The following is a 72,089-nucleotide window of genomic DNA, read 5'->3' as shown; positions in this document are numbered from 1 at the left end:
AGAGGTGGTTTGCTCTGGTATATATTTGTCTTTGCTGGTTCCTCTCTCAAGATTAAGGTAGGACTAACCAGATATGCCAGTGATAAAATCTCTTCACTTTTAAATCAAACAAGATGTAAGCTACGTACTGTATGCTGTCCACAAATAGCTATATTAATAGGTCTTTTCTGTTACAGTATGGACAAGTCTAGAAAGACTACAAGATTCTTTGAAGTCTGAACAACAACCTTATGTAGCTTACTTTGTGTAGATGTATGGCATGCAAGTGTCCTGGTGACGTATGTGCTGTGGTCAGTGTTGGGAGTAACGCGTTACATAAGTAACGCGTTACGTAATATTATTACTTTTGTGGTAACAAAGTAATATAACGAAATACGCTATGAAAACAGGTAATATAACGCAAGATACTTTACTTACAAACGTAACGCGTTACCTAAGTAATATAATTACTGTAACGAGTCTAATATGACGTAATATTATTACTAAAAGTAACGAAGTTACTAATCTCGTTAGTAATCCTCTGAGTAACGCCTAACCACAATGGAGTAACGAGGCCTATTGAATGAAGCTTATTCACTAGCTTTTTACTTATAACCAAGATTTGTACATTGTCCAACAACGCAATCATGTCACGTGATAAGGTGGTAGTTTCACACGTGACAGCTTACGGCTGTGGACACAAAGTAATATAATATGTAATATTATTGCAGTTACTTTATTTTATGGGTAATATCTAACTGTAACTAAATAGTTCTGTTGCAAGTAATATGTAATATGTAACTAGCTACTTTTACAAAGTAACTTGCCCAACACTGGCTGTGGTACATACTCTCTGTATGTGTTCTCAAAAATGCATTTTAAAATGTCTGTTCAGCCACTTATTGATTGTAAAATATAAGTTTCAGGTCAGGATGGTTAGCTGCTCTTAGCTAGCTAACTGACTTTCATTATTTATTATTATTATTATTGTTAATTAGCAAAGCCCACTAGGGGCAACACGCTAATAAGCATTACAATCGCACATTATATTATATTACTTTCATAGGAAGGAGGTTTATATGGACTGAAATTCAGTTGTGGGTAGGGTTGGGCAATATACCGGTATAACGGTAACAAGGCGATATTACAGCTGGCAATAATCGATACCGCCTTGTTTCTGAAAAACCGCCATACCGGTATAAACAGTTATTGTGATATCATGGTGGGAATACAGCTGCAACTACACACTTACACGTGTTAACAACGCCATATTGTACTTGTCAATCAGTATTTATTATTATTATTATTATTATTATTGGTAATACTGTGCAGACCTCTATTAGAGTATAGTGCACAGGTCACAACATACATACAAGTATACAAATTAAATAATTGCTAGTTTTTGTTTGAACTGATCAATATCATTGGAGTCAATCACATTTTGGGGTAGATCATTCCAGATTTTGATTTCCGAAGGGAAAAAGGAGTACATATAAGAATCAATCCGTGTCATTGGTTGCATAAATCTCATATTATGACCTCTGGTACTATGTACAGTGGATATGGATGTCAGAAACGGATTTACTGGGGTGTCAACAAGGTGGTTAATTATTTTAAACATCATTATGGCTTTCAGTTCATCTCTGCATTGTGCAAGTGTAGGCCAATTAAGGTCTGTAAGCATTTGCGTGACACTAGCGTAACGGGAGTAGTTGCTGGTCACAAATCTAGCTGCTTGTCGTTGTGTTCTCTCAATCATATCAATATCCCTCTTAGTATGAGGTGCCCAGACAACAGCTGCATACTCTATAATTGGCTTAATCATTGCTTTGTACAACCTGCATGTCCTTAATTGTTGGTGTACAGTTGTGGAGGTTACGCTGAAGAAAACCTTTAGTTCTGTTAGCCTTGGAAGTTATTTGTTTTATGTGTTCTGACCAGGATAGATTTTGGCTTATTGTTACACCCAAGTATTTGGCATGGTTGACTTCCTTGATTGGTTTATTTTGAACATTATACTGAGCTAGTATTGTGTGTTTCTTGTTAGCTATCCTAAGAAATTCGCATTTTTGTGGGTTAAACACCATTTTCCAATTGTCTACCCATTTTCCCAGTACATCTAAATCCTTCTGCAACTGATTGCAGTCCTGTTCTGTGCGAATGGTGGCATAAAGTAATACATCGTTAGCGTATAACTTGATTTTGGATGATATGTTATTTGGTAAATCATTTATGAAACAGAGAAACAAAAGTGGAGCAAGGACAGTACCTTGAGGAACACCAGAGGTAACTGCTGTTAAGTGGCTCTGTTGACCTTCAACCACCACACGCTGAGATCTCTGCAGTACAAAGTCTTTAATCCAGTCAAGTAAATTACCTCGGATACCGTAATGGTGGAGTTTATGGAACAGGTGTTGACGGGACACTTTGTCGAATGCCTTTGAAAAATCTAGTAGTACGACATCGGTTTGATCATTGTTATTTAAACTTTCGGCAAAGTCATTGATTGTCAATAGTAGCTGAGTTTCACATGAGCGACCTTGTCTAAACCCATGTTGTTGATCACACAGAAGATTATATTTAGCAAAATGGGAGTAAATATGTGAATAAACGATGTGCTCTAACAGTTTTGAACAGATACATGTTAATGAAACAGGCCTATATATAATTGCTAGGAAGAGAACGATCACCCTTTTTAAAGAGTGGTACAATATTTGCCCTTTTCCAATCTAAAGGTAGCGAACATTGTTGTAATGAGGCTTGAAAAATGAAGGCTAAGGAGGGAGAAATAATTTCTCTAGTTTCTTTCAGTAGATGGGCTGGTATTCCATCAGGTCCACAAGCTTTATGGATATCCAAAGATTGCAGCAGCTCATTAGTGTCAACTATGATAGGGTTTATGTCCGGTGCAGATTGGACATGTAACTCTGGAGGAGTCTCTGTTGTAATTGGAGTAAATACTGATGTAAAGTACTCATTGAGTGTTTGTGCTTTAACTAAGCTATCATTGATTACAACATCATTAACCTTTAATGGTGCCACACCACAGTGGTCTTTCTTTTGACTCTTGATGTAAGTCCAAAGCTTTTTTGACACAGAACCATTTGAATCAACTAGCCCTTCAATATAATCATTGTAAACTTTACGGCATTCCTGTTGAACTTTATAGCTAATTTCAGTCTCCTTGTACTAGCAAACAAGCCTAACCCATGTACTACTACACGAAGCGACGCACTAATTATTAGAATACACGCGAGCCAAGGCACGTGTACCGGATAGAGCACTACTGTGATTGCGGGATAAAAGTTCTGGCTTCACAATAGTAAGTCTTAGTAAATTATCTGCTAGCTATATACATAGAAACTAGCTATGTCTCCTTCAAAATTTATATGCACTCCATGCTCTATAAGTTAGGCTGGTTTTTCCAAACTCCTTGCAGTTGTGGTAGCTGGTAAACAAAGTTCACCCATACAAATATACTGTGTAAACAGTTTTCATTTCAATACCGTGATATTTGCAATAATCGTGATAACAGCGGCGGAGGAAGTAGTTGATATGAGGGGGGGCTCCGCTGAGCTGACCCAGACTTATTTCTATAGTTTGGTAAGGTGAGACCAAAAAAAAAAAGGTCACAACCAACTGACGAGAGCTTTCCACCTCACCAGCTACCATTTCTAGCTGATAAACTACATAAAAATCCTTACATAGCTCGCTACACACTGACTACTTTATTAGAGTGACTGCTCTATTAGAGTATCTCGATCTTTATCACGGTTTTCAGCCCCACTCCAAGAAAGATAATTTCGGCGTGATATCATTCTGAGGGGGGGCTTTAGCCCCCTAGCCCCCCCCCCCCCCCTTCCGCCGCCTATGATAATAAGCTCCACAATAACTGTGGGAGGAAATTTTCAATATCGCCCAACCCTAGACTTGTGGGGGAGGGAATTAGCTATCCTGGCAATCAGCTTCTTAGCTAGTTTGATACTTGATTCCTATACCATCTTTAAGCATGGAGATTTTGGAAGTAGATGACCACATTTAGGCAGTGATGTTGATCTGAAACATAATCAGTAATACCTGATCTTATCAGGAGAGATTAGTTAGAAGAGAAATTGATGTAGAGCAAGTAAATGTGTTTCATGTTTGACCATTAATGACCATGTGTGTAATTAGTACCTGGTTACACTATCATTCCTTACTGGAGGGCACGTGGTCATGGATTGCATTTTCTAGTTAGAACAGTTAGAGTGTGTGTAAGTGTCATGGGAACAAAGTCATAAACAACTACAGTTTTATAATATGCAGTGGTTAAAGTTCACATCACTCAAAACTATTATACCCATGATATAAACTTCAAGAGTTATGGTTTTGTGACAACTTGCTACTTATTCTATATATACAGCTAGATAATAAATCCAGCTAGATATTTAGATATTTGCTATTAATTTTATGTATGTAGATTTGTACCTTTGTTCCATCTGTTAGGACCCTTTCAGCAAGTTCATTTATGATGTCATCATCTTCTGAATAAAATGAAGGTGAGATATGAAATCCTTTCAAGCTAGTGATACTTTGGTGCCTTGCTGCATACTTTTCTGGCATCTGAGAAACTGAACCAGTCCTAAGCATCCTTAACTTCTCCATGGTTTAGCTGTGTAGTATCTAGTAATGTATTTCTAACAAACTTTTGTAAATTTTGTTTTGTATTCTCATTGTTAGCATTTATATCCACCATAAAGCCATATAAACTTGCATTGCTATGGCTTGAACACTTATATTGCATACTTAGCAGAATATAGGATAGTTGCTATGTGATTAACAAGACTCGTAGCTACTGTAAAATCTCAGGTAAAACCTTGAAGAAGAATACACTACTGTAATCCAGAGAGTATTGTAAAGAAAATAATGAATGGTTGCTGTTAATAGTGTGAAAATTAGATAAATTATGGTATCCAATAACTATCTGTACTAGATACACTACTGTACATGATTAGGATACTAGTATAAGTAAGTTGGATTGAAACATTTTGTTTTATTGCCTTGTTTCTGAGTACCATGCATGTATGCCAAACACAAGACACAATTTCACACAACAAAGTTCACTTAATTTGTGTGTGAAATGAAATGACATCATCCATCTTGTTTCCATGGGGATTTACATATGTACATAAGGTGAGGAAAGTGTTACAGTATGGCTTCTACACACTTTAATCCTGTAAAGTGAACATAACTTAAATTCATTGTGACAGACATGGAGGACTGATGTTTATCATGTATGTTGGCAATGCCAGGATTATGATAAAACAACCACTTGAACAGTTCATAATGCAGTAAAGCTCATTAATTAAATAACCGACTTATTTGCTGTTTATAATTATGATGAGAAAGAGCTATAGAGTATAGAAAAAGAAAAGTATTGAAGCAGAAAGCATTTGGGCTGATCGTGACTTAGCAAGTACGTAAGCTTTGTGCAATCATGCTTGTATAGATAACATATATAGTATAACTGAGACTTCATTCTGACTGGTATAATTGAGAAGGAAGTGCTAGTTAGAAGTCATGTAATATCAGCTTACAGCTTAGTAGCAAATAGAGTTTCCAATAGTATGAATTACACATATTATACACTGTACGTGTGTAGCAACTATGTGATCTTGTTCAGCATCTATACTAGAGTCTGTTATACATAGTCTCATGTTGCAGGAAAGGCTAACAAGAAATTTATTTTTACTTTATACTATACTTATCACAATTTTTATCTCTTTTAAGGTTAATGTAAGCATTTGCAGGCATGGTGGTATGCATTGTATTTGTGAGAGAATGGATAGTTGCAAAGTTTCCGATTATTCTAAGAGAGGAAAGAGAGTATAGATCCTCTATAGTATGTTCGAGTTGAGCTGAATCCTCAAAAACATTTAATAACTCATGGATGCAATTATACACAATCTTGAAATTTGGCTCATTTGCAGTACTGCTTGATCTGCTAAAAATATTTCAAAATTTTATTGTTCAAATGTTTGACATAATATTTAAGGCCAATCAAAATTTTCACAATACATTTCATATGGAGAAGCCATATAAGTACAATGTCCATTAGAGCCCTTTCCCGAACTTGTAATGGAGCCAAACCGTACTTGTCTGTTGTTGACACTTTTGCTGTTCCAATAATCATCTGGTTGGCAGAAATGTTAACTCTGTTGAGAAAAAATTCACTTTTAATTTTTAGCTGTTTTTCAGGATTGCTATAAACCTTAGGAAAATTTATTGACACATTTCACAGTCCCTTTTACGGGTGTATGGGTTGTATGATAGTTTTGAATTCAGAGTGTGGAAATAATTGTGCACACAATGAGATTCATTTTATAGCATCTCAGTTTAATGCATGCGTGGTTTCCTATTTAGCTATAATGAAATTAACCACTATGGTTGCTTCTCAAGCGTGAGTTTTACATGTGACTGAATTTTGGAAAATCAGTCATATGGGTGCATTGACACCTAATGATCAACTTTATAGTGCAAATCTACTTTTTGATGGTTTTAAGCCATTCGCAATACCTTAAATTATAAGAAAATTCTTAATATTTTTAAAACTGTGCCCTGCTCTTATTAGCAACCCGCTAAACTTGAAGATTCTAATTTTTTCACATGCAGCCATGTGGGTGATTTTCCATAATTCTGTCACATATATTGTTAATTTTGATGCTATGCCTATATGTAGTAAGAGTATATACTAGCTGTTATAAAACAAGGAGCACAGAAGACATTGTATGTATATAGTAACACAGTTAAGCATCTTTACTACTAGTAAGGACTTATTACACAAAATTAATATAAAATTTTTGTGTAGCTGAAGTCAGTCATTATAGAATCACTCGTGTGCCATGATTGACACATTTTCACTGTTTTATTGTGACACATCATGAAATGAATATTTCATACGTACTTTTAAATTTGTTTCCATCTTGAACCACATAATTCTGGCTATGATTGTCAGTTACACCCAATCTTAAAGCACAAGTATTTGGACTAACCTTAAAGCAAGTTGGATATATTAGGAAGTTTTATACATAAGTTGTTTTGATGAATGAGCAAACATAATTCCTATTACAGTTGAAGGTTTGGAACCACTAGCTATACCTTCAAGAAGGAGCCACAGTTGGCATGTATCGTCCATGTACACCTCAACCAGGAAACTAATATACTACAAATGTATAAAGCTGCATGAATCCTATATATTCATCATTTGTACAAAAGGAATGTTTTCTTGGATCACTTTACGGAAAAGCCAACGACATTCACTACAAAAATGGATCGGATTTACATATATTTCCTTGTTTCAGGAAAGTCATGGAAAGACGGTCTTTCAAAGCCCTCTAACTTTCCATATATTTACATTGCACAGTAAACATAATTAAAGCTGTTAAGTTTTTAAATGTATGCAAGGCCATACCTATTTGAAAAGTTGTTGCTCGGACCCGACCGACCCTCTTTTTATAAAAGACCCCCAAAAAAACTCACGTGATTACCAATCACGTGATGTTGGCGGACTTGTAGCCGAAATGGCGGCTAATGCGTGGTTATCTGTTATAGCGAAGAAAGGAGCTGTTGCTCGTACAATTCGTCATCAACAATGGAATGACACGTTTGGAATGGGTTTTTAAAAATATGACCGTTTTTTTCCCGACCTACCGACCCTAAATTTTCCTTAAAAAATCCGAGCAACAATTTTTCAAATAGGTATGGCCCAATGGAAGTTATTTAGCTAAGAATTTATTAATACTGGTGAATGTGTGCACCACTGAGTGAGGCTGACTATGGATACAACTCGCGAACTAGACTGCTAGACGTCAACTTGCTGCCATGCCAGCGATTACTAGAGCAGCCGAACAGGACGCTCTGCATGGCCACTGTGACTTAGATCTAGTCTACCTATTTGGCTGTTATCACCAGGTTGTCTAGTTGAAGTCGTTGTCGCTATCACAGAGTATGTGCAAGGGGGTGTCATGTCGGCTCACGCTGTAAGTAGATTGCGACCGCGGTCAAACTTTTGACCGGGGAAAATTTCACCTTGACCCTTGACATGCAGCGTTTATCGTCTTTGACCTGTGACTTGAGCGTTTCTTGTCGAACATTTGACCTACACTTATTTCTCTATTTTCCTATACCCACCTGCGCTTGTAACCTAGTATAATACTTTCTTAGTGCGTGCTACCAGCAGCTGGAAGAGAAAAGTCATTATAATTACGGCGAGATGCCTGTTGGAGCTTTAAAACATCTTAGAGATCCTTACTTCTTGTGAGTTACGTATAATCCCGTAAACTTGATAATAGCTACGTATAGTTTTCGATTGTGGGTTTCGAACCTTCCGCATCGTCTTGACCCTTGACCCACTGTAAGAGCTATTTAGTGGCCTTGACCGTTGACTTAGAGTTTGACTGCGGTCGCAGATCTACCTACAGCAAGAGCCTGAGTGACACCCCCTTGTATGTGGCAGAGTAACTTTATAATATCCGCATTCGCAATAGCGCATTATTGCGCTAATACATCTTGACAACTTTTTCGATCAGTTCTTGTTCTCTCGTTTAGCCAAGGTTACAGCTGCTCAAAACAGCATTGCAATTTTAGAAGACCCTCAAGTCGAGTTTCATTTACTACGCAGCTGCCTTGGAAGCTGCAAGATCATTCATCTTTTGCGCACAGTGCCATTCTGTATATTGCACTCCTTTTTAGAACAGTTTGATTCTAATCTTAAATCTTGCCTAAGTTGCATAATACAATGTAGTCTTCCTAATGATTCTTGGTGCCAAGCCACTTTACCATTTCGCTTGGGGGGTCTGGGCTTGCGCTCATCCTTTTCTTCCACTGCTGCGGCCTTTTTGGGTTCATGTAATATACACTGTTAAAAATAAAGAGTAACCACCACTCTGCAGCTGAGAGTTCCCAGTGTAGGGAGGATTTAACATCCCATGGAGAGTAGCCAACACTCTGAAGAGAATAACCATTACTCTGAAGAGTAAGGGACACCACCTTCAGAGCATGTGTTACTCCCTAGTTACTCCTTTAGAGTAATGGTTACTCTCCAGGGGTGCATGTTAAATCCTCCCTACACTGGGAACTCCTTGAGAGTTGTGGTTACTCTTCATTTTAACAGTGTAGTGTTCGTCTCCTGGCTTCTCATCTTCTATCCCAGGACTTTCATGATCTAGTGTTTCCAAATGAAGAACATGCTGTTGCTACCTTTGAAAGGTTTACATCTGATATCTTTATTCCCTCTGCTACCCAGCAGGACTTACAGGCTCTGTTAGATCAAAATCAGTATGACTAACTATTTGCTTCTTTCAACATCTGAAACCGTGCTCGACTTACTGCTCTCTCTCACTCATCTGGTACTAGCAGTGGATGGCTCAAAGCTATTCCTCAAGTCTCCCTTGCTCTGGCTATTCCTGGTCCTGAGTTTGTTGTTGACCTTTGTTTGTGGCTCGGAATCCCTCTATTTCCACTTTCCCCATTATGTGTGTGTCTTACTTCCATTGACCAATTTGGTGACCATCTTCTAGAATGTTCTCATGGTCCTATGAGAATTCGTCGCCACGATGCTCTAGTTGGCATTGTTTGTCATGCTTTGTCCCAGAGTCACTCAGGAGTTTTGAAGGAACAACATGTTTCTTATGAAGATAATTCTCGCCCAGGTGATGTGTACCACCCTGACTTTCAGCATGGTCGTCCAGCTTATTTTGATGTGTCTGTTCGTAGCACTACCCAGCCTTCTCACATTTCTTTTTCTTCTTCTTGTGCTGGGGTAGCTGCTGCAGCAGGTGAGTTAGCCAAGGACCAGAGACATCAAGATGCTGTAGAGGAGGCAGGGTGTGACTGTCCCACTTGTTGTAGAAACTTTTGGTTTTTGGTCACCATTTGCGCTTCAGACCCTTCATACCATCGCTGAACGCACCACAGCCAGAAGTGATGCATCAACCAAACAGGCTCGTAAACATTTGTTACAACAACTTTCAGTTTCTTTATGGACGAACAATGCCCGTATGATTTTACGGTACTGGGCTTTGCAGTGCGAGGATTCTGATTTTCCTTTCCCCAAACCCCTGTTGTAATTAATTGTGTTTGTAGTTTAGTTGTAGAGTAATTTGTATTGTAACTAAATAAAAAAATAATAATAATAATCTAGGAAATATTCGTTTATTATAGTTTACGGAAGTTGTAAAAATTGGCAAAGAAGAAGTGGATGACGGTGACTACTATTATTATGATTATTATTATTACTGAGCAGTCAGCCCTGCTGGTGTGCTCAGATTTGCCCGAATACATGTAACACAATTACAATAATGATTGTAGTCCAGTTCTAAAAATGTCAGCATCTGCAACTTCAACAAGATCTACTGGTAAGGAGTTCCAATCATTAATTGTTCTTGAAAAATAACTATTTTGGTGTGCTGTGGTAGATACATGTGGTAAGATGTAGTGCAGTGGATGGTACTGTCTCGTGGATCGTGATGTTGGTAGGTAGTATGGAGGAATTGTAAGTGACAGCGGTAGTCTATGTCTACAGCTAGAGCAGTAAACGCTCAGGTTTAATGCTGAAGTAGCGTGATGGCGGCGCGCACGAATGGAAGAGAAAGATTGCAGCTTGCCGACCCGAGCTCGGACCCGAAATCCTGCCGTGGCCTTCAGCCTGACTATTGTGGCGCCGCTGTCACCTCTGTTTCCTGAGCCGGTTTCAGTACCGCTGTGCCGCCTTTTGACACCCAAGTACAATAGAGGCAAGCAGTAATTTGCGTTTGTTTGTTGGTTGATTTTACTGTAGCAACACCTTGAGCAACACAGATCGCGAGACTTTTGAACTATAGTTAACTGCAGTTTTAGCGAATGAATGAGGGTTATGTTTGAGGTAAGTTGTGTGTATGAGATTGCACGTACTCCTTTGCATTTCTTTTAGGGACTGATGAGATAAAGAATGAGCTAACCACATGAGAACTTTTAAAGTTTCAGGTTAGTGGTTATGCGGATTAATGTGATTATTGGTTGTTAGCGTGGACTGTATGTAAAGAAGTGTGTCTCCTCTTAAGTGTAACTTTGTGTATCTGTATCCTCTAATCCAATTCTTGATCCAAAAACCTGTATTGGATGTTAGTGTGGAACAGTGTTGGGCAAGTTACTTTGTAAAAGTAACTAGTTACATATTACATATTACTTGCAACAAAACTATTTATAGTTACAGTTATATATTACCGATAAAATAAAGTAACTGTAATAATATTACATATTATATTACTTTGTGTCCACAGCCTTAAGCTGTCACGTGTGAAACTACCACCTTATCACGTGACATGATTGCGGTGTTGGACAATGTGCAAATCTTGGTTATAAGTAAGAAGCTAGTGAATAAGCTTCATTCAGTAGGCCTCGTTACTTCGTTGTGGTTAGGCGTTACTCAGAGGATTACTATAACGAGATTAGTAACTTCGTTACTTTTAGTAATAATATTACGTCATATTAGACTCGTTACAGTAATTATATTACTTAGATAACGCGTTACGTTTGTAAGTAAAGTATCTTGCGTTATATTACCTGCTTTCATAGCGTATTTCGTTATATTACTTTGTTACCACGAAAGTAATAATATTATGTAACGCGTTACATAAGTAACGCGTTACTCCCAACACTGGTGTGGAATGTGTGTCTCCTCTAAGTGTAAATGATATGGTACTTTGTGGATCTGTATCCTGTAATCCAATTCTTGATCAAAAATCTGTAATAACACATACCCATGTAATAATACATGTAATGACACATACCCATGGCTCAAGTGTATTATCAACTTTAATGGTTAGGAGGGTGATCACAGAAGGTAGAGCTTGTATGAGGTCCTTACGACCAACCAGAGTATTTTAAAAGATATATAGTGTATTTGTTCTGCTTGACCTTGGCATTATTAGAAGTTTAGGACAGCATAATTGTTTGACATTTCTGATGCTGATGTATAGTTTTGCATAGTATTCACCATGCTGTAACATGTGGCTTGATTGCTTGTGGGTACAATGATATGAAAATAGCAGCTATCTGTACTATAATTCAACAAAATATTCGCAAGGTGGCTTCAAAATCTGAGCCTTTGCATGCACATCATAGTTTACTAGTGCTGAGCGATAGTAAAAATTTTACTATCACAATAGTTACTCATTAAATATCACGATAGTGAATACTATCCCGATAGTTTATGAAACGTTTTGCTCTTAACAAAGTCTTAGTTGTATAGCTATGATTTGCAGTCATATAGAAAGTTATTTTGCATGCACAGGACATTTGTTAATTAACTGCGTGGGCGGCCTATGAATATGGACTTTTGGTATAGCTTTTACAGGCCACTCCTTTGTAAGAAAGCTGGTAATACCAACTGTAAACAGTATAGAAGGGTTGTTAATACCATTTTAATGCAGATCTGAGCTTATCACAACTATCACGATAGTGATATCCCTACTATCGCGATAACGATAGTGATTTACTATTGCGATATATCGCACTATCGATACTATTGCTCAGCCCTATTGTTTACTACACATCAGATAAGTGTATCCCTGTTGCCATTAGCCTACACAAAAACGTAGCGCTACTGTGGTCCAGTGTTAAAGAGGCAGATAATTTAGGCTGCCTTTGTATAGTACTACTGTATGCAGTTCTATGCTTATGTATTCATACTCAGTTTATGTTTTATTAAAATTTTCAATCCCAAGAAAACCACAAGAATTTTACGAAGTAGGTAGATTTTCATGAAGATGGTCGCATTTACTAGGTTGATTATGGCAGCGAGGTATTGCTATAACAACATGCTATCAAAATACAAAAGGACTCCTAATTCACCACTTCATACAACTGTAAAATATTTTGTACTGGTATTGTGATGTATTTTTCTATTACCAGCAGTAGTTCACATGCGTATCTTCTTTTCAATAGCATTCTCTGCATTGGATCATTCAGCATGATTGTTCAGGTATTGATCCCTGCCCAAGACAAGCTGTTTTGGCATCTAGATCGATTATTTCCTGGTGAGTTTCTTGAATGATAATTCTATAGTAGAGTAATATATTTTTGTTAGATATGACTAGTAAAAGGATGCAACTTTAAGAGGTGGAACATTGTTTGGAAAAAGATAAAATACTGACAGGTATTTAATCGTACTGTACATTTTTTTGGCATCACATCTATTATTTTCCATTTGGAGTATGCAGAAAACGTTTGAGCAAGGAGTCTACCATTGATGAACACCCAAGACAGAACATTTTTTGTGCTTTGACTATGTTGCATTTTTGTGTATGGATGGATGACCTTTTGTTGATTTAAAATTGGAAGTATTTAAACCAATTAATACAGAATATAGGGGTGGGACGAGGGTTAAAAAGTGTGACATTTCCTCACATTTACTGTTTGGAAAAACGACCTTTCCTAGCCTTTAAGTGGTAAGGAAAGATCAAAAAGACGGCTGAATCTTTTCAGAAAAGTTGTGGAAATGTGATCATTCCTGATGAAAGGAAAGGTAAGATAATATTGTGGAAATCTGACATTTCCATACTTTTCCACAGTCTCTTAAAGGTAAGGAAATCAATTCTTTTTTTGTAGTGATTGCTACACTACTCATGATCTGATACAGCTACTGATAGAAGGTATTACAGCAATCACATCGTATAATGACAAGTTAAACATGTCTTTACTTGTACAATCATGTAATAGCCATATTTCTTATCATTATGTACTTTGGCATGAGCATGCATGCAGCCCACCTTCTGTGCTTTATGTGTTGTTAAGAAAGTCAGTGAGATATATTCTGCATGATGAAGATATATTAGTCAGTCTGTATTGCCTTACTATTTTAGTGTCACTCATACTGGTTGTGTTTGTATGTTATGGAATGATGATACCACAAGACAGTAACTTCTACTGTCATTAATGTTGCTGTTGTGATTAATTGCTGTGAAGAAAACTTCTAACCCTTCATCTATTTCCCATACATCTAATTGAAATATTTTTTTGTAGCTGGATTTTGCCTAAACCTCCCATCAGTAATTTCTTACAAAAGCCAGAAATATACCTTTCTATATAAGGATCTTGTTGATACAAGACAACAATTCCATTTATATTCCTATTCTTTCATGCACCAATGAATAATCTTATTTCTGTCATAAGATTACACCAATGAATTACCTTTTCTGCTTCAAATTTTTTTTCCGCTTGGAGCTGAATGATGTGGCTATCCAATGAAACACCAAAAAATTCCAATACAGTTAGGGACCCGCCGATTATGCTAGCATAATTTTGAACATAATAGGTATCTAAAAGCATTGAGCATAATGCCAGCATAATAGGTTAAATATTTGTACGATAGTGTAAACTCTTGCTGGAAAAATGACAATTGCAAAATAAGATCGATATACTCTAATAGAGCAGTCAGTAACTCTAATAGAACACTCATCAAACTGACTGTTCTACTATTAGAGTATATCGATCTTGTCTCTTACATGCAGGCATGCAGCAAGAATTTATTTTGTGTTCCAGCCGCTCATTTTTTTCTTTCTATATAGTGTTAAACTAGTAGCAAAGCATATGAACTAAGGCATGAACATTGAACATAATAGAGCATAATAGGTAAATATTGAGCATTAATTTAAGCATAATAGGTGAATTTTTGAGCAGTGCAGCATAGCATAATAGGTAAAATTATGAGCATAATCGGCGGGTCCCTAAATACAGTGGAACCTGAACTCCTTGGGACCAGGGGTGGTCCATAAGTCTGAAAAATTGATATCTCTGAAACTTTGTATTAATAGCCTTAAAATAGCATAAAGAACATTTTAAAATTTCAGTACTTTCAACTATGCCAATAAATCAGTCACTACTCTAATAGAGCAGTTATATTTCTGTAGTTTGGTTAACCGAGAACCTGGATAAGTGGGGTCCAGATAACTGAGGTTCCACTGTTACTTTTTGTAAATTATTGAAAACATTTTTTACATTTAAATCTATCACAATCCTAAGTGGGTTGTTCTATGGTCACACCAATGTTCTCAATTGGTCACTGAACAGCAGAGAACTAGTCTTGAAAATTTCATCAAGAATGCATATAGGAGATATAAAGTAGAGTTGCACCGATATGCATTTTTTCACATTTGCCGATACCGATTATTTGCCTATTCCTGTAACCGATATGCCGATATTCTTCAATTCTTCAGAACAGAGGAGGAGGAGCAGAAAATCACCTAAAGTTTATGTGTATAAACTGCATTTGTAATGATAATGTAATCAATGTAATTAATTACGTGGGCGGCCGACTTTTACAATGTTTTACACAGTTTTGCTACTATCTCCTTTCATGGAAAAGGAAGCCAAGTAGTTATAAAACAGCTAATCAAACAGTGTTTTAGTGGGACTACAGACCCTTTGTGAAGTGATCAACTAATTGCGTGGGCGGTCGATAAATATACACAGCCTACTATAGCCTTGCAACCACACTTGTGCAAACAAACAAACTCAAATAGTTACAAAACAGTTACAACAAACCACTTACTACTACATTCACCACCTTTACTTTCACCTGTTCATTGTCGTCAACTTAACGATTGATTGTGGGTTTCGGTTAACCGGCAAGTTATTTCCGCTTCGTAGCCGATACCGATACTTGTAAAATTAGCTAATATCGGTTGTTACCGATAATTCAACCGATTATCGGTGCAACACTAATATAAAGCAATAATTATGTGGAGTAGTGCAAAATGATTGTGCAATACTTAAAACATTAAGGTTTAACTGTCACAAGAATCACAAGGACTTTTACTGATCCATGGTTTAATAGTGAAGGTAGACAGCTATGGAATAAGTTTGATTTACTCATCTCTTGCTTTATAAAAGGCATACAAGATTGTGAGTCATCTGAAGATGTGCCATTAATTTAGCTAGCCTTTCCAGCTCAACTTGTACATACCATAACAGGGGCGGATCCAGAGTTTCGAAAGAGGGGGGGCACCTTTCTGAAAAACAGTTGAAGACCAAAAAAACTTGCTGAAAACCAGTTGAAGACCAAAAAAAAAAAAAAAAAAAAAAAAGGTCACAACAATAATAGCTAGTTATCCTTACCTACTATATCACGTCTGTTATGTAAAATAAAATCCTATTTGTAGCTTCATAGGTAAGCTACACTGCCTCATGAACATTGTGACTGCTTTATTAGAGTAATTGACTGCTCTATTAGAGTATATCGATCTTGTATGCAATTTCTTGAAGGGGGGGGGGGGGCATTTGCCCCAAATGCCCCATCCTGGATCCGCCACTGCATAATTGGCTCCAAAGTAAAAATGTTAATTGCAAGAATATTTAACAGCTTGTACCACTCTGTGGATTACACACAAATTAATTCATTGGTGCTTATAATAAAGTACATGTAGGCTAAGGAACATAATTTTTAAGTATAGAAAGCCAGTGCATATTTATGGCTCCTGAAAAACAGCTAAAAATTAAAAGTGGATTTTTCTCAAAAGAGTTAACATTTCAGCCAACAAGATGATTAGTGGTATATAACAGCAAAGGTGTCAACAGCAGACATGTACGGTTTGGCTCCACTACAAGTTTGGGAAAGAATTGAAATTGACACTGTACTATTATGGCTTCCCCATAGAAAGTGTATGGTGAAAATTTTGATTGATTGTAAAACAAAAAGATTTTGAAATGGTCTTAGCGGGTCAAGCAGTACCACAAATGAGCCAAATTTCAAGATCATGTGTAATTGCATCCATGAGTTATTAATGCTTTTGAGGATCCAGCTCAACGTGTACATACTATAGTGATATGTGCATAGTGCAATGTCACAATGTGCATGCGTATGTGTGCGTTGTGTGTGTACTACATCTACTCTAATATGCTGATACAATGTACACAGGCTATTGTAAGTAGTTACATTTTTCTGATTCTTTGCATAAAGAATGTCTTCGCTCAAGAGTAGCAGAAGATAATGATGGACTTTTCTTGTTAATATCTTCCTTGAGTTCTGTAATGGCTTGCAATATGTTATCATCTTGAGTTGTAGCATGTGCAAGCTCCATCTTCAGTTGGTTAATAGTCACATTCATTTGGTCAATGGTGTTTTGTAGGATAGACATAGTATCTGTGTTCCTTTGGACTTGAACCTTAATCTCATCGACTGGTTCTAATACCGTGATGTAAATAACAAAAGCTTCATTTTACAATACAGCAGAGCAAAGTTCTGACTTTTATTTCAACAAACTTGTGTGCATATTTCAGCCTCAATACATTGTAAAGTGATTCAGTGGCCCTCACGTCTTAATATCTGCTGACCAGAGCCACAAAAAGTAGTGGCACTTGTTTTGTCATTCAGATTGTTCCAAACAGTTTGTTGCACACAATACAATACCATTAGTATAGCTACCATTGAGACAACCAAGGCAGTTGCCTTAGGAGGAAACTGAGTTAGAATGGAATACCACAAAAAGATTGAGATATTCTAATAGATCAGTCACCTTCCTTAACTCTAATAGAGCAGTCAGGCTTGCCTCATTTTTTAAAATTTTCTGGCCATTTCCTTAATACTTTAGCAGCCAAATGTCAGAGAGAATCTCTAAAGACTAAGGTAGAGAATCTCTAGCAGCAGGGCATGAACCTTCAGTAGCCGTATTATTGATATCTGAAAGTTCACCAGTGTTGTCAGTTCAATTAAAGCATTTCAGCCAAAATGGAGTTTGTTAGCTAGATGCCTAGTGGTAGTATACATAATAATGATGTGTGCATGTTTATTTTCTTCTTTAGATCTAGTAAAATATTTATTGCAGTATATTATTTTTATTGGTTTTTTAGTACCCCTCCCAGAAATTTAATTCCACTTTAATTCTGACAAACACACACTATCCTGCCTACATACACCTGATTGATTGATGTCAATTTATTGAATGATTGATTAATTGATCAGTTCTCTGGAAGCAATCAGCAAAGCTGTTCTTCCTTGTTGGAGTAACAAAAAGACATGTAAACACACATACAGTTACAAGGACAATTAAATAAGCAGGACAACACAAAATTCTGAAGAAACAAAACAAGAGCAAAAAAAACAGAAATTAAGTTTGTGGATTGGATAGCACAAACGTTCTAGCACCAATGTAGAAATTGTTATATGTGCTAATTTCCTTTAGCTCTGATGGCAGAGAATTCCACATATGAATTAATGGCTTTATGTCTGAACAAATTTGAGTAAAAATGGGTGGAATTCACAAAATACACTGGAGTTCTGATATCATAGGTGACATGACTTCAAAAATATCATAGAAGGGACAAATCGAATACCTCTAACAGAGATGTACTGACTGTACATAGCACAGATGCAGTGGAATTCAACAAGATGGGAGAATTTCATCCACTGAAGGTAAGCATATGATGGTCAAATTTATGGAGATTGAATCTTAGTCAAATGCATAATTCTACAGCCATTGAATATATTGAATGCACCCCTGGTGCCCAGGACATAGTGTAAATCAGATAAAATCAGTGACTTCAAAAGGATCTTAATAAACAGCATCTGCTAGTTGAAGTTCACTCACCTACACATTTCATTCCCTGATCAACTGAGAGTCCCCTCCCTTTTATGGTGCCTATGATTTAGTGGGTTATGTTGATTGTTGACTAGCTATACAATAATATATATATTATATATATATATATATGTAACACTTTCACACCTCAGATCAAAGGATCCACTGCCTGAGCTACACTTTGTATGTATCCTAGCTAGCTGGGATACATACGAAATGTAGCAAAATGTAGCCAGGCTACAACTGGGAAGTGATTATATAGACGTTGATGCCGAAATCGATTGTGGGAATTGATTAATACTCATGTGATCAGGATGCATGACTGATTTTGCCATGAAAACCACTCAGATGGAGAGCATTTTGTTATTCTCATCAACCTACAAGTTTTAAAAATGTTGGGTTAAGGTGAGAATGAGTACTATAGCTTATTCACTGATTGTCTCCACAAGTTTTTGAATATGGAGATGTCCCAATCACAAAGCATGGAATAGAATAGAATGGAATGGAATACAAGCGAGCTTACCTATCTGGGCCTTTAGTGAACTTCATATTTTTTCCTAAGGACATCAAAGAAATGTGAGGATTTCTTGGAAAGGGTTAACGTGATATATGCAATGCCTGCTTAATGAGATATACGCACTGGCTGCAGTGCCTATATCTCGTTAACATTTTGAGCCAGTGCAATATGTGATATATATGCACTGGCTTTCCTTTGATCTGAGGTGTGAAAGTGGTACACACACACGCGCACACACATTATTAACTGCACGACAATAGCTAACTGTATGTTATTCTAAGGTTTGCAGTACAATTAAAGCCTAGCATATAGACTGGAAAAGGTTACTGGAATAACCAATATAAAACAGCACCGCCAAGCAGCTTCCTTTCTGCCACCTAGAGAACACCACCTACTATTGATCACTGACAAGAAATTTCAGCCTATACCGAGCTGTGACATTTGCCTACCAAATGTATGATCTACCATACCTCAGTCTATAATAAATTTTCCTCTAAGTTTGTCATATAAAAAAAACAACCTTTTATAGTTGTAACACGGGTATGAGAACTTTTCCTGATATGTATGCCTGACTGCCTGAGGGCCGCAGGTATACATATCAGGCAAAGCCTGAATTCCGTCAGCTAATATGTAACACTTTACACTTATCAGGCTGATAGTCTGTACAGGGCGGTCAATCACCCAAGCCAATATGAGTGCAGCCACTGGATGTATTATATATAAGCTTGCGTCGATTATGCCGGCATAATAGGGGATGAAAAGCATAAAGCATAATGCTGGCATAGTGGGCAAATTTCCGCCACGATAATTATGCTATAACAGTCAAAATTCAATGGCTAACCTGTTTTGGATGGTGAAATGATTATTGATGACGAGTAGAAAAATGCACCACAGTCGTAGCTACTACATGTACAAATTTGCACTTGACGGAATAAGTACTTTTCATTGTGGGTTTGAGTTTTATAGGACACATGTACTCATGTGCCAACTAGTACCAGGCATGGCAAAGCAGTTTAGGCCACTACAATTGTAATTATGTTTCTGGTCCTTTGAAAATCAGTTTTAGGTGCGGGCGGGCGAAATTCAGTAACAAAGCAACAATGAAGTGACTGCTCAATTAGAGTTTTTTTTTTCGTAATTTTATACTGATAGAGTATATCGATCGTACTATACAAGCTGCCCATTTCTTGCAGGTTTTCAATAAATTACAAATTATGGCACTTAGATAGTTAGATTTAGCATACTTGTTGCAGCCCAAATTTTGTTCTGAAATCCAGGCTTTTAAAAGCTGATGCGCCTTAGCTACCCATGTATTTCTGAAATTTCACATTGAAGTCCAAAAAGGACGCGGGCGGTGGACCAGAAAGATGATTACCAATTGGAGTGGCCTTAGGTGAACTTCAGTAATTGTGTGTAGAACGTTTCATCGTCTGATTTTGAATAAAATGTGATATGATGATTATTGGAACAAGGATGCTAAACTTTGTTAAACGTAACCTTTATAGATGTTCTGCAGAAACTAAATGTTTAGCCTACACCAGTATAGTGAGACCACTGTTGGAGTATGGATCGGCAGTATGGGACCCCTACTTGCAGAAGGAGATACAAAGTATAGAAATGGTACAACGACGTGCTGCTCGTTGGGTCAAGTCAGACTACCGATATAACAGTAGTGTTACATCTATGTTAGCAGATCTACAATGGCCATCACTTCAACACCGACGATATGTGACTAGATTAAAAGTCTTCTACAACATTGTTTACTCCTCATCAGTCTTAACAGCCCCAAATTATTTCACTAACACCACATATCCCACCCGCCACCACCACCCCTCCATTTTGAGATTCCGTTTGCTAGAACAGATCATTATAAATTCAGCTATTACCCCAAATCTATCCGCGATTGGAACAATTTACCAACTGACACAATAGAATCCCAATCTCTACAAGTATTTTTAGATAAATTATAACTGACTCTTATCTATGTGATTTGTAATGGTTTTCCTTACCTGAACATATCAGTTTGTAACTGTGTTTTCAGTAATCATAATCATAATCATAATTGGAAGCTCGATTGGAGACAATACAATAGCTAGAAGCTCTGATGATAGTAAAGTTAGTGGTGAGTCAGTGTAGCTAGTGAATGTCTGGACATTGAAAATAGTGAAGTCTCTGCAGGTCTGCAGTGAGACATGTAAATACCAAACCAAGAAAATGTTTCAGAATGATCGAGATTCTCTAATAGAACAGTCAGTCAAACACTCTAATAGAACAGTCATCGCATGCAACAGAGAGAACGAGAACCAATTAAATGTTTGTCCCCAGGAGGCTAATATGTACTTGGCATGGTGCTGCAAATGCAACCTATTATGCAAGTCACATATTATACTGAGCAGTTATTTGAATACTAATTGCTACAAATCGGAAGATCAATCAGAAACCATGCATCAAGACACACGATAGTGTGTCGTGCGGCCCAAGAAGCCGGCGCGCCACACCGTGAGTATATTAACAGGAAGAAAGAAAACGCAATTTTCACACCTATGTAGCTCTGTGATCCCTTATCCGATTGGAACCAAATTTGCTGGAGACGTGCCGCCCAGTTAGGGTAGACTACATACCAAATTTGAAGAAAATCGCTCCAGCCATTTCCGAGATACGAGCGAACAAAATTTCGTTTTAATTTCTTCGTTTTTTTCTTCTTCTTCATCTTCTTCATTTCGCACACTTCGCAAAATTCGCCATAAAACACGAATGCGTGCTCGGATTTGGCTGAAATTTGGCACACTTAAAGGGCTCATTAAGGCGGATCTCCGTACCAACTTTGGTAGGAATCCGATGAACATTCACGGAGTTATGACCGATTATTTGCGTAAAACAAGGTCGAAGGTCTGTCACGCCTACAGGGTAAACGCCTTGAAGGAATCAGTTGAAAATCGATATGTAGATGGAGCAACCATCGTAGGAGTGCCTTTTTGTGGTTTGAAACGAATCGGGATAAAGACCACGGAGATATGACACGAAACCCAACCTGTGTCAAAATTACGCGGTCGATTTTTATGAATAAAAAAACTATTAGTTTTCGTGTCTACCAGGCAAACCGCTTAGAGCAACGAGCTGAAAATCAGTATGTAGCTGGAATAATCATCATAGAAAGTCCTTGCAGTAGTACAGAAGAATCAGATTACAAATCACTGAGTTATGATTCGAAAGTCAACTAGGTGCAGCAAATGCGAGATCGAGATACTCTAATAGAACAGTCACCCTAATAAAGCATTCAGCTGCATTTATAATTTACTCAGTTATATTACATTGTAAGTTATTCTGTAGGGAATTCAGCTACAAACAAGTCACCCTGTAGTCAGATCAGCTAGAAGAAGGTACCTAATAGAGAGTTCAGCTACAAATAAGCCATAATGTAGAGAGTTCAGCTCAAATAAATCACCCTGTAGAGAATTCAGCTACAAACAAATTGCCCTGTAGAGAGATCAGCTAGAAGAAGTTACCTTGTAGAGAGTTCAGTTACAAAGAAACAATCATGCAAAGAGTTTAGCTACAAACAAATCACCCAGTAAAAAGTTCCGCTATGAACAGATCACACTGTAGAGAGTTCAGTTAGAAACAAGTCATCCTGTAGAGAGATCAGTAGAAGAAATCACCTTGTAGAGAGTTCAGTTACAAAGAAACAATCATGCAAAGAGTTTAGCTACAAACAAATCACCCAGTAAAAAGTTCCGCTATGAACAGATCACACTGTAGAGAGTTCAGTTAGAAACAAGTCATCCTGTAGAGAGATCAGTAGAAGAAATCACCTTGTAGAGAGTTCAGTTACAAAGAAACAATCATGCAAAGAGTTTAGCTACAAACAAATCACCCAGTAAAAAGTTCCGCTATGAACAGATCACACTGTAGAGAGTTCAGTTAGAAACAAGTCATCCTGTAGAGAGATCAGCTAGAAGAAATCACCTTGTAGAGAGTTCAGTTACAAAGAAACAATCATGCAAAGAGTTTAGCTGCAAACAAATCACCCAGTAGAAAGTTCCGCTATTAACAGATCACACTGTAGAGAGTTCAGTTAGAAACAAGTCATCCTGTAGATAGATCAGCTAGAAGAAGTCACTTTGTAGAGAGTTCAGCTACAAAGAAACCACCATGTAAAAGAGTTCAGCTGCAAACAAATCACCTGTAGAGAATTCAACTACAAACAAATCACCCTGTAGAAAGATCAGCTAGAAGAAGTTACCTTGTAGAGAGTTCAGCTACAAACAAATCACCCTGTAGAAAGTTCAGCTACAAAAAAGTCATCCTGTAGAGAGTTCAGCTAGAAGAAGTTACGTTGTACAGAGTTCAGCTACAAAGAAACTACCATGTAGAGAGTTCAGCTGCAAATAAATCGCCCTGTAGAGAATTCAGCTACAAACAAATCACCCTGTAGAAAAGTAGATCAGCTAGAAGAAGTTACCTTGTAGAGAGTTCAGCTACAAACAAATCACCCTGTAGAGAGTTCAGCTAGAAACAAGTCACCCTGTAGAGAGTTCAGCTAGAAGAAGTTACATTGTAGAGAGTTCAGCTACAAAGAAACTACCATGTAGAGAGTTCAGCTACAAACAAGTCACTTTGTAGAGAGATCAGCTAGAAACAAGTCATCCTGTAGAAAGATCAGCTAGAAGAAGTTACCTTGTAGAGAGTTCAGCTACAAACAAATCACCTTGTAGAGAGTTAAGCTACAAACAAGTCACCCTGTAGAGAGATCAGCTAGAAACAAGCCACCCGTAGAGAGTTTAGCTAGAAGAAGTTACATTGTAGAGAGTTCAGCAGTTTAGCTGCAAACAAATCGCCCTGTAGAGAATTCAGCTACAAACAAATCACCCTGTAGAAAGATCAGCTAGAAGAAGTTACCTTGTAGAGAGTTCAGCTACAAACAAATCACCCTGGAGAGAGTTCAGCTACAAACAAGTCATCCAGTAGAGGGATCAGCTAGAAGGATCACCTTGCAGAGAGGTCAGCTACAAAGAAATCACCCTGCTTCATCTTTTCTTCTTCCTGTAGTAAAGAAAAAAATGACAGGTTAAAAAGCCCTAAAGCCGGCCATAGGCCGGCTTTGGGGTATACAAATACAAAAAGAAGTGAAATCTAATCCAAAACAGCCAAGCTGTAAAAAAAGAGTGCGGCCCTGAGAAAGGCTATGGTGAAAAAAGATGTGAAATCCAAGGTGGCGGCCAAGAAATGGCTGTGATGGTAGGTTAATGGTAAAAATTTTAATAACAACAATTCAGTGAATTTGGTGCCGCTTGGTCTTGGCACAAAATTCACTTGAATTGTCGTTGTTAAAATTTTTACCATTAACCTACCATCACAGCCATTTCTTGGCCGCCACCTTGGATTTCACATCTTTTTTCACCATAGCCTTTCTCAGGGCCGCACTCTTTTTTTACAGCTTGGCTGTTTTGGATTAGATAATATTTTCTACATAATTATTTGCATACAAACTTACACAAGAAAATCCTTATAGCTTTTGAGGGATTATAGATATGCACCCCTGCTCTAATATGCCTACCAACTCTTTAGTAAATCCCAATTTCAAGCTATTGCTATTATTTGTATGCTGCAGTTGAAATGACACTTCTCCATTTACATTCTATTATATGAAGAACTTCTCTGCACAAAGAAAAATCACACAAAATAAAAGTATAATACATTTCTAAAAAGCGTAAAAACAAGCATAATAGGCAAAAATTTGGGAAATACCAAAAAGCATAATAGGCAAATTTTTGGACCATAATAGACTCAAGCCTAATTATATATAGTATTTTTTTTAAAATTGTTAATAAAAAAGATGAAGTAGGGATCTATGTAATAAAAAGTAGTGAAACAAGAAATGAATGATGGTATTACAGCATAGCTCAATGGGCAAGTCCCTACTTTTGCATTGAGAAAATTATAGCTAATATACCAAAGCAGGGACTTTCCCATCGAGCTATGTTGTGATACCATCATTCATCTCTTGTTTCACTACTTTTTATTGCATAGATCCCTTACTTCATTTTTTAAATTAATAATATTTAAAATACTAGTTTGTTTAGTTTTTTGCTGTAGCACAGCTAGTTCCTGTATTAAAGTACGTACTGCGCCAAAATTGGAAGCACATAGGCCCGTAGTAGCATGCATAGCTTACCTTTGATTGTAGTAGCAGTGGTGCTCAGATCTATGACCTGTCTCAGTATGATGGTCCGCATTCTATTTACCCAGGCCAGACGTTATTCAAGCAAACAGGCCCTTTCAGTTGTCTGGAGCTTAGTCTCTACTAACAGGATGAAGTAATCAGTACAATTTCCACTCAAGTGCTATCCAATCACTCACTAATCTCACCATCCAGCATTGAGTGGCCGAGTTAGTGTGTTCAGAGGAACAAACCGTCAAGTATCAGTCCATCTATTAAGTAACAAATCTATTTGTCAATTGCAGTCCAGGCATTGGCAAAAGTCAAAGTGACAACTCAGCAGCCTTAATGTTTCATGTGAAACACTTGAATTTATAAGCACTCTGCTCTTTCAACAGCATAAGTGCTTTCTGAAATAATTTTGGGTGTCTACAGAAAACTATTGATGTGGAAAATTAATGCCTCGGTATGGTTTTGATGCCTGAAGAAGAAGACAATCAACCTGATTGAAGATAAAAGGAAAGACAAGGCACACAGGGCATACACTCATCGGAACCCCAAAAGGCACATCCCACCAGTGAGTTTGTTATTGTGGTGTAAAATGGTGACCGTGCACTGCTTTGTTTGGGTCTAGGCTTGCAACTGTGGTCAGTGAGTGAGTGAGTAAGTGTGATGAAATTTCAAGTTTTGGAGATTTTAAAATCACTGGTCACTGATAAATGTTTTCTTGTTTTTAATGCTGTATTTCATGTTAGATGGACTAATATTATTCTGTAAAAGTGATTTTCATGGTGTAAGATGTCTCTAGGATGATTTTTAAAGGTGGCATTTTAGGCAGCACATTTTAGGCAGCACATGTCATTTTTACGGGAATCCCTACTTAAACAGTACACTACTGTACTGTTTGATATGCATACCTAAAATTTTCAATTATGGGTCAGCAGCTAGTATGTTCTGTTATGATGAATGGACATATCCTAGAGACCCTGGAGGGCATGTCCCCAGATCCCCCTAGGTTGCTAGTGTACTTTGCACACTTATGTAGTCATTATTCCAAACAGCTAATTTGACCATGGAATCTTACCACTAGGGTTTTGTGAGAAGGCTTGGTATCTTCTAATGTCTGGCTAGTTACCTATATGTCCTTACCCCCCCTCATCAAAAAATCCTAGATCTGCCCCTGAATATAGCTGTGAATCTAGTAACATCACTAGCTGTATAGTAATCGTGAATTGTTATGGACAACATGGTAAAGGGTTCATTGTCAACTTCAACATGCCAATACTGTAACTTACCACTGGTAGCTACAGGTATCATAGATAAATAGATAACTAATCAGTTTATAAGGTGTTCACTAAATCTTCTTGCAATCATATGTAACTTCTTCTGCAAAACTAATAGTACTATATAGCTACATAAGTGAAATGAAATTGAGAGCAATTAAGGTTCTGTCTGAGCCTACTTTTGTTAATCGATGTTACTACAGTGAAGAGCCATAACAGCAGGAGATTCATCTAAACCATTTCCTGTATGGTTATAGACCTGAAAAGTGTACAGTATTACAAAACTTCTAAATTTTTATGAGCTTGGCCTTAAAAAAATTGGCATGAAATGTCTTTGAATGGCCATGATTTGGTTATCATGGCAAATAACTTTATGAAAAGACCACAGACTTTCATGGCATACTTCTATCTCTGGTAATGAAAATGTACTGTTATGGGCTACAGTTCCAGTGCTTTTTGTTTCTAGCATAATTTTTTCAAATAATACCAACCTACAGCAATCAGCTGTTCACTACTGACATAAAATATATTTCTGTCAAAAGCAAATTGTTTAAAAGAGTGCTCTCTAACTGCTGTCCATGCTTTTGTATATAAAAGGTAGCTTCTTTCACATTTAGATGACCATATAATATGTTGTAGGTAATAATCGTATCACCGTAAAGCCTCTGTTATTTTAAAGATAGCAATTTTTAAATTCAAATATGTTTGTACAGGGGGAATAATTGATACATGGAATGTAACACTGCTATAAATGAGTGTGTGTATATATCTAAACAGTGCAAGCATACTACTACTACTATAAACATGAGCAGTTCTTTATGAATGGCATTTAGTTACTTTTTTGCTTTTTTCATTACATTCTTAAATAACTTCTTAGCTCGAGAACGAGCAGAAGACAATGAAGAGCCTTTTTTATTCATATCTTGTTTGAGTTCTTTAATGGCTGCCAGTATCTTATCATCTTGTGATGTAGCACGTTCAAACTCCACCTTCATTTGGTCAATGGTGTTTTGTAGGATAGTCATAGCATCTGAATTCCTTTGGATGTGAGCCTTAACCTCATCAATTGGTTCTAATACCTGCAACAAGAAGTTGTATTTAATATAATGCATGCCATATAGAGCTAAATTATATTTCATACATATGCTTGATTAAAAGCTGGTGTATCCATGAAATGTATCCAAGAGATTTCTCATAAATTGGATACCATGCTCAAATCAGTGCCATTATTGACATCACTCATTTAATTCAAGATTACTTGTGCTTATTTCTCTATACACAATTGGATTCTCTGAGCAATCACTTTTGGGTGAAGTAAGAATGGAGTGTATGTACTATACACAGTGGCGGATATGTTGAGTAATACACTAAGCTCTTTTTTCTGCTTCACTATAATTATGGTGACTGCTGCTCACCATGGCCACATGTGATTATAACTGATAATTGTCATCATCTGATAACTTGTAGTTAGTAATAGAATGTGATCGTATTTGCAAAAAGGGGTCATCCATACACATCCAATTCTATAAGTTTGAGGACCATAACTTAGTGTTCAAGTATACTTCTGAAACTCACTGCATTCATTAAAACTATGTTGGTGATCACCACCGACCAAATTTCAAGTCTATAGCTTTTCCCAGTTAATAATACATAGTTACCATCAAGTTAGTAAATTGAATGTATGTGGAAGATGCCTGGTTAGAAATGGTAAGGTATAGTGACTAATGAGAGCATAAAGAGTTGTAAGAGTTATGTAAGTACTCAGTGGCTAAACAGTCACCCTTATGAGACAACTGTGTTGTTCAAAACTATACATACCCCTATCCCTTGCAACAGGTTTTGTAGTTTCTCTTGAGATTCCAGTTGAGTGACTTTCTTTTCCAACTGCTTAAAGGAATTTCCTGAAAGTTTCTCATAAACTTTGTAGTACCATGACAAGCAGAATGGCAGAGTAGGATTCTTTTCAACTCTGAGTGAAGTTTTCTTAAGTTTTCGTCTGACCCAGGGTAACTTCTGTTCTGTATGTATAGCTAAATCAACCTGTGTGTATGTAAGTGACAATTTAAATAAATTAAAATGCTACTTGCTGTACACTGTAGCTACTAGTGCAACATGCATTTGCAATGTCAGTAAGATAGGAATTGTGCTATAATGCAAATTTTAAATGAGAATGTTGATCACAGAAACTCTATGGAACTGATACAAATGTATTGAATGGTATACTATATAAAAATGAAACTATTTAATCTGTTACTGGTGTCTGCTGTACACAAAACTCAATATACAACACAGTATGTTTTCCTATTGGAATTTTGCACCATAGCTGTTATATAATTTAGATATAGGCTTGTGGTATAATATTGTCTGTACCTGAAGACCTAAATAAGTCAAGGTAGCATTCTCTTCTACTTTCTGTGTGTCTCCTACAGCAAGACCAATCTGTATGTACAGAAGAGCAAATAATGTTAGTGAACGGCAGGAACATCACTCACCAGAAGGTTAGCAAATAGTATTGGCATTAGTACAATAAACAGTACCCACAAGAAGTAAGACATGAAGTCATAATGGATCTCTTCTCCATCATCCCCAAACTGAAAGGAATCAGAATAATCCAACTCTCCAGTAGTCATCACTAAAGATCTCATCAATGAATAGGCTGGTGTACCATATGTGGTAGTAACTTCTTGCTATATTGAACACAGATATGTTGTACTTTTCAGCAGGCATACGTAGCTACATGTTATACTTACTCTGGCAAACAACATGTAAAAAGGCAGTGCAAATGATATGATTAGGATTGTTGGCAGATAGATCAATTTCAAGAAAGTGTATACAACATTTTGTAACATGTTTATTGGTATCCCTGTTAAAGGCAATTTCTTTAGGAACAGTACCAAATCAATCCATCCAAGGAACAAAGCCAGAGCACCAATCTGCCAAACAAAGTTGGGTACGCAAAAGCAGCTTTCAATATGTCCTGCAAGAGCAAATATAGTAGTACAACCAATTAATAAGATTTCCATGTAATTTTCAGGTTCTGTTAAATATTGCAGTTTGCGATTGATCAACTGAAGTGTTTCCAGTATAATGCGTACAATACAGAACCCCAACAGGACTACAGCTGCAAATCTGAGAAAGGCTTGATCACTGTCAGAACCTGTCAATGAACAATATTAATTGTAATTGTAACGTTAAAGCAAAGATTCAAAATACTGCAGATGTCTATTTAGTCGCCTACCTTCACATGAGTCATTTTGGCACACATCATCATTTGGCAGGGGCAATACAACTGCATATGATGTCAGAGTAGCTAGAAACAACAAAAAGATACCCAGGTTGATGATAAAACCAGGCATGGCATATGCTCTCCATTTGTAAGAGAGTAGCTCTCTGGTAACTGGGTGTTGAAGTAAAGTGGTACGTTTGTACTTCACCTAAAGAATAAAAGTGTCAATACTGCAAGCTGCTATGGTATGTGTCTGTGCTTACCATCCATTGGAGCACATGATTATCTTTGTTGAATTCAACAGGCTGTAAATTGTCATTTGAAGATGTTTGAGGTAGTGTAGATAGTTCAGTAAATCCAATTTGATCACTACCACCTCCACACAATGTCTGGTAACATTTGTAGAATGTTCCTCCAGGAGGGTCTTGAAAATCATCCAGACAATCAAAAGACATTTCAATTGCAGTGACTTCTCCCTTCTCATTTTGTATTTGTTGGACACATCGGTACAACACAACTTCAGCAACATCTTCAAACATTAAATGTTAATATCTTACATGGACATTGGAGCATACTGTAATTGTACCTGGTAGAAGTTTAATTAGCAGTCTCAATGGTGTCACATCATTTTGATCACATCCTTTTAGTGCTTTCTGCCAGTGGGGACTATTAACAATAGCCAGAGCTGCCTCCCTAAATAGGCATACACAGTTATTGATCTACTACTAATGGTAACATCTTTATATACTTTTGTTTTATACAGCTGTCAATTTAAATGGGTTTCTAGGGGTCAAATTATTTTACACCAAGGACTAGTACTAGTACCTCCCTATCGCCTTCGTGTGATTGCATGAAAAAATTCCTAAAGCTAAAAAATATACAGTATCACTTACTGCTGTCTGCTAAGGGCTGCCAATGCCAAGCAATTATGCCCATCTTTGTTCCTGAGGGTGACATCAATATGAGGATTTGTCAGTAATATTTGAACACAGATTTCATGCCCATTCTGGGAAGCCAATATCAGTGGCGTTGTCTGGAATGTTTTGAATGCTCATGTAAGAATTTTGCACTTATTAAAATACCTTGCTCTTATTATATCCACCATTAACATCCACATCTTGTCCCAGTAAGTAGTTTATTACCTTCTTTTGTCCTTCACTTGCAGCACATGACAATGGTGTACCACCATCACCTTCACTGTTAATGATCATGTAAGTAACTACATGTCCTATTTAATGTTTTATAATAGAGCCTACCATGCTTCCAAATCAGCATTACAGGCACATAAGTACTTCACCACTGCCTCGTGTCCATTGAGGCAAGCTAGGTGAAGGGCTGCATGACCTTCTTTGTCCATTACGTTTAAACCAGGATCAAGATCATCAATGTCATCATTGCAAAGCATCAAATTCCCCACTGGATCTTGTAAGATCTTTACACAACTGCAGTAGTGCCAAATCAAAATTTAATACTGTGGTATATATTTTGTGTAGTCATACTATAGTGTGTAGGCTATTCAGAAGCCTTTACATACAAGGCATACATAATTGTGATAGACCGCTATATTTAGTGTAGTTGTTCTGATCCATAACTGCGTGGGTTATACAGTACATATATGTGGTTATAGACTATGCAGCCAAGAAAAAATGTTGGTAAAAAGGATAGGTGTACTTTTGTCCTCAAATGGTTGTTTTGTATGATGCAAAAGTGGATACACACAATACATGTAGATTATATCATCACTTTATACTACTAATGATTGTGGTAAAAACCTTTCTTACTCTATATGTCCATTTTGAGCAGCAAGCATGAAAGGTGTCTTTCCGTCATTGTCAGCTGACTGCATCAGGTCACAACCAAATTTGCTTTTTAGGAGAATCTGTTAGGTAAAATTCAAATCAGTATACATGAGAATCCTTTGTAACTGATACAGAATTCTTACAAGGTTGTATATAAAATCTTAAATTTAATTTTAGAAAGGATTTGTAAAATCATAAGAAGGAGTCAAGGAACAATATACTAAGCATAGTATATGCTAGCTGTGCATATCTATAAAGCTACTAATACAGTTACATAATTCACTCAACACTACTATTAGCCCTGATCATCAGCTCACAATAATGAAGAACAACATTTAATAGACTAGACAGTGTGATCCTTAATTTCGCGGCCATAAAATCTTTTGACATTCTATACATTTCATGGCTGGGTTGCATGTAAAACTTATCATGTAGTCCTATTGTGTGCCCACATAGTATATAGTGAACATGCATTAATATAATATATATATATATCTATGCATGTACCGTAGTTGTTCCCAGTGCTCCAGAAGCTGCAGCAATGTGTAGGAGTGTTTTTCCAGTGTCTGGATCACTCTCTGTTGCAAGGTGCAAGTCAATCTGAAGTGTTGCCTACAAGTAATATCACTCTTGGTAATATGGATAATATTGAGAGACCAGTTTGTTTTACTTACCTCAACAAGAACAGTGTAATCAGACTCAATTGCCCATTGCAAAATTGTTTTGTTGTTCTTTGCTGGTAAGTTTAAAATTTCTCGGTGTGATTTCATACTTTTTACTCTTTTAATAGCTTGCAGCATGTGAAGCACGACTTCTCCCTTTCCACCAACAATGGCTACCATTAGTGGTGTGTATCCAATCGCATTCTTCAGCTCAAAATCAGCATTTCTGATAACATATAATTGTTTACATGTTAACATGTTAACATGTAAGGTCAGAGAACACAGCTGTTAGTTGGTTAGAAATATGAAGTATTGATTAAAAATTTCAAGGTAAATTGATTGATTCTATATTATGTACAATAATTACTGTACTTACAAGGATGTACCTAGTGAGGTTTCCAAGTTTCTAAAATCAAGGATCAACCATGAAATAGGACATTATAAATCCTGGAGCAATTGCTTCTTACACAATAGAGAACATGTGCGTTAATTCCCAAATTGAGGCTGCAAATTTTTGGAAGATAAAAATATTAAAAATTTGAGAAAGTATTATTCTGAGCTATAATTTGAGTGACAAATCAAGATATGTACTCTAATACAACTGTCAGATAATACTAACTATTCTAATAGAACAGTCACTTAACTGCAGTGAAAACTTCTTTTCAAAATTCCTGTACAGTATTGCAATGACTTTTTAGATTTACAATATGTACTATTTAATGCATCACTTAATTAACTTACTTTTCAATTAATACAACTACAGTTTTCCAATGACCACCCTGGCAGGCAATGTGAAGTGGTGTATCCTTTGCTGAGTTGCCCTCATCCATCATCGTCAAATATCGTGTGTCTTCCAGTAGCTGTGCATTCAACATCCCATCATCATTTTTAGCAAATTTATGTAGCACAGTGTCACCACCATTTGTTTTAGCATTGCTATCACATTTGTAGATAGTTTGAAGAAGGTTAAATGCTGCTTGAGTTGGAGCCTCTTTTGCTAGCAGAAGAGGAGTGTTGCCATTGTTGTCTTTTGCTTCAAGCATCTGCTGCTGTCTTTGACTTGGACATTTTGTGATCAAGTGCTCCAAGACTTCACCGGACCCTCTCTGACAGGCAATATGAATTGGAATGTATCCCTTGTCAGTTTTGCTGAATAAGTCTGCACCTTTGTCCAGCAGCATTGTTATGATTTCTGTATTATTTCCAGCGCAAGCATAGTGAAGGGGTGTATAGCTTTGCTGATTTGTTTGGCTGACTTCGACATTTGGACTATCTAAAAGCAGTTTAACAAGATTTTCATTCTGTTTTTGTACAGCTAATGAAAGTGGAGTAGTTTCTGATGCATTACGTGCATTGACATCTGCTTTGTCTAATAGACAGCTAAGTATTTGAGTGCTTTTTTCCTCTCTTTTGAGTATCCCAGTATTCTTATCAGTAGGGGAATCATAGTGTCGTATTGCCAACATCAGTGGGGTATCCCTTTCATCATCTTTAGTTATGCATTCAATATCTGAAAAAATAACTTTAAATTTAGGTGCACCCGACCAAGCTTAAATAGAAAGCTTAACCCAAGGGAGCATGCAATGATTCATTTTATTAGCATAGTCAGGAGCAGATCCATGGTTGACAAGGGGGTGCACCATAATCAGCTATATAAAGCAGAGGGTCAGGGGGTTCTGCCCCAGACCCTAAAGTTATCTCATGTGTTTTAGGACTGAAAAATTTGATGCCAGTATATAGAGTTGTTTTATGCACAAAATTCATCATTAATGCTTTCTAAGTGGTCTGTATTGATCAAGAGCCACATGTACGGAATAGTGACAATCATGAGTTCAGTTATGAGCTTAAAGTAAAGAATGACATTTGCATTAAAAGTGCAAAAAATCCTAGCAGGATATGTGACCGGGCCTGCGAAAATAGGGTATGTGGGTACAAACTACACCCCACCACTTAACATCTCATATCTCAGTATTGGGATAGAATATTTCCATTCTGTGACTTGTATTTTAACACCAATTAAAGGTTGGATAAGTGTTGAAAATTGCATGGTCAAGCAATAATGGAATACGAAGTTATTACGCATCAAAGTTTCAAAAAGTAGGCAATTTTTATGTGCCCACATGCCCTACTTTCGCAGGCCTGGTCACATATATAGCAAAGTGTGCTCATGGGTTGGTGTTGCAGAGATGCAATTTTCATCCTCAGCAATAGCTGTGGAGGATATTTCTTAATATGTGTGGTGACTGCTGTATTAGAGTATTTGACTGCTCTGTTAAGGTACATTGATCTTTTGTATGTACTTTTTTGAAGGGAGTGTAGCACTGGGCATGTGTCAGGACCACCACTAAAGACTTATAGATATCTGTTCTATTGTAGCATCTTGGATGCATATGCATGTTGTACAAAGTTACTGTCTTCACAATTCCAATTTCCAAATCTGTAATATGGTACTTATGCTATGTAGAATTGTGCTCAATGCTTCATCAGTCTACTATGATTATAGTTGACATGGGCATAGTCATTCCTCTGTTCCTAACTGGAAAATTGATGATGTGTTTTGTAGTGTCAAAAACATTAAACATGCATGCTGTTTTACTTGAGAGCACTGAGATCTCTTTAAATGTTTTCTGAAAAAAAAGTTGGTTTAACAATAGATAAAAGAACAGATGTGTAGGAAGAAATGCTGTTATAGTATGTACACATTGAGCTGAACCCACAAGAAAAATTAATAGCTCATGGATGGAAGTACACAAGTTCTTGAAATTTTGGCTCATTTGTAGTTTGTGCTTGACTTGCTAAAAACATTTCAAAATCTTTTCATTTAAATGTCTGGCACAATATTATGACCAATCAATATTTTCACCATACATTTCATAAAGTATACTATCTGTTAAGCTTCTTTTCAGAATTGTATTGGAGCCAAACCACACATGTATGCTCTTGACACCTTACTGTCACCACTAATTGTAATGGTTGGCTGAAATGTTATTTCTCTTGAACTTTTCTCTTTTAACTGTTCTGTCAGAATTCAGCTCAACTTGTAAATACCGTAGCCGTTACCATACTGTACAATATGTATGTACTGCATACACGTGATGTATTTTTCAGATTGCTGCTATATACATCATTTATCTTAATAACATTATACCGTCTACCTTGATTACATTGTGAGTCATGTGTAAAACATGTGAGAAAAGCCATAAAACACAATACTTACCAGCCCCACTTTCAATAAGATATTCAACAATTTCTGGATGTTTGTAGTAGACAGCAAAATGAAGCAAGTTGTAGCCGTCATCTTCAGTGGTTAAATCGATCAGGAAAGCACAGGAGTGCTTTATGAGTTCCGCTACAATTTCTTTAATTTTCTGGAGTTTTCCGCGAATTGCAGCCTACATACAGGATGGTATTGCATAGTTGTTATATAGTGGCTAGTAGCTACTTATAAATAATTGTCATCAAATGCATTATACTAAAAGATGTTAAGTGTAGAGCCAGTTAACATTCAAGGGATACTTGCTGCATTCATATTAAGGTTGCGGGATAGTGAGCGACTGTCATTTTACTATGCAATTAAGGTGGGCTTGGTGTTGTTGTGCATCAGCTGGTAACAGGCATAGATATTGTCGGGCGAATAATAGTGTGCTGATTGGACAGATACAGAAAACACATATAGCAGTACAAGATAACATAGAAATAACACACTTAGCAACTGGCACAATCAAACTGTCTAGGTCCTGACTGAGCGATTTGTAAGAAATAATATAATGCCTCTAGTGCTTGTAGTATGAATTTAAAAATTAATGTTGTGACCACAATATCTTGTTTTAGGTCATATTGTAGCTGAAGAAAAGGGTAACATTAAATTGTTTACAGAAACTGAGTCATCAACATGTGTAGATGAAACCTTATAAATGACCTAGAATCTACAAAAGTGATGTCATATGACAGGTCAACAGATAGGATAAAAGGACCTTTTTAACAGGAATTCAGTCTGTCTATAGCCAGTGGTAAGAGTGTTGTTTGAATAGTTCTTTGAGTAAAAGGCTTTTGTTGTTGTTGCAGAATAGAGGATAGGGCTCAGTACAGCCAGGCTGAAGATACAACAGCTAGCAGAAGATTGGACTAAATTGACTATTTTTTGTTACTTCTAATTACTGATATTGCTGTCAATAAAATATCAATATTCTTTATTTATTGAACAGGTCTTTAGAACAAGGAACCATATTTCAGCAACTAGACATATTATTCATAAATCCTCTTGTCAGTCCCTCACAAGTGATGTTCTTCAAACCTTAGAATTGTTAGTAAGTTCTCATGGCTCTTCATTGGTCTGATTTTTGGTTCGTAGTTTTCACTAATTCACATGGGAAAAACTCATGTTTCCATGACAACATTTGAATTCCATGTCAATTAATAAGCAGTTAAGAATCCATAAATATTTGATAATAATGAATCAAAACCCTAAATCATGAACAAGTAGATGTTGTGGTACTTCTAAAAGCCAGGGACTAGTTGCATAGCTGGAAATATATTTTAAATAAGGCTTCTGTTTTGTAATAATGAAGTTATTCTAATTTCGGATTTTGTAATTGGTGAATTATTTTGTAATTCTCTATTTATATTGCTAAGGAAGCACATTTCGAACAAACCACTTTCAACAACTTATTACACACAGAAGTATCTTCTTAACTGTTTTATAGTTTTTCTATAGTGTTTTTTTTCCACGTCAAGCTGCAAATGTATTGTACCAAGCTCCTTAGATCACTACTCTCTAATAGAACAGTCAATTGTACTATAATCTGTATTTCACCAGACCCTTACTTTTTGCAAAGGGCTGGTGGTGCCAGACTACCAGGGTTGGGCAAGAGATAGACTTCAAAAATGATGAGGCAGACCATGATTGAAATCCAGACACGAGATTACAGGGCTGTGCTGGCTTCTTAGTGGCTGATATGGAGCAAACTCCACAGAAAATTGTTTGGCAAACATTATCAGACCATCCACAGTAAACCACTGATCTTGCCAAGCCAAGCCCTTCACAAGGCCTGAAACTGCCATTCAAAAGACATGTACATCTGTTAAAACCAGCCTCGAGTAGTTTGAGTAGTATACTGAAAGTCAAAACTAGTAGTACAATAGTGTTAATTTGTTGCCCAACTGGCAAGCACTGAAAATGCATAATCCAGTAAACTGGATCGCATGCATTCCTTGTAAAACTAAAGTCCATAACACAGAAACCACTAAAGCTATCTAAAAACAATAAACACCATTACATTAAATTTTGGCTTAAATGGTCCCATACTTTGTTGCATTCATCTAACCCAGAGCTTCCCACTTCACTTGAAAGAGCAAAAGAACAATCCTTCCATCTTCCTTCTTCACATAACGATGTACAAACTGCCATAACTCAGCTGTACTTCATTGTATCGACTTCTTGTTGGTATCTAATCAAAAATAGCCAAGCTGTAAAAAAAGGTGCAGCTCCTAAAAGGCCATGGTGAAAAAAGATGTGAAATCCAAGGTGGCGGCCAAGAAATGCATATGGCTGTGGTGGTAGGTTAATGGTAAAAATTTTAATAACAACACTTCATGTGAATTTGTGTTTCAGCACCAAATTCACCTGAATTGTTGTTATTAAAATTTTTACTGTTAACCTACCATCACAGCCATTTCTTGGCCGCCACCTTGGATTTCACATCTTTTTTCACCATGGCCTTTTAGGGGCAGCACCTTTTTTTACAGCTTGGCTGTTTTTGATTAGATATCACTTCTTTTTGTATTTGTATACCCCAAAGCCAGCCATAGGCCGGCTTTGGGGCTTTTTTAACCTAACCTTTTTCTTTACCACAGGAAGAATAAAAAGACAAAGCAGATTTTTAATATTTTAACTGTTTTTGTAATTATACAAATTATATACATACATTTATTACATGTCTATTCATCCCTACTGGATAACTTGTTCGCAGCTGATCTCTCTACTAAGGGACTTGAAATGTAGCTGAACTCTCTACAGGGTGATTTGCTTGTAGTTTAACTCTACACAGGATTCTCTCTAGAGGATGAATTGTTTCTAGCTGATCTCTTTACAGGGTGATTTGTTTGTAGCTGAACTCTCTACAGGGTGATTTGTTTCTGCTGGTCTCTCTACAGTGTGATTTTTTTGTAGTTGAACTCTCTACAGGGTGATTTGCTTGTAGCTGAACTCTCTACAGGGTGATTTGTTTGTAGCTGAACTCTCTACAGGATGGTTTCTTTGTAGCTGGTCTCTAAAAGGTGACTTGTTTCTAGCTGATCTCTCTACAAGGTGACTTCTCCTACTACAGGGTGACTTGTATCTATAGCTGAACTATTTACAGGAAGATCTGTTTGTAGCTGAAATCTCTACAGGGTGATTTTTGTAGCTGAATTCTCTACAGGATGACTTGTTTCTAGCTGAACTCTCTACAGAGTGGGTTATTTGTAGGTGAACTCTCTACAAGGTGACTTCTTCTAGCTGATCTCTCTATAGGGTGACCTGATCTCTCTGGAGGGTGACTTTTATCTTGCTGAACTCTCTACAGGGTGATTTGTTTGTATCAAAACTATCTACAGGATGATTTTTTTAATACCTGAACTTTCTACAGGGTGGCTTGTTTGTAGCTGAACTCTCTACAGGATGATCTGATCTCTCTACAGGGTGATTGTAACTGATATCTCTACTGGTAGATTTGTTTGTAAGTGAACTCTCTACAAGGTGATTTGTTTGTAGCTGATTTCTCTACAGGGTAATTTGTTTGTAGCTTAACTCTCTACAAGGTGATTTGTTTGTAGCTGAACTCTCTACAGGGTGATGTGTTTCTAGCTGATCTCTCTACAGGGTGATTTTTTTTGTAGCTGAACTCTCTACAGGGTGATTTGTTTGTAGCTGATCTCTCTACAGTGGGTGATTTGTTTGTAACTGAAACCTCTACAGGTTGATTTGTTTGTAGCTGAAGTCTCTACAAGGTGTTTTGTTTGTAGCTGATCTCTCTACAGGGTGGTTTATTTGTAGCTGATCTCTCTACAGGGTGATTTGGTTGTAGCTGATCTCTCTACAGTGGGTGATTTATTTGTAACTGAAACCTCTACATGATTTGTTTGCAGTTGAACTCTCTACATGGTGGTTTCTTTGTAGCTGAACTCTCTACAAGGTGACTTGTTTCTAGCTGATCCCTCTACAAGGTGACTTCCTCGAGCTGATCTCTCTACAGGTTGATTTGTTTGCAGCTGAACTCTCTACAGGGTGATTTGTTTGCAGCTGAACTCTCTACAGGGTGATTTGTTTGTAGCTGAACTCTCTACAGGATGGTTTCTTTGTTACTGAACTTTCTACAAGGCAACTTTTTTCTAGCTGATCTCTCTACAAGGTGACTTCCTCTAGCTGATCTCTCTACAGGGTGACTTGTATCTAGCTGAACTATCTACAGGATGATCTGTTTGTAGCTGAAATCTCTACAGGGTGACATGTTTCTAGCTGATCTCTCTATAGGGTAACTTGTTTCTGGCTGAACTCTCTACAGAGTGGGTTCTTTGTAGCTGAACTCTCTACAAGGTGCATGACTTCTTCTAGCTGATCTCTCTATAGGGTGACCTGATCTCTCTGTAGGGTGACTTTTATCTAGCTGAACTCTCTACAGAGTGATTTTTTTGTAGCTGAACTCTCTACAGGGTAATTTATTTGCTGCTGAACTCTATGCAGAGTGATTTGTTTGTAGCTGAACTCTCCACAGGATGGTTTCTTTGTAACTGAACTCTCTACAAAGTGACATGCTTCTAGCTGATCTCTCTACAGGGTGACTTGTATAGCTGAACTCTCTACAGGGTGATCTGTTCATAGCTGAACTCTCTACAGGGTGATTAGTTTGTAGCTGAAATCTCTTGTTTCAAACTGATCTCACTGTAGGGTAACTTGTTTGTAGCTAAACTCTACAGGATGGTTTCTTTGTAGCTGAACTCTCTACAGAGTGATTCTTTTTTGTAGCTGAACTCTATATAGGGTGATTTGTTTGTACCTGAACTTTCTACAGGGTGGTTTGTTTATGGCTGAATGCTCTGCAGGCAGTGCAGGGTGATTTGTTTGTAGTTGGTCTCTCTACAGGGTTTCTTTGCAGCTGAGATTTCTACAGGGTGACTTCTAGCTGAGCTCTCTATTGTTTCTAGCTGATCTCTCTATACAGAGTAACTTTTTTGTATAGCTGAACTGTGGTTTTTTTGGTTGCTGAACTCTCTACACAGTGACTTGTTTGTAGTTTGTAGCAAAATTCTCTACAGAGTGACTTGCTTGTGGCTGAATTCTCTTCAGAGTGACTTACTTGTAGCTGAACATTGTATAAACTATAAAGTGACTTGTCTGTAGCTGAACTCTCTACAGGGTTACTTGTTTGCAGGCTGATCTCTATAGGGTAACTTGTTTGCATAGATGAACTCTCTACAGGGTAGTTTCTTTGTAGCTGAACTCTCTCCACAGTGACTTGTTTGTAGCTGAATTCTCTAGAGAGTGTAGCCGAACTCTCTACAGGGTGCATGACTTGTTTATAGCTGAACTCTCTTCAGTGTGACCTGTAATGTTCTGAATCACTACAGTGATATATTTGTAGCTGAACTCTCTATAGGGTGACGTGCTTCTTGCTGAACTGTCTATAAGATTAACTGTTTGCAGCTGAACTCCCTACAGAATAACTTGCAATGTAATAGAATTCTATAATGGAGTAAATAAATTAGCTAAATGCGAGGCTAAATGCTCTATTAGGGTGACTGTTCTATTAGAGTATCTCGATGTCGAATTTGCTACACGGAGTTGGCTTTCCACAGTGGTTTGTAATCCGATTCTTCTGTACTACTGCAAGGACTTTCTATGAAGATTATTCCAGCTATATACCGATTTTCAGCTCATTGCTCTAAGCGGTTTGCCTATTAGGCGTAAAAACTAATACTTTTTTATTCATGAAAATCGATCGCGTAATTGTAACACAGGTTGGGTTTTGTATCATATCTCCATGGTCTTTATCTCGATTCATTTCAAACCACCAAAAGGCACTCCTACTATGGTTACTCCATCTACATAGCAATTTTCAACTCATTCCATGAAGCGGTTTACCCTGTAGGCGTGACAACAAATCGATCTTGTTTTACGCAAATAGTTGGTCATAAATCCTGGACCATTCATCGGATCTGCACCAAATTTGATACTAGAATACGCCTTTAGACTCCCTTTCTCTGTGCCAAATTGCAAGGCTATCAGAATACGCGTTTTCGTTTTATAGCAATTTTTGCAAGTGTGCGAAAACACGAAGAAGAAAGAAAAAAAAATTCGAAAGTTTGGCAGCTCGTATCTCGGAAATGGCTGGAGCGATTTCCTTCAAATTTGGAATGTGGATTCCCCTGACTGGCGGGCAACTCTGTAGCAAATTTGGTTCCAATCGGATAAGGGATCGCCGAGATACAAAGGTGTGAAAATGACGTTTTCTTTCTTCCTGTCAATATACCCACGGTGTGGCGCGCCAGCTTCTTGGGCCGCACGACACACTATCGTGTGTCTTGATCACGTTGCTCCTCACGTGATTGTGATTCAGTTTGATATATAGATATCACGTGATTAAGTCATTGTCTGACAAGCACGAAGACGAAAGGACACAAAATGATTCAGCGCATCGTAGTGGGTGAGTTCCTTGTTGCATGTTGAAAGTTTATACACAGTTAGGTGCTTTACTCTTTGCCAATTAATAAAATCTGTTTTTCTAAGCAATCGGATGAACGCCGGCCGAGACGCCGGCTTCATGAGGTATGCCTGTTTGTAACCACCTAGCTATGTAAATTGGCAAAAGTATTGTGCGTTTTCAATTCGTTTTTATATCAAATTCAGTTTTCTGGATTATTTCCCGGGAAGAAGAAAAAAGACAGTTTTCTGGATTATGCGGGCTTATCCCCCGGCCTCAGTAAATGTATTCAAAATGCTGCTGGACATACACTACTGAGTAAGAGTTTGTATAGCTATACTAATTAAATAAGTAGCTATATATGATTTTATTTATGGATGTAGCTAACAGGCTTATATCAATTACTATGATAACAGCACAAGGTGTCTTAGTGGAAAGTAGGTTTGACTTCCTAAGTGTTTGGCAGGCTCAAAGACAGCAGTATATATACTAGTGTTCAAGTATAATATTATAGTCTTTTGTTGATATGCATAACAATTATATGTTCATACTTGTTAGGCTAATAGAACTCTGTAGCTACACTTTGTTAAGGCTTTTAGCATTGTGCAACCTCCTGTACCAAGCAAACTAGCTACAGCTATTATAGACAAAAAAAAAGACAAAGTGTAGCTACAGAGTTTACACGTGTCTTTTCTGTAAGGTAGGTTCTACACACCTTGGTCCCATCAGTTAGAAGCCTTTCAGCAAGTTCGTTCATTGCATCATCATCATCTTCTGGATAAAATGATTGAAATCCAGCCAAACTAGTGATACTGGGATTTCTGGCATATTGGTCTGGCATCTCAGGTACTAAGCTTGCTCTCTTCAACACCTCCATTGTACACTGTCCAGCAGGATGCAAGCAACGTACTTTACACTCGTTGTTAGTTTGTATCTGTGGTGTTACTCCAGCTATTTTATACTATAGTTGTTGAACATCTGTAAAGCCATAGCTATGAAGTGTGCTGTTATGTAGGAATACTTGTACACCTGAATGCATTGACTGTCAAGTTCTGTGTATCTGCATAGTCGAGGTATCTATGCATGTATAGTTAAGACAGTTATGTGATTAATTAGGAAGGTATAGTGACAGTATCATGTTTTACTGTTTATGATATGTCACTGCAAATTTGTAGTGACAGTCACTTACCACAGTATACATTACTCATGAGTAATGTATACTGTGGTAAGTGACTGTCACTACAAATTTGCAGTGACGTCCACTATTTGCCACGTGCACAGTATTCACTACTTATTTTTTACTGTATATCAAAAACTTGACTAAAGCAAACAAAAATAGTTATGGATATGTGATCAAGAGACTGGTGTGAATAATGAATTGCATGATGTCATAATTTAACCTAGTTAGTGTATGTATGGCACACCCAGTATGTGTCCATTGTCTCATGGTAAATATAATCAGTGGCGTAACTAGACTTGCACCGACACCAGGGCCCAGTGCAATAAGTTGAAGTTGCATTCACAAGTAACACTATTAAAGTGGCTGCATTATCGAAACGATAATTATTTATAGAGGCGCTTATTCAACTAACCTGTCAGTTTGAAGCAATTTCACAATAACAAAAGGTAATATAGCTGTTTCGCTGCCAAAAATGTGTGCTGTTGTCAAGGTCTAGATCGATTATTTGGCGAAGTTGTCTTTTTCTACTACTCTATTGCTAATTCCGTGGGTGTGACTTGATTGCTGACACCCGGGCCCAGGCCCGGGTAGGCCTGGGTTTAGTTACACCACTGAATATAATTATACTTGGGCAATAATTAAAGCAGTTAACTTAACCCCAACAAATCAACTACATTAGGCTAGTAAAAATTAATTATTAATGGGAGAGTTAAACTTTCAAATTGAAAATTATGCTTCAAGGTTCTTGGTAGGGAAATTAAACTTAGTAAGTACAATGGTTCAGTAAAGGTGAGCTAGAGACACAAAAATTTATTATTATGTGACTGAATTCCATAACAAAGGTATCAATGATTCTTAATTTGTGACCCAGTCTGACAAACTTGTCTTATAGCCTTTTCAACTGACACAATCATAATTTACATATCTTGTGAATAAGGTAACACTTCAGAACTTTACTAGCTTGAATCTGTAAGTTGTATAGCACTAGGCTGTGAGAAATTTTCAAATAGATCTAGTGAAAAGTATGGAAAGTTATGGGTTGTCAAACTTGGAAAGGCTATATATACTGGTTTTGTCAAACTGGGCCACATTTATGAATAGCTCATTGATTGGCTAAAAGTACAAGCTTTATGTACTATTGTTAAAGAATTAACCGCTCAGTAATATTGCACAAATATATATTAGTTCAGGTAGCTAATATAAGCTAATATAGAAGTGATTGTGATTTAAAGATTGATTCTATTTAGACTATGTAACACACCGGATAGAAGGTGAGATGGGTGAGTTAACTTGAAACACAGTGTTCCTGGTTGCATCATGCTATCTTTTGAGTTGCATGGAAGACTAGTTATTGAGAGCAAGACTACCACATCAAAACTCAAAACAAGGTATGTGCCATATTGTGATCCATGATCCATCTCAGAGGTGTACATGAAACTAGTACAGTGAGTACAACAAAGTAAAGATATTTTATTACTTTAACAAACCATCTAGTAAAGATTTACAATGAGTGTATAGTGTAAACTAATCATTGTATCATCACTTTTGCACTTTGGGTGAGCACAATTGGCATGGGTCCATGTAGTTTCCTGCCATCTTGATTCTTAATAACCAAAACTAAAAGGTAATAGACGCTACTGCACACGAAACGCCTATTACCTTTCAGTTATTAAGAATCGAGATGGTGGGAAACTACATGGACCGGTGTTACCATCATTAATCTTCTTACTGCTGAATTTGTATACAGTGTACGTGGGCTGTCATGTCAAGTGTGCATATAAGCATACGTTGATTAGGCTGTGATTTCTACACTTATATTCCTACACAACATAGTCTTGCCTACTACACATGGTGACTTGTATAGGATGAAACTCTCACATATGTTATCTTGAATGCTTTTCAAATTAAAGCAATTAGCCAGTGCTATTACAAAGAAACCATTTTAAGATGACAGTGTGCGATCCTTTTACAGCTCATTAGTGTGAAATTAAGGAATTGGTAAGCTAGGTAGTGAGCAAGTGTAAAAATTCTTACAATGTCCCCCTGTAACAGTATTAATTTGTATACAATGTATATTATAAGTCCCCCTGTAACAGTATTAAATTGTATACAATGTATATTATAAGTTCCCCTGTAACAGTATTAATTTGTTTATAATGTATATTGTTGCATGTACTACATACAGTATGTAGTTATGGGCTTCCTATTCATTGAAAGGTTTTAGCACATGCTCACTTCCTGGAGGTAGCAAACAATAAGGATGCTCTGGTGAAATGTTATACAACTAACACAGCACATGTAGCTATGATAAGTCGTAAACACCTTTAATTTTAAGTGCTCAATCAATGTATATAGTGGTGCATTCCCTCTATGCAAGGCCATTGTAGCACCTGCTGACTGGATGTTTGACTATTTATAGTACATTGAACTTTTGGCAAATGACACAAACAGCTTGTGATCATGATCAGGACAAACAAACACAATTACTTATAAAATTAGCTTTATAAATAGGTAAACTGTCTATAAAATAAGTAGCAATTCAGTATTATGTATGAGTTAACTTACAATGATTGGAATTTATGTGTAAACATGGCAGACTATAGTGAATTTTCAAGGATTCGTCTAAACTATACCGTGCAGCTTTTGTTGAAAGCTTCCACAGTTCCAGGAAATAGGAAGTGTTATATCAACAACGTGAAATTGATCCTTTACCACATTTTAAAATATTTCTGAGAATTAAAAAACAAGATGCTTTTGAGTGAAGACTTTTATCATCAAATGTATAGTTCTCAATAACAGTTCAGTTCTTAGAGCTACCCTTTATATAATTGACTGATGGAATTTGTGTCAGTTAGCTGACACTGATAGTGACTCATGTAGTATTATATAGGCTCACATTAATTTGGATATGACTATAAACATGTATATGAAACTCTGTATTTCTAAAGCCATGTCAGACATTTTGATTTGGACCAATGACGATTATTAGCACATATACTTACCACAGGATAAATGAATATTATACCATCAGTGACAAAAGTAGTTGATGTGAGAGGGGTTGATCAAAGTACAGAATCTCTGGAAGCAGTAGGTCTGGGGGTGCACCTCCCCATCCCCCAGAAGCTGTAGCAATTTTAGCTGTCATGATGTCCACCAGAATTAATTTACGATTATGATTAAAATTCAGGGTAGAGACTCATGCAGCCTGTATACTCTGTCCACAACCTATATACAACAATAAATTTAGGAAAACTGTCAAACAAAGATATGAAACAATTAGTAGATCTAGCATTTAGATGTGTGAAGGTAAACGGTTCCAATCATTTATGGTCCTGAATAGAAATTTGAATGAATTTGTAATCTGAATTGTATGATGATTGAAGGGATGGCCCCAGTCCTAGAATATGTAATTGAATTAGAACTAATTTTAAAAGTAATTGGTAATATCAAATCTCATAATTCATAGAAGGTAAGTCCAGAATGGCTAGTATTTCAGAATCAAGACACACGGTAGTGTGTCGTGCGGCCCAAGAAGCCGGCGCGTAACACCCGTGATCAAGACTGATCTTCCATTATTTGAAACATCTATTGAAGAAGTATATACCCTATTGACACAAGTCGATCCTTTCAAGGCTACAGGTCCAGATGGTATCCCTCCCAAGCTATTGAAAGAGATGGCATTTGAATTATCTCCTAGTTTAGCATTGCTGTTTAATTCATCATTGAAACAAGGAGGGATTCCACACGACTGGAAAATAGCCTCTGTGGCCCCTATATCTAAGAAGGGCAATCGTAGTAACCCTACAAACTATAGGCCAGTTTCATTAACATCTGTGTGTTGCAAAACTCTGGAACGAATAGTACACACTAATATTATGGAACATCTGAATAGTTTGAATATACTCTCAAAGTGTCAATACGGTTTTCGTGCCAAACACTCTACTGAGCTACAATTGTTACACACAGTTCATGACTTAGTGTCAAACCTTAACCAGAAAACTCAAACTGATGCCATCTTACTTGACCTATCTAAGGCATTTGATAAGGTGTTACATCGTTATCTCCTACATAAGTTGCAGCATTATGGAATACGTCATGAGATCTTAGAATGGACTTCATCCTTTTTGAGCAGCCGCACTCAATATGTTATTTGTAATGGTTCTCAATCATCACCCATCGATGTTATTAGTGGAGTGCCCCAGGGCACTGTCCTCGGACCCTTATTATTCTTAGTTTACATTAATGACTTACCTGATTGTGTATCATCTTCTTGTGGCTTGTTTGCTGATGATTGTCTGCTCTATAGACCAATACATACTACAGATGATAGTCGTTTCTTACAGGAGGATTTGTTACGAATTGAAGAGTGGGCTAATAAGTGGATGATGACATTTAACACAGATAAATGTGAAGTATTACAAGTTACTTTAAGTAATCCAAAACCCACAAGCTATTTCCTGTACAATAATCAACTAAGAATGGTTAGTCACTCACACAATTTTAAACTAGTACCTTACCAACCAAGAATTGATGTATATAAATATTCCTTCCTCCCAATAGATTAGATGATGAGATTATTGAGACTGACTGTGTTGAAGAATTTAAGCAAAAATTAGCCCCTTCTATGTGTATAGTTAAGTAACTTATCGTAATTGTATATATTTTTATAGTTTATTATTGTAATTGTACATATGTATATAATTAAGTAACTTGTCGTAATTGTACATACTTATATAGTTAAGTAACTAATGGAAATTGTACACATGTAATTGCACATCAGCATTATACCCCTGGAGGGTCCTGCTGATTAACAATAAATAAATAAATAAAGTCACGCAAAATACCTTGGTGTGATATTGGACTCTAAGATGAACTTTAACAAACATATTACCACTATTTGCAGAAAAGCTAATAGTGTATTGGCGCTTCTTAAGCATAATCTATATAATTGTAATTCTCAAATACGAAGCCAAGCCTATTTCTTGTATGTGAGACCAATACTAGAATACGCATCAATAGTTTGGGCACCATATACTAAGACTAACATTGAGAAGCTTGAAAGTGTTCAGCGACGTGCTGCCAGATTTGTGGTGTCTGATTATGATTTTTCAAGTAGTGTTACCAGTATCCTGAATGAGCTTAAATGGTGTAGCTTGGAGGTTAGAAGACAAGTAAGTAGACTGATGATGTTTTATAAGATATTGCAAGGTTCTGTCGCACTAGAACTACCCTATGAGATATCTCTCATCGCCACTGTTACTAGAGGGCACAATAGAAGATATCAAACACCTTTTTCAAGAATTGATATACACAAATTCAGTTTCTTCCCAGCTACTGTCAGATTGTGGAATAGTTCACCTGACTCAGTTGTTAATTTGGATTCCTTTGAGGCATTCCGTCACAGTAGATCTGCTACTGATTTTTTAAACAAATTATAATTTATAATTTTTTTATACTTAATTAACTACTTAACTTAACTACATACTATATTGCACGTATACTCTTTCAGAGTCCTGCAATTATTATAATAATAAGACACACGGTAGTGTGTCGTGCGGCCCAAGAAGCCGGCGCGTAACACCCGTGAGTATATTGACAGGAAGAAAGAAAACGCAATTTTCGCACCTCCGTAGCTCTGTGCTTCCTTGATGAAACAAGACGATTTTTGCTGTGGACATGCCCTCCAACTGCAGCACTCTACATTCCAAATTTGAGCGAAATCGCTTCTCGCGTTCCCGAGATATGCGACTTAAAAAATTGGCTCAGTTTCTTCGTTTTTTTCTTCTTATTTTTCTTTTTCTTGTCGCACACTTACAAAAACTGCTATAAAACTCGAACGCCATATCCGATTGCCTTGACATTTGGCTCACAGAAGGGGGATATAAAGGCGCATCTCGGTACCAACTTTGGCTGGAATACGATAAACAGGCAAATAGTTATGAGCGATTATTCACGAAAAATAACACCAATGTGTTGTCACGCTAGTCTCGCGTGCCAGACGGTTTGTGTGGGGGCGGTAAATAAACCGTCTGGTCACTGTTGCACACATTCCGGGACCACTGCCGGAATGTTGGCAGAGCCAATCAGATCGCTTCGCGGACTCTGTGACGAAACAAACAGTAATAATTCAAATTCTTAGTGTAATAAAGAACTGAATCTCGGCTACAGATTACTTTTTCGAAAGTTTAACGACGCCATGGGCTTAGGATCTTTGTTTCCCTAGTACAGGGCTCTTAAAAGCGTTGGTATAAGAACGATTATGGTTCACTACGGATTTGTGAAACGGCGGAATTGTAGAGTAAGACGTTCAGCAATGTTTCGAATACGTCACCAGGACAATACCAGTACAATTATCGTCTTAGTCTGCTCACAGAGATGATTGGAACGATTATTACATCATCCTTGGCGCAAAACAATGCCGTGATGCAATCTAATTGCATTCAAGTGAGTTCACGGAAAGTGTGCAACAGTGACCAGACGGTTTATTTGCCGCCCCCACACAAACCGTCTGGCACGCGAGACTATTGTCACGCCTACAGGGTAAACCGCGTATGGGAAGAAGCTGAAAATCGGTGGGTGAATAGGTTAACTATTGAACCTCAAACCTTTTGTGGTTTGAAAGAAATTGATTTAAAAAACAGGAAGATACAACGAAAAAACCAACAGTGTGTAACAATTACGCAATCGAGATTAGCTAATAAAAAACGACTGCTTGCCACGCCTACCAGATAAACCGCTTGGGGTAATGCTTTGAAAATCGTTATACAGATGGAGTAATCATCTTAGAAAGGCTTATCAATGGTGTAGAAGAATCAGACTTAAAGTCACGGAGTTATAACACGAAATCCAACTTGGTGCAGCAAGTGCGAGATCGAGATACTCTAATAGAGCAGTCATCCTAATAGAGCAGTGACCCTGAAGAGAATTCAAGAGATCAGCTAGAAATAAGAAACCTGTATAGAGATCAGCTACACACAAGTCACCCTGTAGAGAGATCAGCTACACACAAGTCACCCTGTAGAGAGATCAGCTAGAAGAAGTTACCTTGTAGGGAGTTCATGCAACTATGGAAAGAGATAGTTCAGCTAGAAAGAATCACCTTGTAGAGTTCAGCTACAAAGAAACCACCATGTAGAGAGTTCAGCTACAAACAAATCGCCCTGTGGAGAGATCAATAGAAGAAGTTACCTTGCAGAGAGTTCAGCTACAAAGAAACCATCATGTAGAGAGTTCAGCTACAAACAAATCTCCCTGTAGAGAGATTAGCTAGAAGAAGTTACCTTGTAGAGAGTTCAGCTACAAAGAAACCATCATGTAGAGAGTTCAGCTACAAACAAATCTCCCTGTAGAGAGATCAGCTAGAAGAAGTTACCTTGTAGAGAGTTCAGCTTCAAACAAATCACACTGTAGAAAGATCAGCTAGAAGAGGTCACCTTGTAGAGAGTTCAGTTACAAAGAAACCACCATGTAGAGAGCTCAGCTACAAACTAGTCACCTTGTAGAGACATCAGCTAGAAGAAGTTACCTTGTAGAGAGTTCAGCTACAAAGAAACCATTCTTTAAAGAGCTCAGCTGCAAACAAATCACCTGTACAGAATTCAGCTACAAATAAATCACCCTGTAGAAAGATGAGCTAGAAAAAGTTACCTTGTAGAGAGTTCAGTTACAAAGAAACCATCATGTAGAGAATTCAGCTACAAACTAGTGACCCTGTAAAGACATCAGCTAGAAGAAGTTACCTTGAGAGAGTTCAGCTACAAAGAAACCATTATTTAAAGAGCTCAGCTGCAAACAAATCACCTATACAGAATTCAGCTACAAACAAATCACCATGTAGAGAGATCAGCTAGAAGAAGTTATCTTGTAGATAGTTCAGCTACAAGCAAATCACCCTGTAGAGAGATCAGCTAGAAGACGTTAACTTGTAGAGAGTTCAGCTACAAAGAAACCATCATGTAGAGAGTTCAGCTTCAAACAAATCACCTGTAGAGAGTTCAGCTACAAACAAATCTCCCTGTAGAGAGATTAGCTAGAAGAAGTTACCTTGTAGAGAGTTCAGCTACAAACAAATCACCCTGTAGAAAGATCAGCTAGAAGAAGTCACCTTGTAGAAAGTTCAGTTACAAAGAAACCACCATGTAGAGAGTTCAGCTACAAACTAGTCACCTTGTAGAGACATCAGCTAGAAAAGTTACCTTGTAGAGAGTTCAGCTACAAAGAAACCATTCTGTTTAGAGCTCAGCTGCAAACAAATCACCTGTACAGAATTCAGTTACAAACAAATCACCCTGTAGAGAGATCAGCTAGAAGAAATTACCTTGTACATAGTTCAGCTACAAAGAAACCACCAAGTAGAGAGTTCAGCTGCAAAGAAATCACCCTGTAGAAAATTCAGCCACAAACAAATTGCCCTGTAGAAAGATCAGTTAGAAGAAGTTACCTTTTAGAGAGTTCAGCTACAAAGAAACCATTCTGTAAAGAGCTCAGCTGCAAACAAATCATCTGTACAGAATTCAGCTACAAACAAATCACCCTGTAGAGAGATCAGCTAGAAGAAGTTAACTTGTAGAGAGTTCAGCTACAAAGAAACCATCATTTAGAAAGTTCAGCTTCAAACAAGTCACCTGTAGAGAGTTCAGCTACAAACAAATCTCCCTGTAGAGAGATCAGTTAGAAGAAGTTACCTTGTAGAGAGTTCAGCTACAAACAAATCACCCTGTAGAAAGATCAGCTAGAAGAAGTCACCTTGTAGAAAGTTCAGTTACAAAGAAACCACCATGTAGAGAGTTCAGCTACAAACTAGTCACCTTGTAGAGACATCAGCTAGAAAAGTTACCTTGTAGAGAGTTCAACTACAAAGAAATCATTCTGTTGAGAGCTCAGCTGCAAACAAATCACCTGTACAGAATTCAGTTACAAACAAATCACCCTGTAGAGAGGTCAGCTAGAAGAAATTACCTTGTACATAGTTCAGCTACAAAGAAACCACCAAGTAGAGAGTTCAGCTGCAAAGAAATCACCCTGTAGAAAATTCAGCCACAAACAAATTGCCCTGTAGAAAGATCAGTTAGAAGAAGTTACCTTTTAGAGAGTTCAGCTACAAAGAAACCATTCTGTAAAGAGCTCAGCTGCAAACAAATCATCTGTACAGAATTCAGCTACAAACAAATCACCCTGTAGAGAGATCAGCTAGAAGAAGTTAACTTGTAGAGAGTTCAGCTACAAAGAAACCATCATTTAGAAAGTTCAGCCTCCAACAAATCACCTGTAGAGAGTTCAGCTACAAACAAATCTCCCTGTAGAGAGATCAGTTAGAAGAAGTTACCTTGTAGAGAGTGAAGCTACAAACAAATCACCCTATTGAAAGATCAGCTAGAAGAAGTCACCTTGTAGAAAGTTCAGTTACAAAGAAACCACCATGTAGAGAGTTCAGCTACAAACTAGTCACCTTGTAGAGACATCAGCTAGAAAATTTATCTTGTAGAGAGTTCAGCTACAAAGAAACCATTCTGTAAAGAGCTCAGCTGCAAACAAATCATCTGTACAGAATTCAGCTACAAACAAATCACCCTGTAGAGAGATCAGCTAGAAGAAGTTAACTTGTAGAGAGTTCAGCTACAAAGAAACCATCATTTAGAAAGTTCAGCTTCAAACAAATCACCTGTAGAGAGTTCAGCTACAAAAAAATCTCCCTGTAGAGAGATCAGTTAGAAGAAGTTACCTTGTAGAGAGTGAAGCTACAAACAAATCACCCTATTGAAAGATCAGCTAGAAGAAGTCACCTTGTAGAAAGTTCAGTTACAAAGAAACCACCATGTAGAGAGTTCAGCTACAAACTAGTCACCTTGTAGAGACATCAGCTAGAAAAGTTATCTTGTAGAGAGTTCAGCTACAAAGAAACCATTCTGTAAAGAGCTCAGCTGCAAAAAAATCACCTGTACAGAATTCAGCTACAAACAAATCACCCTGTAGAAAGATCAGCTAGAAGAAGTTACCTTGTAAATAGTTCAGCTACAAACAAATCACCCTGTAGAGAGATCAGCTAGAAGAAATTACCTTGTAGAGAGTTCAGTTACAAAGAAACCATCATGTAGAGAATTCAGCTGCAAAGAAATCACCACTGCCCAAATTTCAAGGCAATAGCTCTTTCCAATCTGAAGTTATCAATTGTCAAAGTTGGCAAATTGGATGTGTGTGGAAGGCCCCTTTTCGCAAATCCGGTCACATATGTATTATATATATAATTTGTACATTTACTGATAAAATATTTAAAGTACATCTACAGGGGCGGATCCAGAGTTTGGAAAGAGGGGGGGCACCTTTCTGAAAAACAGTTGAAGACCAAAAAAACTTGCTGAAAACCAGTTGAAGACCAAAAAAAAAAAAAAAAAAAGGTCACGACAATAATAGCTAGTTATACTTACCAACTATATCACGTCTGTTATGTAAAATAAAATCCTATTTATAGCTTCATAGGTAAGCTACACTGCCTCATGAACATTGTGACTGCTTTATTAGAGTGATTGACTGCTCTATTAGAGTATCTCGATCTTGTATGCAATTTCTTGAAGGGGGGGGGGGGGGGGGGGGCATTTGCCCCAAATGCCCCATCCTGGATCCGCCACTGATCTACTTCATGTTTTCTTCTTCCTGTAGTAAAGAAAAAAAAACATAGGTTAAAAAAGTCCCAAAGCTGGCCTATGGGCCGGCTTTGGGGTATACAAATACAAAAAGAAATGAAATCTAATCCAAAACAGCCAAGCTGTAAAAAAAGTGTGCGGCCCTCAGAAAGGCTATGGTGAAAAAAGATGTGAAATCCAAGGTGGCGGCCAAGAAATGGCTGTGATGGTAGGTTAATGGTAAAAATTTTAATAACGACAATTCAGGTGAATTTTTGTGCCGCTTCACAAAATTTACCTGAATTGTCATTATACCATTAACCTACCATCACAGCCATTTCTTGGCCGCCACCTTGGATTTCACATCTTTTTTCACCATAGCCTTTCTGAGGGCCGCACACTTTTTTTACAGCTTGGTTGTTTTGGATTAGATATGTATTATCTCTGATTTAGATGGGTGGTACATTGCACATTTTCAATTTTGTTGATCTAATATAAAAGGAGGTCCCCAAATTGGATTACAATACTCAAGTGTTGGTCATTCCAGTGCTTTAAATTCTCCAACCATCTCTGGTTCAAGAAACTCAAAGGATTTAGCAATTATACCCAACATGTGGTTGCCTTTACTGGCAGCTGTGGATGTGTGAAAGTAAAATTTTAAATGATCATCAGATAAAATACCCAGATCTTTATGCTGACTAGTTTGTTCAATCTGAATTCTATTTGAAAAAAAAAATATATGGACCATGGTGGTGAAAGGGTACAAGATGGAGGAGTTACATTTCAGGATGCTAAAATTTAGCTTCCAAGTAACAGATCAAGCATGAAGGGTGTCCAAATTGCTTTGCAGAGCTATATGATCACCCTCACTCTTAATAACTTGGAATAGTTTAGCATCATCAGAAAACATAAAAATACTAGACACAACTGATGGTTAATCATTTATGAACATAACAAACAGTAAAGGACCTAATAACTTGAAACAGGTCCTTGTGGGACCACTCTAATAACAGAGGAAATATGAGATAAGTGACCATTAAGCACCGCTTGCTGTTACCTGTTGGTGAGAAACTTTTCAATCCACTTCAAAAGTTTATATTAATTTGAACTCCTTTAATGAGGATTTACATAATAAAACCTTATGGGGCACAGAGTCAAATGCCTTCTGGAAATCTATCCACACAATTGCCACCACCCATGCCAGTGCTTTAGTAAAATAGTTCATAATACTCAACAACTAAGACCTTCCTGAAAGCCCGGAGTATAATTTTTCTCTGTGAATAACAAAGAGTAAGGGATTAACCAACAGTACCCATGGTTAGTCTGAACATGTCAGTTCACTATTGGGCAGAATAGGTCCTTTCATTTTCATGTGTAAGGCATCGAAATAATCCCCCTGCTGTTAAAACTCTACATTTTAGCTAAACTGTGCATATCTCAGCTTCTTCTTTTCTTTTTTAACTTTTCCTGGGACTGACAAGGGTTATCCATTGGTATCCATGGTGAGTGTGGACCTGTCAGTTCACTATTGGGCAGAATAGGTCCTTTCATTTTCATGTGTAAGGCGTCGAAATAATCCCCCCTGCCGTTAAAACTCTACATTTTAGCTAAACTGTGCATATCTCAGCTTCTTTTATTTATTTATTTCTTACTTTTCCTGGGACTGACAAAGGTGAGGTAATGGTACTGATGGCGAATGTGAACATGTCAGTTCACTATTGAGTAGAGTTGGTCCTTATTTACAGCTTAACATGTAGTTTACTTTCCCTTACTCATTACCAGAAATTTAGTACATTTTTTGGTCGTGTGCATTAGTGTAGACAACCTGTGTAAAATGTGACTGGGCCTGCGAAAATAGGGCATGTGGGCACATGATTTTTGCCTACTTTTTCAACCTTCCATCACTCATAACTTTTTATACCATTATGCTATTGCAGTGCAATTTTCAGTTCTTGGTTAACATTTAATTGGCTTTATGATGCAAGTTACAGAATGCAGATATTGTATTCCAGCACTGAGATATGACCTGTAGAGTGACGGGTTGTAGTTTGTGCCCACATGCCCTGTTTTCGCAGGCCCAGTCACAAATATTCATATAATACAATCACTTTTGAATGCGATGTTTTTAAAGCTATGCATATGTTGGAATAAATGTCTAATGATTGAAACCAACACATTCCAAAGGGTGTGAAGCCATTTAGTCCCTAACCATGATATTATCTTGCACTAATCTCAAAATTTGCTTCCACTTAGTACACTTCAAAGCCATACTGTGTATGTAGTGTGTGTTTGTGTCTGCATGGTTTAATCATGGCACATTTATACCTCATAAATTAGAGTGTTAACCACATCAAAGGGATACTCGAAATAACTGTTTGTGTGCTTTAACTTTCTCAGTTAAGGAACATTGTGTGAGATATAAACTGTTTGTTTCTTATTTTTTTTCAATTTCTGTTGTAATTTACAAGTACATGTTCCTTTATAGCCTGCAGCTCGTCTATACAAAACCATTCACCCGGAAGCCACAAGTCACCGACTAAACTGATGATTGTTTCTAATGTGCATGCATGTGTGCATGTTATTGCATTTTTAAATTAATTGAGTTGATTGACTATAATGTAGTCTGTATCACAACGTGTACGCCATAAGTGTCTTGTCCTGGAGGAAGCTGGTCTATCACATCATACTTCAGTCGTTTTGCTTTGTTATTATCGCTAGCATAACTAGTCGAGCAATTTTTGGTCCAAATTTACACCAGATTTAACCTTAGATTGGTAAATTCTCAAAAAATCTTCTGTGGGGGCATGCCCCCAGACCCCCCCATAGACGAGAGCATGCTAAAAGCATGCTCTAGGTTTTGCACTGTTTACGTGCATATATGCTCAAAACTCCTTACTTTAAAACAACACCCATCATAGTCTGCTGATTTTATTACAAGCATTTTCTAGTTCGATTTACGTGATTTTAATATATATACCCTGAAAAGTAGACTATCTCATTTGGCGCCAGTTTCAGCTAGCTACTACTTTCGTAGTTTACTTGCTGGAGAAAACAGAACACCTATAATTAGTTGGATTGAGCTTTCTAAGTAAGGTCAGTGCTGGATTTGCCTATTAATGACGAATGACGTAGGCAATACGTCAAAGACTGAAGGTGGGGACTATTCTACGGAACGGAACGGAATGATGGACTAAACCACGGAACGGAACGCTTTCTCAAATTGAAGCTTGCAACTTACCATTGCTGAAACTTCCCTTATAAGTTAGCAGTGGCATCTCCAGTGGGTCATTAAACATAAGACAAAAAGAATTAACGGATCGATTGTGGGTTTTTGTTGGTTGTCATTAGTAACGAAGTATTATTGTGGGATAAGCTGTATCAGTGATGTTCATCCATACGGAAGGGAACTTTATGTGAGCTGTTTTAGACTTTAGAAAACAGTTTGGGCCGGTCTTTCAAGTCATAAGTCAGTGTATAAATAAAGCAAGCAGGAAGATACTGGTAACAGGAAAGAGCCAGCTGAATTAAAACTTGAAGAATTTTGTGCAGTGTGTGAGGAGCAAATATTTTGGCAGACCGCAAGGAGGGTATATTCTGCAAACATCACTGAAGTGTATGCATGGAGTTATTTATATATTAACAGCTGGTGCAGTGGACTAATGCCGTATTCAATAGTGAGCTGATTTTATCTGTTGCACAATTCAAGGATGTGTCTGACTGCTAGCCTTGAATCAGGCTAAACGCCAAAACTCCAAGATCAGCCAAATCTCTATTATAAGCTGCATGTGAAACCATGCCCGTAGCCACCAGGCAAACGTGATTTGGACCAGGATGTGTGTGTAATTTCAATGTATCTAGTCAGACCTGAAAAGGAACACACATTAATTACATACCACCTAAGAATCCTAGGTGTAACATTTCACATGCTTCACTTCAAACAAAACAAGTTAAATTTGTTCGTCTATTTTCAAGTGATTCCCAGTCCAGCTGGTCCATGAAATTACAATGGGATCACATGTATTTGTTACAGTGCGGGCTGTCCTGTGTTGGATCTACTCTAGAGTTGAAATTTCAAGGTAGACTCACTGCCAATGTACTGACACTAGTATTGTTGTAGCATGTTTAAGTGGAGGACAAATGAAATAGTAATGCTAGATTATTTATGTATACAAATTTTTCATAATGAAATTGATATCCCATTTTGATTTGTACTTCCACTTTGCAACATATTCAAGAACAAGAAGCTACCACACTTAATCTCCAACCACTGTCATTAATTAACCAAGATCTCACTAGTCTGTAATTCACCTTACTGTAGTGATTTTATTGATTCATCTGTATGTTTTCTTCATTTTCCTTTGAAGTTGTACCAAGGGTTCATAATAAGGTGGAGAGTGTCTAACTTGAATGCATTCACCAAACACCCTGCTTAAAGTAACACCTCGGCCTTATTTCAGAACAAAGGCTTTACCTTCTTCAGCAACACTAATCAACAGTTTTCTACCCCACAGTAAGGGTGTTGATTTGATGAAAGGTGAACTTTACGCAGGGTGTTTGTACAGGCCATACTGAGAGTTAGACACTCTCCCCCATACAAATCAGTATTACGAACTCTTGGTTGTACAGCATAGGTAAACAAAGATAAGTTTCTCTCCCATCTTATTCTAGGATTTCTATTGACAAGGAAAATTCAATTATTTGTATACAGGCTCAAAATTGAGAAAATATAAAGAAAGTGAATTAATATTATACAGTCAGTTTGCTTTTGGATATTTAATGTCTCCAACCACAACAAAAATTCGATGAATCCATGCATCTCATCACTGGTCATCTGAACATTCTGAAAGTGATACCTCACTCAATCAACCATATATTCTGTTCATTAGACTGAATAAAGTCATGATTACCTAAACAATCACTTAATTAATGTTTTATAATTATCCTATTCCATTTTCCTGGAGGTTCCACTGATAAAATGCAATTTCAGCAATGATAGCAGCTAGCCAAGCTGCAAGTTGATTCAGAAAGCATTCCATTCTGTAAAATAGACCCCATCCAGAATTCAACTCAGTATTCAGGCTGAGATATCTGACAATAGTCCATTACTCTGTGAATGAATCATTGATGTTCACACAATATAGCCTCCTTGAGGTATCTGAATGTTTGCTCCTCACACACTGCACAAAATTCCTTTAGATTCTGCTTAGATTGAGTTGATTCAGCTTGTCATCATACTTGTTTCCTTTGTAGTGTAGCTATACACATACTGATTTATGCTGATTAGAAAGGCTGGGCATCAGACTGTACATTCTAAAGTCAACTGAGTAAGTAAAAATAACTCACATACTAGTAAAAACAAGTCATGCATTAAGTTCCCTACTTGATATATCCGAAGATGAACACACTGAGTCAGCTATTCCCACAATTAGTACTTCGTTACTAATGACAACCAACAAGAACCCACAATCGATGCTTAAATTCGTTTTATCTTTCTTGGGGTACGTTTGATTACCTGCTGGAAGTGCCACTGATAACTTGTACAGCAATGGTAAGCTGCAAGCTTCAATCTGAGAAAGCATTCCGTTCCGCAGTTTAGTACATCATTCCGTTCCGTTCCGTTCCGTTCCGTAGAATAGACCCCACCAAGACTGAAGCAGTTTCTAATTTGTTGGAGCACCGCTGGACATTTATGGACGGCCTGGAACCACAAGTATAGATGGCTGTATTTAGCGAAGGTTTTAGCCTACGCGTTAGTAATAAGGCCCCTATTTGGTGATTATTAGTTTCTCATCCACCGCCCGCATCCTTCTTAAGCTACCGCATGGTAAGCCATTATTTACTCTGCGCATGCTCAGAAGAACACGTGATACCAAACTGTTATAATTTTTGTTGATGAACGCTACAATGCGCTATATATCACCAGGAGAACTGTTGTTTTCCTTAGCAAATTGCTGCAGTGCCAGTTGCAATCGTGCTCTATCAACTTCATCAAAGCAGGCTTTCAGTTGACTGTCGAAAAACAGTTGGCGATCACGAAAAGTAGAATCAGCTGGTGAAGGAAATGTTTGTAGTAAGAAAAAAAGACAATTTGGACAAGGTCTGTACATCAGTGTGTTAATATTATAAAATAATGGTATAATGGTAATACCCTCCCGCCCGCATCATAATAATTAGAAAGGCTGGATGAGAAACTAATAATCACCGAATAGGGGCCTAAGGTGAAAATGATTGGTTACATACAGATTCAACTGACTTCGTAGGGTGAGTGAGTTTATTGTATGTTAAACCCATACATTTGGGCCTACTGAACCATAGTCTGTATTGCCACATGTAGACGGACTTCAATCCTACCAAATGGGTCATTTAGCCTCTATTTATACATATTTCATTACCTTCACTACAGAGCGGACATTGTACACCGCTATTTGAGATGTATTGCCAATCCAACACTGTATGTCAGTTTAATTTTTAATCAGTAGCTAGGCCCATGACCTCAAATTTCTGGTATTGGGAGTATAATTTTCTCTGTGAATAACAAAGAGTAAGGGATTAACCAACAGTACCCATGGTGAGTGTGGATATGTCAGTTCACTATTGGGCAGAGTAGGTCCTTTGATTTTCATGTGTAAGGCGTCAAAATTCCCCTGCGTTAAAACTCTACATTTTAGCTAAACTGTGCATATCTCAGCTTCTTTTTTTTTTTCTTCTTACTTTTCCTGGGACTGACAAGGGTTATCCATTGGTACCCATGGTGAGTGTGGACATGTCAGTTCACTACTGGGCAGAATAGGTCCTTTCATTTTCATGTGTAAGGCCTCAAAATTCCCCTGCTGTTAAAACTCTACATTTTAGTTAAACTGTGTACATCTTGGCTTCTTTTTTTTTCTTTTTACTTTTCCTGGGACTTACAAGGGTTATCCATTGGTACCCATGGTGAGTGTGGACATGTCAGTTCACCATTGGGCAGAATAGGTCCTTTCATTTTCATGTGTAAGGCATCAAAATTCCTCTGCCGTTAAAACTGTACATTTTAGCTAAACTGTGCATATCTCAGCTTCTTTTATTTATTTATTTCTTGCTTTTCCTGGGACTGACAAGGGTGATGTAATGGTACTGATGGCGAATGTGAACATGTCAGTTCACTATTGAGTAGAATTGGTCCATATTTACAGCTTAACATGTAGTTTACTTTCCCTTACTGGTGTGACTGGGGCTATTGTTGTAGCATACATGTTTCCCTTTGTTGCTTCAGTACTTAACACTAGCATTAGGGTTGTAGTGATAAGCCAGATTATTTACACAGCCCCATCACCTTGCCTGCATGGTGGTGCCACCTAACTACCTGCTAAGAATAATTACTGGCTCATGCATCTCTACAGCTGTAACACTAGTGCTAAAGCAACAAAGGAAAACATCTACGGTACAAGAATAGCCTCTATCACACTGTATCACTGCTAGTACACATGTATTGTAAGTGTATTCTAATTAACTAGTGCATGCGCTAGTGTCAAGAGCCAGCAGCAGCACAGTTGTAGCTTGATAGTGGTGTCTCCAGTGTTGCAAGAGATGGATAATTCCTGGATTATTGTTTAAACGCTGTTTTCAGCTCAGTCCACTAGTCCAGTCCAGTCCAGTCAAGAGTCCAGTCCAGTCCGTGGAATAAAGTAGGCCTCCTGAAAGGAACCTATATTGAAAAGGAGAAATGAGATCATTATCTAAAATGTGATGTAAAATGTTATCTTTAATAATACACACCATTGTCTTGACTATAACAAAGTAAGGCTAATGGGCTGATGATTTGCAACAAGATTACAAGGTCCTTTTTATGTAAAAGTGTTACATATGTTTTTTCCTAGTTTTTAGGTAAACACCTCTGATGAAAGATTTATTATATAAAAGAGGCAGAGGAAGACAGATTAATTCTGCTGTCCTTTTGATTAATTTAGTTGGCCAACTATTAGGACTGGAAGACTCACCACTTTCTGAGTTTGTTAGCTTACAACTGTAGGGTAATAACCAATGGGTCAATGGTTTGATCAGTATGAGTTGCTAGAATAAAATTGTCTTCACAAGTGAAGACACTAGATCATAAACCATATCTGAAAATGAAGATGTAGACGAACCATCAGATTTAGACATGCAATTCTTCAATTGTAGGACAAGTCTTAACCCCTTATAGAGTTCCTTGGTTGGGTTCCAATATTTGCAGCTTCATAATTTCAATTTCTGTTTAGATTTCAAATTAATTGTCTTAGTTATTTGCTTCCTTACAGTTCAACAGATCAGATGCTGTATGATGGGTGGAACAAATTAATGCTGGAAACAACAACAATGCTTTTTAGTAATTGTTATTCAGGGTACACGTTAAGTCTGGTTGTCTGACTAGCACCATTCTTTCCTTTGTGAGTTCCTTTGATGTGGTATATGTGTACTTCACCAGTGATTGTTCAAGTACAAAGATAGCTAAATCATAGGATCACTATTATGAATATTATTATCGAATGTCAGCACTGCATGCAACATGAATATAATCTGTGACCGAATTTTGGAAAATCACCCTTATTGTTGTACCTGGAATTTTTGAAACTAGCATGGTGCTGTTAATAGCAGAAAACACTTTTCAAATATTTCTAAAATTTTTCTTGTAATTCAAGGTATCTATGGTTTATTCTATCCTCAAATGGGTAGAATTAAACTTATAAAGCTGTGCTATGGAGCTAAATATTTAATGTGTCGAATGCATGCACCCATAAGGTATGATTTTCCAAAATTTGGTCACAGATACGTAGATGATGACCAACTTCAATCAACTGTTAGTATAGCTGTAATAATATATGTAATTGTAATAAGTATTGGGATTAGAATTTGTGGGTATGTATATTTTCCCTGGCTTTGGGTACATGTTGCCCACAGGCCATTAGTGCAGGCTATACTTGTTAAAAAAGCATTTAAAATACATAGATAAATGTGACTGGATTTGACAAAACCATTCTTAGCTTCCACACACATCCAGATTTTTGTGACTTTAAAGGACCATAACGCAATGGAGGAAAACTTTCCAACTTTGACCTTTTATTTTATAATGCACTGAAAGAAGTGTGTGAAAATTGCAGGTCAATAGCATACTGAGTGGTCAAGTTACAGTTGGGTTAAGGTCAAAGTATCAGATGTGTGTGGAAACCTGGTTTTGTCAAACCTGATAGTTGAGCAGCTCTATGTTAAAGTTTTTCAACCTTTCTTTGGTCAAACACAAAGTAGGTTCTCCAAATGGTATTACTGTATTCTAGTGTGGATCTAATCAATGTTGTAAATAACTTTGTACCATAGAAGAGCCAAATGTTGAAATGACCTTTTAATCATATGAAGTACCCAGTTAGCCTTGGCAGTGACTTCAGTTGTGTGGTCATCACGATGTTAGCACAAGGCAAGGTCTTTATGGTGTTAAAAACATTAATATGTAGAAAGAATACAAAGGCAAGCTAAATAGTGGATTTTGAACAATTACCAATCATCATATCATCTGGTGACTCTAGATCTACCATTAATAGTACATTTATGAAATTGATGATATTATTTTCTTTACTAAGTCTTACAAGTAACGGTCATCACATTTCAACATTACTGAGTATGTCCAGTTTACTATTTCTAATACTCATTTTTACTCATCTTAAAAAAATGGTCCATCACAGATGTTCCTCCAACATAGCTCAGAACTTTTACTTCCATCGTTTACCATGCATTTAAAACTCATTACCTAAAAAGGATCTATCTATCTCTATCTACAAACACAAACCATATAATTTCATGTGGGATCTAATGCTCATAGTTTCCATTACCTTTGTCCTTGCTGCCACTGTTCAACAGCGTCAATATAATGAAGTACTATGGTGACTAATATAATAATTAATTTTGTTTAAGTAGTGAGTCACTGGCACTTTGGATTATACTACATCAACAACACAAAAATTGACACTACATGCAGTTACCCATTTTTTCAGCACATAAAAATTATACTGAAAGTGACTGGCAAGTGCTGCCAGACTGTGTTGTTGATGTAGTAGAATCTAACATGATGAACTGGTCCTAGGTGCACTTTAGTATATTAAATCCCATCCAAAAACAGCTTGTAGCTGTATAAATAGTGCGTGTCCAAGTAAAGCAGAGTTAACTGTGACAAAAAGTAGTGATATCATAACAGGGGCGGAGGAAGTAGTTGATATGAGGGGGGCTGGGCTGACCCAGACTTAGTCTCTGGTTTGGTATGGTGAGACCAAAAAAAAAAAAAAAAGGTCGCAACCAGCTGATAATAGCTGCATGCCCACCTCACCAACTACGCATTCATAGCTGATAAACTACATAAAAATCCTTACATAGCTTGCTACACACTGCTCTAATACTGTAACTGCTTTATTAGAGTGACTGCTCTATTAGAGTACCTCGATCTTTAACGCGGTTTCAGCCCCACTCCAAGAAGGATAACTTCGGCATGGTATCATTCTGAGGGGGGCTAAGTCCCTCTTCAGCAGACCGAGGGGGGGCTTTAGGCCCCTAGCCCCCCCCCCTTTTCGCCGCCTATATATCATAATGTGGCCATGTGCGAGGTGTGTAAGTTGTAAAATTAATATTAGCTAATCAGATACAGGGGCAGATCTATAGGATTTATAAAAGGGGGGGGCTAACTCAAGGTACTAATCTCTTGGGTAGAGGTGTGCAAAGCATACTTCCTAGCATACGAAGCATGCTGGAACTAGGGGGTCTGGGGGCATGCCCCCCAGGAAAATTTTGAAAAATAGATGCTAAAATACTGCAATTTGGAGACATTTCCACATAAAATTCATAATATTTTCTGCCTGTAGATATTTTATATACTACCTTTAGATTATAGGTATGGCTCTCTGAAGCATTTTGTTAATGGAAATGTTTGGGTAGGTACAGACAACCAAGTACATGATGCACCCCTCTCACAATTGCACAACACTGAATAGGTGCATGTTAGAATAATAATGTTGAAAGTGGAAAATTTTGAAATTTGAACAATACAAGATTGAATCTGAGAGCATTTTCAATGGAAATTGCGTACTTGAATTAAGCATATTAATTACACAAGTAGATGAATGAAGCCCTTTAAACAGACCAATGCACTTCATTGTATGTATAGGTGCAGGTAGATTTGGAAAAATTCCATAACAACCAAATACATGTTTCCAGTGAATGTTCTATTAGAGTAGTTAGCTGACTGCTCTATTAGAGTATCTCGATCTTGTACACCTCCAATGCTGATCCAGGTCCTTGTTACACAAACTTTAGCATAAATCCACTGATAATACCTTGGAAAGATGTTTATAAGGTGGTTTTATGAGTATTTGTACTATTAGTGATCATATAATTATGCTAAGACAAAATTTCATTATAATACTCAGCATATTGATCAAGTAAAGCCTAAATATGAAGGGGGGGGGGGGCTTCAGCCCCCAAAGCCCCCCCCCCCCCTGAGATATTACAATATTATTGTTAAAATGTTAATGAGAACTATGTGATGTTGCTATAGTTTTTAAGTGTGTGAGCATCTTCATAAATGCCCCACAAATTTGATTCTCAATAAAGCGATATGTACAGATTCTCTGATAGCAATAAATAGTTTGAGTTTGGCCGCCTTTCCTGTATATGGCAGTGCTATGAACAAAGGAAAGACTGACCATTTCATAGGCGTAGGAAGGACATCATGGTTAGGGAGGCCAAGGATAATATGTGAGCTGAGCGTACGAAGCATGCTAATTAAGGAGGTCTGGGGCATGCCCCCTCCCTCATCCCCCAGGAAAGTTCTTTTAAAATAATCATCTGAGATTGAATTTCTGAATCAGTGTATTTTACGTGCTTGAATCATGCCATCAAATATTGTTACTTCTAGGTCACTAGTCACACCATATATCTATGAAAACACAAACATTCTGACATTCTTCAATTCTGTTATGATATGAAAGAGGCACTTGTGACGATCATCGTGCTGAAGTGTTACCGAGGAGTCAGGTGTGCAGGCAAATTGTTACATTAATTATGAATTGCTGATTGATTAAATGTAGAGTAATCTGAAACATTAATGATTCCATTACTGAGGAGACAACAAGGTACGTTCAGTAGTGGAACTTGCAGGGTGAGGGAGAAGCCACAAATGGATAGCATCTTCCAATGGCTGAAAAAAGGACCTAATACCGGGAATAGTATTTATAAATGGAAACGCATTGTATACCAGGAAATGCATTTATAAAGCAAGTTTAAAGACAGTGTGCTTCATAATCGCAACTATTGCTAAAACTAAATCGACTTGCAGTGTTGGGGGTAACGCATTACTTATGTAACACATTATGTAATAATCATTACTTTTGTGGTAACTAAGTAATATAACGAAATTTGCTATAAAAACAGGTAATATAACTCAAGTTACTTTACTTACAAATGTAATGCGTTACCTAAGCAATATAGTTACTGTAATGAGTCTAATATAGTTACTGCAATGAGTCTAATATTACATAATGTTATTACTACAAGTAACGAAGTTACTAATCTCGTTAGTAATCCACTGAGTAATGCCTAGCTGCAACAAAGTAATGAAGCCTACTGAATGAAGTTTATTCACCAGCTCTTACTTATAACCAAGATTTGCACATTGCCCAACAATATTGAAGTGATTATCAACCATTTTTAATTGACATGATAATATTCAAGCTGGACTTGTATTTTGATTACGTCATTGTATTTTATTTACGTAATTATAATGCTCACGTGAATTAAAAGGCTGTACATTGATATTAATTTTGTCCTGACATAAAGATATCAGTCTATGAACAGTGAACTTTCGTCTTGTCCTTCGTGACAAAGTGGCGCTGCGAGCAAGGTCGTTGATAACTATTCGAGATGTCAGGAATACGAAAGCTTAGGCCACTCCAAATAAATTCTCTGTTTCCCGTCCTGAACTCAGGCATATTTGCATGCGGGCGGGCGGTCCATTTCCATTATTTCATTATAAAATTGACAGATTTTCAAACCATTATTTGCCTGGCACAACCATAAAAAGCTGCATAAAAGCATGCTTAAGCTTTATGTTGCTAAAATAACACTAACCTGAATTTGTGCCGACTTGATAGCACCGTGGATGGCTGGATTGATGATCTTAAGTGGATGGCTGGATTGATGATCTTAAGTGGATGGCTGGATTGATGATCTTAAGACCTTAAGCCTCTTTGCCGAAACATCTTAAGTGGATGGCTGGATTGATGATCTCAAGTGGATGGCTGGATTGATGATCTTAAGACCTTAAGCCTCTTTGCCGAAACACAACCGCATGCTTCCTATGCTGCTTTTTGTCATGGTCTCTCTTTCCGATGGAACTATTTTTTTCGTGTTTCTTCTCAGACCTTTTCCTTCCTCTTGAACATTTTGTTAAATCTGTTTTCCTTCCTAGTCTATTGGGTCGAACTGTCCCTGGTGATGTTGAGAGAAAGCTATTTGCCTTGCCTGTGCGGCTAGGAGGCCTTGGTGTGTTTGATCCTTCAATTGTTGTGTCACAGCAGCGTTCCTGCTCTGTAGAAGTAAATGCTGGTCTCGTTGGCTTGATTATCTCTCAGGTACATCAACTAGGTGACTGTCTTGATGCACAGGTTCAGTTGCGATCCAAGTTTCACTCTAGGAGCCATCAAGAGCAACTTCAATCTGCCAATCATTTGTTCGATGAACTTCCTCCTAGCATGCATTCCTCAGTCATGTTGGCTCAGGAGAAGGGTGCATCGAATTGGCTCTCTTGTCTTCCATTGAAGTCGCATAATTTTGTGCTTCATAAAACTGCTTTTCGTGATGCAGTTGCGCTTCGCTATCATTGGCTACCATCTGCCTGCCCTACTTCCTGTGCCTGTGGTCACTCTTTTACCATAGAACATGCTCTGTCTTGCCCAAAGGGCGGGTTTCCTTCTCTGAGACATAATGAAGTGCGTGATCTAACTGCCAATTTACTTTCTGAGGTCTGTAACAATGTTGTCACTGAACCCCACCTTCAGCCTCTTTCTGGTGAGACCCTTCAATACAAAACAGCTAATCGTGATGATAACGCAAGGCTTGACATTGCAGCTAATGGTTTTTGGGGAGGACGATTTGAGAGGTCATACTTTGATGTCAGAATTTTTAACCCTAGTGCACCCTCAAATCAACCCCTACACTAGAGATGTGAATACCAACAACGGGTCCATGAAGTAGAGAATGCCTCATGGCGAGAGAGTTTACTACTACTGGTGGAATGGGTGATGCTGCTACTCAGTTTTATAAGAGATTGGTCAACCTTTTGAGTGCAAAGCACAGTCTTTCCTATGGAATAGTGATGGGATGGCTGAGATGTAAATTGAGCTTCTCTTTGTTGAGGTCTGCAACTATGTGCATTCGCGGTGCCAGGTCCAGTTTGCGCTGTCCCATTGCTGAGGCACCGATTGCTGTGCAGGTCGCTGAGGCCCATATGTAAGATAATTTATTTTTGTTTATTATGTACTGTTTTATCTTATGTCATTAATTTGTAAAAAAAAAACAAAAAAAAAACAACTTGATAGCACCGTTGTCACGAGAGCTGACGCTCTTACAAGATAGCTCTTATTGAGCCTGTAAAGAATGCAAGAATAACTGGAAGAATATGGAATAATGGAGTATTCAGAGCTGACAGTAATCAGATGCGGGCGGTGGACGGGAAACAGAGAATTTATTTGGAGTGGCCTTATTGGAGCAGCGAAGTCCCGTGTACAGCGAACCATTGAGGAAGCACAAGCACTACTGGAAACTTTACCAGAAGAAGACAACTTCGACAAAGACGAGATGGAGGTAGAAACTCTTATCCACAGGCTTTCGAGACATGTTTCGATGCTGGAGAAGTGTAACAAGGACTGGACTGGAGTACTGAACAATACAAAGGGCGAAGGCTGCTGAAGAGCGAAAATATTCACGAGCTGCTGATGGTGGTGAAGGGTTTATTGAAGCCCTTTTTAATGGGAATGAGATTGTTTCCAGGCTGCAAGCAAGAATAACAATTATCACTCGAAAACGTGATGCAGCCAACCGTTTGTCTGCCTCTTCCCAGTCTGTTATTCAAGCAGCCATACAAGAAAGTTTGTCAATAACAAGACCTTGACCTTCAGATGGTCCCAGCTTGGAGTTATCAGCTGATAGTCAAATGCGCCTTCCTAAGCTACATTTGCCTAATTTTGATGGTAACATCTTAAAATGGCCAGAGTTCTGGGATGTTTTTGAATCATCTGTGGATAAACAGAATATCTCTAAAGTGTCGAAATTCAGTTATTTGAGAAGTGTTTTACGTGGAGCAGCACTTGTTGCCATTTCTGGAATTACACTTCTAACAATAATTATGACATGGCAGTTGCTCTTTTAAAGGAGAAATTTGGGAAACCAGAATCTATTGTCGAGGCACTTTGTGCAAAGCTTCAGCATCTGTCGACTGTTCCAAACAAATTTAGTGATATCAAGAGAGTTCATGAAAATATTGAAAGAATTCTTCGTCAACTAGAAGCTCAAGGTGAAAATGTGGAAAATTTTAGTACATCAGATTCTTTCAAAATTCCCACTTGAAGCTATGTTAAAACTTGAGGATATTAAAGAGTATGGAAGAGCTTGGACAGTTAAGGAGTTGCGAAGGTTGTTAAACCAATATGTACAAGTGCAAGAAAGTGCTCAGAGACGTTTTGCTAATGTTAAAGGGTATGTGGAATCAAAGACTGCAAGATATAGTGACAGCCATCAGAATCCTCATAAATATTGGAATGACAACAAGGATAGTAGACTCACATCTGGATCACCGTTGAAGCTTTTGCTACAACTGTCAGAGGAAGAGGTAAGGGTACATCTAATTGTTTGAATCCTTGTGTGTTCTGCAAAGGTGAACATTTTAATGATGAATGTGACCAGTACAAAGAGTTAAATGATCGTAAACAACAGCTGTTTAGTCAAGTAAGATGTTTTCTTTGTTTGAAGCCGATGCTAGTCATCGTACATTCATGACTGACAGGTTTGCTGCCAGGAAGCCACAAGATGTCAATAGCTATGTTGTCAAGTTTAATCTAGTGACAAAAGACAGATGTTGTTTACAACTTCATGCCAATGTTGTTGAACAAATAACTGGCACTATTCAAAGAGGCCCTTTGCAGTTATCAGACATGGATATTTTGTTATCTATATCACCAGACAAGCTAACAGACACAATCCCAGGGAATATGGAACCCAGCACTGTGGATTTGTTAATTGGATCTGATTATTTTTGGTCAATTATAGGTACAGAGAAAACTACATTACCATCAGGATTATTTCTAGTGTCTTCAAAAATTGGCTATATTTTGACTGGGAGTTACTCATATCCAACTAGAGATGGTACATATGATCGACAGCAAACTTCTTCTTTTCTGGTTATGACTCAGGTTAATTGTGCTGTGCTAGCATTGAATTGGTCAATACCCTCTGATGATTCAGTGACACTTAACCCTAAAATTGAAGATTTTTGGAAGTTGGAGACCCTTGGTATAAGAGATCCTTTGGACCTTACCAATGATGATAAGGCTTTGAAACAGTTTAATGAATCTATTCGTTTTACAGATGAGAGATACCAAATTGCCTGGCCTTGGAAATGTGAGGATCCAGAGCTTCCAGAGAATTTCCATATTGCTGTCAATAGATTGCGATGTTTGGCAAGACGTTTTGATCAAGACAAGGATTTGTTACTGAAGTATAATGATGTTATTCAGAATCAAGTGAGAATGGGTGTAATAGAGAAAGTTGTTAAATCCAATAACAATACTTTGAAGTACTATTTACCTCATCATCCAATTCTGACCCCTACAAAGAACACAACAAGATTGCGAGTTGTATACGATGCATCAGCGAAAGCTAAGAAGGGGTTTAAGAGTCTCAATGAATGTCTTTATCGTGGACCAGTACTTTTATCGGATTTATGTGGTATCCTGTTTCGGCTGAGACTTTATCCGATAGTGATGCTTGCGGATATTGAGAAAGCATTCTTGCAAGTTGGCATTCAAGAATTAGACTGTGATGTTACAAGATTTCTTTGGTTTAAGGAGCTAAGTGATACTTCGGTAAGTGATGGTAGCCTTGACGTGTACAGATTTTGTCGTGTGCCATTTGGAATTGTTTGCAGTCCTTTCTTATTAGCAGGAACAATTAAGTTCTATCTTAAACAGTTTGGAGGTTTGGTTGCTCAATTGATCAATGACAACATTTATGTTGATAACGTGATGTTAGGTGCTAATTCAGTTGAACAGGCACACAAGATTAATTTAGAATCAAAGAGAATTTTTCATAAAGCATCTATGAATCTAAGAGAATGGATGTCAAACTCTTCAGAATTTATGAATTTGTTGCCTGACTCAGAGCAAACCGTAGGTAATGTGGTAAGAGCCTTTGGAATTCTTTGGAATCGTCAAGATATAGTATTTTAGTGTATCAATATGTTGTCTTTGTGTATGATAGTATGATAGTAGTGTATAGTGAGGACCACAAAGGAATGGGCATGGTCCACAAAACAACATTAAAGATTCAGACTTACTTTTCCCTGATGATGATGAAGCATTATATTTATTAGGTCCAAACAAGCCTTCAGATTGACTCAAAACGCTTTCAGCAAGTTGCTATGGAATATTTTTTTAAATTAATTTTCTGATAACTGACTGACTGACTAGAAGTTGATGCCTTCAGACAAGCATAACTTGATAACAGCTAAGGCTACAGGCTTGATGTTTTCACTGTTCAATGCTTCAGTCCGACACATGCCTTTTGGCATACCGCAGTACATACAATGCATTCTTCATGGATTTATCAGTGTCCTCCTTTGTGTTCCATTCATCTTGGCTGACAGCAAAAGGTGTTGATTTAGCAGTAGCACATGATGGCTTCCCTTGATCATTCCCTACATAAAGACACATTCACTACAATACAAATCAATAATGATCTTTACATCATTCATATTAATTTATTACATAATTCATAAACTCACGCTCGCCCCATGCATGTTGACAACATCTGTCTGGTTGTATTTTATGCCTATTGTTCTGTAGACTGTCAGCAAGTAGAGCTGTACCGATATGGGATTTTAGCATGTACCGATGTCCAATATGGATACCACCAAAAGAAGCCGATAACCGATAGTCGATCTGATATTTGCATTACAAACAAAAGTCATAGTTAATCTATGCTAAAGTGTACAGTTACCTACTCTACAACAACATGTGGATATATTCATTGCTAACTCTATGCCTATGGTGATACTAGTGGCTTGGGTTTCTATTGTGCAATCCACACAATTAGGCACCCACAAACATTTTTATGCATACTCCCATAGAGC

At 37.5% G+C, this 72,089-nt stretch overlaps 3 protein-coding genes and 2 long non-coding RNA genes across 8 annotated transcripts in view; 3 read left to right on the top strand and 2 right to left on the bottom strand.

The window, feature by feature from the left end:
- Positions 1–4,640, bottom strand: part of LOC136255579 (transient receptor potential cation channel subfamily A member 1-like) — a 15,724-nt gene extending 11,084 nt beyond the window's left edge. The window contains exon 1 of the mRNA XM_066048381.1: positions 4,447–4,640. Coding sequence (XP_065904453.1) covers positions 4,447–4,623 — 177 coding nt within the window. The 5' untranslated portion in view covers positions 4,624–4,640. The remainder of the gene's footprint in view (positions 1–4,446) is intronic.
- A 5,519-nt stretch (positions 4,641–10,159) lies between these two features.
- Positions 10,160–13,350, top strand: LOC136255581 (uncharacterized). 3 transcript variants are annotated; one of them, XR_010700973.1, is made up of 8 exons: positions 10,160–10,373; positions 10,434–10,490; positions 10,541–10,751; positions 10,796–10,879; positions 10,928–10,980; positions 12,943–13,034; positions 13,085–13,153; positions 13,211–13,350. It is a non-coding gene; the product is annotated as an uncharacterized lncRNA (long non-coding RNA). The 3 variants fall into 3 exon arrangements; XR_010700974.1 differs by having other exon boundaries at positions 10,541–10,879; positions 13,218–13,350; XR_010700972.1 differs by having other exon boundaries at positions 10,541–10,879.
- A 13,865-nt stretch (positions 13,351–27,215) lies between these two features.
- On the bottom strand, positions 27,216–42,817 carry LOC136255580 (transient receptor potential cation channel subfamily A member 1-like). Its single transcript, XM_066048382.1, has 17 exons — positions 42,612–42,817; positions 35,437–35,611; positions 32,961–33,729; positions 32,232–32,445; positions 32,065–32,169; positions 31,540–31,637; positions 31,015–31,200; positions 30,841–30,955; positions 30,652–30,791; positions 30,345–30,451; positions 30,022–30,287; positions 29,771–29,966; positions 29,283–29,689; positions 29,025–29,219; positions 28,903–28,971; positions 28,351–28,572; positions 27,216–27,611 (listed from the first exon to the last, which is right to left on the bottom strand). The coding sequence occupies exons 1-17, from the start codon at positions 42,771–42,773 to the stop codon at positions 27,366–27,368; spliced, it is 3,672 nt and encodes a 1,223-aa protein (XP_065904454.1). The 5' UTR covers positions 42,774–42,817; the 3' UTR covers positions 27,216–27,365.
- On the top strand, positions 41,826–56,310 carry LOC136255582 (uncharacterized). Of its 2 annotated transcripts, XR_010700976.1 has the most exons (4): positions 41,834–41,899; positions 42,103–42,214; positions 44,324–44,464; positions 56,181–56,310. It is a non-coding gene; the product is annotated as an uncharacterized lncRNA (long non-coding RNA). The 2 variants fall into 2 exon arrangements; XR_010700975.1 differs by lacking the exon at positions 42,103–42,214 and having other exon boundaries at positions 41,826–41,899.
- Positions 56,311–69,693: 13,383 nt separating this feature from the next.
- On the top strand, positions 69,694–71,187 carry LOC136255233 (uncharacterized). The gene has a single exon (XM_066047960.1). The coding sequence runs from the start codon at positions 69,694–69,696 to the stop codon at positions 71,185–71,187; it is 1,494 nt and encodes a 497-aa protein (XP_065904032.1).
- Positions 71,188–72,089: the final 902 nt, after the last annotated feature.

The sequence above is a fragment of the Dysidea avara genome, chromosome 5, assembly GCF_963678975.1.
Source record: "Dysidea avara chromosome 5, odDysAvar1.4, whole genome shotgun sequence".
Lineage (NCBI taxonomy): Eukaryota > Metazoa > Porifera > Demospongiae > Dictyoceratida > Dysideidae > Dysidea > Dysidea avara.
This window is presented reverse-complemented; position numbering and strand designations above follow the sequence as displayed.

Excerpts from the sequence above, each read along its gene's own strand:
- LOC136255580 (XM_066048382.1), bottom strand. The coding sequence starts at position 42,773 with ATGGAGGTGTTGAAGAGAGCAAGCTTAGTACCTGAGATGCCAGACCAA. Across the intron at positions 30,452-30,651 it reads GCAGCCCTTAGCAGACAGCA|GGAGGCAGCTCTGGCTATTG; the intron begins GTAAGTGATACT and ends ATGCCTATTTAG. Across the intron at positions 29,690-29,770 it reads CCAAAATGACTCATGTGAAG|GTTCTGACAGTGATCAAGCC; the intron begins GTAGGCGACTAA and ends GTTCATTGACAG.
- LOC136255233 (XM_066047960.1), top strand. The coding sequence starts at position 69,694 with ATGTTTTCTTTGTTTGAAGCCGATGCTAGTCATCGTACATTCATGACT.